This window comes from Pezoporus wallicus, unplaced genomic scaffold (assembly GCF_028554395.1).
Source record: "Pezoporus wallicus isolate ANWC-B61680 ecotype Strahan unplaced genomic scaffold, APGP_CSIRO_Pwel_v1 contig_7073, whole genome shotgun sequence".
NCBI lineage: Eukaryota > Metazoa > Chordata > Aves > Psittaciformes > Psittacidae > Pezoporus > Pezoporus wallicus.
This window is the reverse complement of record NW_026641326.1, coordinates 2,517,102-2,589,190: the sequence shown is the minus strand read 5'-3', so window position 1 is coordinate 2,589,190 and position 72,089 is coordinate 2,517,102.

Here is a 72,089-nt window from a genome sequence, read left to right as displayed (position 1 = left end):
CTGATCAACTGCAGATGAGTAAGGCTTTATGGTGATCACCACTACAGTGACGTTTTGTCACCTAGGAGAAGTGACTTATTTACAAGGCTGTTTTCCCACTTGATTTGTTCTCTGAGGCCACTGAGAAGTTCAGGGGGAAAATAAAAGAATCATAGGGGGAGGAAAATGCAGAACAAAGTCTCACACAACTGTGAATACTAAACTTAAAGAAATATTTTCAAGGCTTCTGGGACAAAGAGAAAGATCAGTAACATATTGACTCATATATTCACAGTAATGATAGGATGAACTCTGAGATCTCTTGCTACAGAAACACCATGAGACATCCTTGTATGTAACCCATACATTGCTGTAAAGCACTTGCTATGGGCAGGATGACACCAAGGCAAGAAGCATTTGACTTCTGTCAGGCTGACAGGAGGAGAGCAAGTTGACCCTGGCTTGGGAATGGGCATGGACTGGGGTATCTTCTGAGGTCATTCCAGCCTATAAGAAAAAACATACTTGCAGATGTTGATGCTGCATCTGAGTTGAAATAGAGGAGAAGTTTAGTTGATGGGTCCACTGAAGGCCCTGGGTAGTTAAAGCCTAAGCCAAATCCAACCCATTTCATCCCCACAAAAGCCAAATATGTGAGGCCTGTGTCTTCCTTCCTGTAGGTCCCGGTATGTTCAAAAGCCATATTCATTGCTGCTAGTGAGACTGAGCACACTGACAGGAAATTAAGTTTTCTTCTGTCCTTCTTAACTTGAAAGCAGAGGGCATTCCACCTTACTAGAGGTGGTATCAAAGTCTATTTGACAGATAAACTTTACCTATGACGCCTCTAATAGACCAACTTTTCAGTCAACAGAGAAATCACTATGGAAGTGATCACAAGAGCCTGAGGAAAGCTGTGTTGTACTGCTTAAACTGAAATTATGGATATCTTAAAAAAAATACAAAAATAAATCAGTAATTTGGTGCATGACACAGTCAAAATATCTTTGGACTTAGTTTCCCTGATACCAAAATAGGGTATCTAGATACTTGCAGCTGCTTCTGCGATTCACAAGATAGAGCAGGATTGTACCAGTGCATGCATTATAAAGAAAATCAGATAGAAAACACACTATGATAAATAGCGTTAGTCATACTACTTTCTTCCCCTCATTCCAATGCTGTTAAAAATCAAGCAAATATATATCATTCTCATTTCACACACACACACAAACTGACGTACGGAAGTTAATTTACTCAAGATCAAAATGTACAAGTGAAAGTCTGCTTCTCAGAACCCTCAACTCATTTGCAAGAAATATTACATCCTATGTCTAACCAAAGTATGAATTAGAGCCAGAATAATTGATTCGGTTCAGAAACAATAACGTGATTTGTACAGGCAGTTTAAGAACATGAGTGTCGTGTGTTACACCAAAAATCAACAGTTTCGTGGAGAATTCAACTTCCTTTCCACACAAAATTCCCCGCATGCCATTCTTCTTCAGGGAAATTTAGTCAGGGTTTAGTCCAACTTCATTACAGGTAATACAGTTCCCTCCTACTTAGAATCAGCCCTAACCATTTTCTCCCTTTGCCTTGATCGCTACTCATACTGAACACTACGAATAATTCAACATCTAATGGTAGAGGAAACATAGAAAGCTTAATCTATTGCACTAAAATAAAATTTCCATGCCTTGTGGTACTACTGGGTGCCTGCCTGTGGGGTTTGTTTTGTCAGTTTCAGTTTTAATTAAGAGCTAACTCTGCAACGTGTCTATTCAACCCTTTTCTTTCCCTACTGAGCTGTATCATGCCTCCTTCCTAAGTCTTCTGGAAGGGCTCTGCACACCAGGCTAGCCTAGTGATAAAGATACCAATTTTCTACCCTGACTCTTTCTCATATTTGATTACATCACCCTCTCCAAGATAAGTACAAGTGTTTGTTAACATAATGACATTACCATTCAATTTAGCAAAGCAATTAAAGATGTGTTTAATTTGAAGAATCGCAGTTTTATTGTCTGCAATTAGGTATATTAACTTCAGTGGGAGTAGTAAATACTAATAAAATGCCTTGCTAAACTGAAGTCTTTCAGAGCAACATACAGACAACAGAGCTGCATGCTTTTATTTTAGAAATTCAGCATGATTTTGATGTATCCAGTTATTAGAGTCACTTATATGCTTGTAACACAGAAAGGATCTTACATTATAGCAATAGACTGCATTTTCACTCCCCACCAACTTGGTTTCAGAAAAACACATGCTTAGTTTGCATGAAAACTTTTTTGTTTCAACAGGCAAATATTAAAGAATAAATCTACTCTGAACGAATGAGGATGCCTGCCCAATACACTGGTAAGTGGCAATATCCACATTTTCTTTCCCATGGGATAAGTCTGCTGTTTTTTCAAATGAATGCATGATGGCATTGTTAGTGCCAAATTCTTACGTGAGTTATTAGATGTTTAAACACCAATGTTTGGAAATCCCTTGTACACTTAAATTAGATGGCTGTCAGGTCTTGTAAACTCCAAAGCAAAGCTGAAACATTTATCTGATCTGAAACCCATTTATTGAAACTATATTTTGTGACTTTCAAATGGTACTGCTATTATATAAGAGGAAAGCTGGAACTAACACTACAAAATCCTAATAATCCTCCCCTACCTCACAGACATCCAGTGGACCTGATCCAGAGTTCATCAGAAGTGACAGGCGCCTGTCAATGCCAGCATCAGTGGTCGCTGGGCAGGGAGAAGGGTAAATGACAGTGATGCTGGAATTTCAAATGGATTAGTGGACCCAGGCATAGCTTGATGAGGAAAGAAAGGAGCGACAAGAGTGACAAGAAAGCTCCCCTCCCTGCTCCCTTGTGTGATGTCTCCATTACCTGTGGTTTAGGGCTGCAATATTATGATTTTGCTTGTGGTGGATTTCTGGAGGAGTAATAATAAGGCTTTTATCCTCTGTGTTGGTTGTTCAGTGGCTGTTTATGTCATTAAAGACCAGAGAACTGAGCTGTGGCATGATTTCAGAGTCCCACAGTCTCGGGTGGCCTCTTGGTCAACATCATTGCTTAATGCTGTAAGATCTGTACTTTAACATTTGGGTACTTGAAATTTCCTCAAGGCATTACAGTGCTGCATATTCCAGTATCTACTGAAGGAGTACATCAGTGTTTCTGTACAGCAGCCCAACAAGTAGAGCTATTAAAAAATAATGTTCATGCTGCTTTTATTTTGGTCTATGAATAAATATATTCTGCAACTTCTTTCCAAAACAAATGTCTTCTCTCGCAAGGCCTGCCATGTTACATTGCATCTCTGCACATTAAAAGTTAAAAAATTATTTATCCTGAATTGTTAAAATTTTCATTAATGGCAATTTATGTCACTCAAAGAAGCCTCCTTGGGAAGAACATGGCATACTTGCACAGACCTATTATGAGAGTTGTCAGAAACATTTGTCCTTATGAAATATAAATAGACAGTATGTTAGATGATTTAGTGAGGGATCTCTTATTTATTTAAAAACAAACATACTTTTTTTTTTATTTCTCCTTTCAGGAAACCAGGTCATGTAGCTCAGACAAGGAGGTTCTCAGGCTAATGATAACAGATATGTAAATACTTCTTCAAACAGCTTATCAATCTCTCCAAACACCCCGCATCTGCAGGCTGAGTAGGTCGAGCTGCCATGAGTGTGGAGCTCTGACCTGACCCGGGGCATAAGGCATTGCCTCCTCCTTTCTCCACATCCCATGAGGATATACCACTGACTTAGCAAGGGCTCACTACACCACCTCTCCCTCCTGGGAATTTCTAAAGCAACCGCTGCTATAGCACAGAAACACTTTTGGCCAGTGTACCATTTTCCCAATACTCACAGACCTTGATGCCTTGAGATATCAGGTGAATTTACCCTGCAAAAAAGGGTTGTGCTGCCTTTGAATTAGACCTGGGTGGGTAAACAAAGGTAATCTCTTTGTTCTTACTGATTACAGTTTAACAAATCTTTGTGCAGAGCTTCACAGCGATGAAAAACTTATTTTCTACTGCTGAGGTTCATAGCCAGAATCCATTTCAGGTGGACATAAAAATCCAGCCCAATATTTACTTGCCACTGGATACAAATATTACCTAGTGAAGTCTGCACTAGTGTCAGAGAGGTGGATAAATCCTTCAACTTTGTTAAATGTGGAATAAAGGAGAGAATAACTTGAATTAAATTCCTGTGCCCACTTGAAATGATGTCTGGCTGTGCCTCTGTACCTGTGCCTGATTTTTGCATGAAAATATTCTCTTTGTCCCTATCTGGTGTTCTCCTTCAAAAAGGAATTGAGTTAAAAAAGAAGGCAATAATGTAAGATTTTTAAGCAAACAGTTCAATATTTCCTTTAAATGTTCTCTGTATTCAAGAGCACTTTGATTTCTATCTTTTTTTTTTCCTCCAGGCTTTGAAACTGTACCTCTTTTAAAAAAAGACCATCCCTGATTTTAGTCTTTTTTTCCTTTATGAGCTTTGTCCCCGACTTTTAAATGTGGAGAGAGTTGAGAGGCATGTTGTGAGAGGAGAGAAAATAAAAAAAGTAGGAAAAAAAAAAACTTGCAAACTGTGTTAAATACACCTTTTGTTCATTACGTTTAATATAACATTCGCTATGAGGATTGATATTGAATTATATATTAATTTCAATGCTAAATAACTCTTCTATTTAAAAAAAAATCCCTTAGTTTTCTTATAATGTGCAGTAATTAAAAAGTGAACCAAAAGAGGCAGCAATAAATCAGGGTGCACAATGCAGTAAAAATATTATAATTAATATTTAACATACGTTTTGATTACTTTTAGAATAAGTACAAGAAATATCAATTAGAATATATATTCAAACTTTGCTGCCTTTTCTCCATTATACTCTGGAAAGTGGCTATTTTTAATTCTGGATATTGCATACAAAATAATACATAGTCTCTAATTAAATATAAGGCTGCAATTCAATTGAGAGTTTCTGCTGATGTCATAAATAATAAGAGCACAGCTCGAGGTATCAATGAATGGCAGCCAAAGCCTGAGATTGAATTACAACTTCAGCATTCAGTCTGTGGATCTGTATTGTTATTTGTAATAGATGGAAAATGATTATTATTATTTTTTAAATACAGACAAAAAGAAGGAAATTTGAATTCAAAATCTGTGACTCCGTGGTAGAAGATTAGAAGTCTTGTGATTAGAGAACGCGGCTTATTGGAAATTGAAATGTACAAATGTGCCAGGCAGCAATTCTGTAGTCGAGGCTATATTTGATCTCTTTTTGTTGGTTTTTGAAGCCTGTGGGCAATTTTTTTTTTTTTTTCCAGTGGTATAGTTCATACTTACAAAATCGACCGTGGGATTCAATTTCAAGAGTTTTGCCTCTGCCTCTCCATTCTGTGCCCAAAGCCCATTGCAGAAGATGCCTTGCTCTCTCCCTGGCATGGGGATCCCAGTAGGGAACAGAGATTCCAGAGGTAGATGGTGCTGCAAGGGTGGAAATCAGTGACACCAAGTACTGCACCCTGACCCCACTTGTCCAAGGAGCCTTCCACTCCTGCGGTCTTCTACCCCCTGTGGACTTTCTGCACAAACCCCAATTATTTATCATTTCCATTCAGAATGAATAAGGACTATACACTCATGTGGACTTTTTCCACAAATAATGACTCCTTAATAACCAGAAAAAATTTTATTTATGTAAGATATTGGATTTCAGTTATGTTATGGCAGTAGAAAGAAGGTAGTTAATCAATATGAAGGCTTGCTTTCAACAGATTGCACAGCACTCAGCATGAAAAGATCCCCTTCTGCTACACCACAGGTCACTCATTTGTATTTTAGGGCCATTTTTTCCATGCTTAGCCCATCCATATAGCCATGAAGATGTACAACTCTCCATCTGAGTGTGGCATGCAGAAAGCAAACAGTTTAAAGGCGCTAAAATGTCATGAGTCCTGAGCAAGGACTGATACACAGTTGTAATGCCATAAGTCTAAACTAATTTGTTAGTGGTTCTAAATGAGTTTGTCCAAAATCCCTTCTCACTACTCCTTACCCTGTCCTGGCTCTGTTTGTGCATATTGTTCAAGTTAATATTTCCCCCAATCTAAGAAAAAATAATAGTAGTTCTGGCATGGAGTCTTATCTCTTTGCCCTGTACTATTGCCCTCATGGAGGTGGTATAAGGTGCCCCTTCCTCCCTTGGGTAGGTCTGTTGTGAGGGTTAGATCCCAATCTTTCAAGAAGAAAAAAGTTTATGGCTATAGCTGGTAAACATGTGGCTCTCTACATCTCGCTTGCTACAGTCGTTATGCCCTCTGACACAGGCTGTCGCTGCCAAAACCCACAGGTATTTCATTAGAAGCTAAGTACACTGCTGTCTAAGAACAAGTATTTTGTCCCATTTAGGCTAACACGAGCAAAGAGCCAAGATACCCTGAACACATATAATGTAGCTTCTTGAAACAGTGATTTCTCTTCATACAGTAGTTTTTTTCAGTATTTTAAATATCCTGTTGTTCTTAAATATATCGATTTTATGGCCTTTTCCCTGAAAAGAACTGTTTCCTAAACAGTCTTAAACCATACAATAATAATTGTCATGATAACCTGTTTATGCTTTCCAGGTGATTTTTTGAAGGGCAGAACATATATATTTCTTCCAGATATTTTCAGTTAACTCCAAATAACCTGTAGAAATTTTGATGGGTCACCTTCAGAGCACCTGAATAAGCATTTGGGTTTAATAGTGCCTGCAACTGACTATGTAGACATGGTTCCAGTATTTTCCAAAGTGGTTTGCACATGGTATGGAGAAACCTTGAGAGATCTTGTGAAAGTAGACATGCAAGCAGTGAAAAAAAGGTGCAAAATACTGATTGATCCTTCCTGACATAAGATACATCTTACTGCTTTTCATCAAGACCAACACATGCAACATAATTTACTACTGAAATAAGCCTGACATAAACACAGATACTTTAATATTGCAGATAAACAAGTACTTCATTTGTAAAATATATGCTTACATTGGTATGGGGAGATGTTAGTCCCAGGGTGATATTTAGGAAACGCAAACAGCTGTCTCTGTCCCCAGATAAGCATAACACAGTAATAATAATCTTCCTCCATGATAAGCTGCTATAGGTGTCTTAGTTACCTCTCTCCTACATCTCACTTGATTCTGAATTTATCAGGATTGCTTTTTGTTTTTCATCTTTTTTGATTCTGGAGATTATTTCATTTGGGCTCAGAAGGCTAAGTTCTAGGAACTGTTGCACAATTCTTGAATTTAGGCTTTTTTAAGGTTTTTTCAACAGTGAAAGGGAACTCTTTAACAGCCACATCTCTCACTATCTCCTCTTATCCATCAGCTATTCTCTGACATATTGCAGCTCATACCAGCTGCAGCTCAAGTTTAACCCTACCTGCACTCACCTTCAACCTTCACATGCAAGGTGGTGTCTTCAGACACTGCTGCTGACTTCAGTCCAGCCAGGGCTTCATCTGCAAAACACATCAGTAAGAAAGAGGTGTTAGATGATAGATTGTGAGGCTATTTCATCTCCAGATGGAAGTAGCACTTCAAGCAAAATGCAAGCAGAAAAATCAGGCAAAATAACCCAATGGTCTGTCACCCTGCAAATAGTTGGTGCTGCTTCAGGGTGAAATGCATCTGTGCTTGGAGGAGAAAGGGCTTGGAAAAAGCAGTGCTTCTCTCTCTGCAAGATGGATACAGGATAAAGGGAGAGAAGGCAAAGGAGGAGAGCTGGTGCATCTGACTGGGTGTCAAGGAAAGTAGACTTAATCTGAGAGTGGAGAGAAATGTGCACTAATCCAGTGGTGCAAATTCACAGACGAGTTTGGCAATCTAAAGGAAAATCAGCCTGTCAGATACACAGTGAGCTCCTGGGGTTATGATGAGTTTCTCTCTTGCTATTGATTGTTGTCACCAAAATACATCTTCTGCTTTATGCAACTGAGGCTTCCTATGAAATGCATATATAGCCTCAATTATTCTTATAATTACAGGCTGAAAAGAACTTTGCATATTCATGAGTATCACACCATTTGTCACAGCTGTAGACCTCCAGTAAGCAATGCCTGTGATTAGAGTTTTGTTCTTCCCAAGTATATATTTTTCCATGAACCCTTATTGGTTCTGAAAAGTTATGATCTTAACTCTCCACTCTTGTCAAACACAATTTTCTTTCTTTTTACTGCCAGCAATATGAATGAATTCCTGCTCCTATAGCCAACAACCAGACTAGCCGGAACTGAAATTTGCATTGATGAGGCAGTATTTTATTTAACTAATGTAACAACCTACAAAAATCTATAATTGAAGTGACAACAATTTTATTATCCCAAGTAAAGAGCTACCCATTCATTTTGTCCTCTGTGATTTAAGACCACTAACCTCTAGACCATACTGCTCATAAACAAACAGGCTTTGTGGACCTTCTTAGGTTCACAAAAAAGGTCAAATGAAATAATAAAGATCTGGTATGCTACAGGATGTACTAACCATTAAGCAGCAGATTAAAGATTGAAAGTTTTTGAAAGCTAGACAGCCATGTATGAAATCTAACCCACCCCATGGACATTTCAACATAAAATGGCACTAGAAGTGAGAAAAGTAGACTTTTTTCCTTCTGAAGCTATATTTTTCTAACACAGAAGACAGAGAAGTGTAATCAGTCATGGTCAAAACCCTGCCAGTGAGTATTACTTATTTAGCCTCATATTCCAGGTGACTCACAACTTGTCTACCTGCCAACATCTGAAAATAATAAGTTATAGTAAAGTTATTAACTAGAACTATGTGAACTTTGAAGTAGCTAAACCTAAATTAAGTATAAACATACAAAACAGCCTGAGGCTAATTAATGTAATTTGGGCTCAGCCACCTCACTCTGTTCTTGTTTGTTTGCAGTTGTTTTTCTCCTTCCTCCTCATATGTGGTCTGAAGAGAAGGATGATCTAGAAGCTAATCAGAGGCAAAGATTGCATCTTTCTGTTCCTTCGATCAGAAATATGTGGTCACTTTTCCAAGAAGCCACTCTGATCAAAGAGCCAGTTTGCAACAAGCCCCACACGCTCATTGCTCCTTATCTGCTGAAAAGGAGGAGATCTGCACGGAGGCAGATGTGTACCAGCTGAGAGCACGTCTCTGGGAAGCCTCATGGCCGGGCAACATGTGTGGCTGGAAAGGGAACACTGTCCTTCTCCTGGCTGTCAGATATAAATTGCGTGCTGGCGGCTTTGATGACAACATGGTGCTCCCTCCAGGAGCTTCCTCTGAAGCTGCTCAGAAAGCTAAGCTTGAAAGCAGCACCAAGGGAATCACCTCTTGCTCATTTTTCTAAAGCACACTGTGCTCTTTTACCACCAGTGGGGCTCCCCTGCTATCTTAGGTAGGATGATAACATGCCCAGAGATTACACAACGCTTCAATGTTTAGAGAGGTTACATTGGCCAGGTCATTTTTAGTATTTTAGAGGTTTGAAACTTAAAAAGTGGAGGGGAAAAAAATGTGCTAAAAATAAGCTCTTGATTAGGTGTGGGAAAAGTGAGGATTTGAGAAAACCTCAGGGCTGCAGCCCCAGCACAAGGTAACAATAGACACAAAACACAAAAAAGCATCAGTGCAGTTAGCTTGTAAAAAGAGGAAAAGCACAATAGCACAACAGTGAGTTCACCTATTATATAATTGGAGGTTGTGTGTACATGTGCAGACAAGACGACAGAATAAAAAGCCTCCTCTAGGAAATCCAAAACTTGGCAGATTGGCCAGGTAGAGTATGAAGCGGGCAGTGTCTAACAACAAAAAGAAACAGTCTGTAACTAAGGTTTGAATCAAGCTACAGCTCTCATTGCTAAACAGCAGCCAGTTTTACTGCTGCAAAACCCATAAAAACAAAGGGAGAATAAGTCTGGCACGAGAAACAAGGCACAGGGAGAGTAAGGCAGAAAAAGAGACGCAGCATTAAATATACCAAGGCTGAGTTGTGCATCTAATTTCATACACGAATAATTTGGACAGCTCTGCAAAAAGCAAGGGGATTTCATTCACACAGAGTTTCCACATGAAGTGCCTTTCCTGGGGAGCCAAAGGAAACCCAATCTGTCTGACAGGAGGAACATGGGCAGCCCCAGTGCACTCATCCACCACCACTTCTGTTCTTTGCTTTGATAGATGGGAAGGCTTCCCAGAGTCCTCCATGCTCCTTCCCCAGGGTAGCCAATGCACTTCAGTGAGTTAGTGGGATCTGTTGTCTCCATGCATTTTGTTAGCAGTATAAAGAATCTTTTATTTGGGGTTGTTTACGGGGATTTTTCTGACCCTTAGAGCTGACTACATCCCAGACATTAGCCAGGTTATGTGAATATTTCACACAGCAATGGACAGTGATTCTGGTGCTTTTATGATAATATGATGAACTATTTCAACCAAAGGATGCCATACTTGGCATATTACTAGAGAGGTGGCTCCAGAAAGATACTATTGGCCATTTTGGTAGAAAGAGTCTCTATGAGCTCTTAACACCACCTGTCAGTCACTTCTACTCCAAAGGTGTCACCACTCTTTTCACACATCTTTGTTAACCCATATTTAAAAAAATAAAATAAATCAGAAATGCTTTCCTTAACACAAGTTGAATATATATAGTAATCCCTTCCTTGTTGTCTCTTACTCCTACTGCTACATCTTCTAAAGCTCCCCATGGTCTAACAAAGGATTTCCACAAGACCCACTTGGTTTAGCTGTTCATAAGTGCACGTAAACTTAATGGAGAGCAGCATGAGCAACTGAAGTGAAAAAACAAAAAGCATAAAAGAGCGATAGAGGAGTCCCTTGTGATGCTTTTGGACAGACAAGATGCCCATTTTGGTGTGATCTCTGAATGTGAGCAGGATTGGGAATGGGCTATTCCCTGTTTTCCAGGGTACTGCTCTCTGCAAACACTAGACCTGTTGAGGTGGCCGTCTTATCATCACTGACATGCAGCTATTTCCGTGGTAAAAACAAATCCGTTGTAACATGCAAACACGAATGTTGCACAACGGTTGAAAAAGGGAGCGACAAATATCTGTGCCACAGAAACAGCAATGGAGGCGGGGTGGTGTCTCTTCACTGTAGTACCAGGCATTTACAAGACTGAATGCATAACTCAGCCTGCAACAGTGAGGATGTCTTCCCTGAACAACCAACCGTAGTGTTCAGCGAACTAATGTAGAACAAGCTGGTTTGAGTAATGATGGCGCAGAGCTCTGCATGGGCTCATTTTCTGCTCCTGCTTTGTGCAATAGGTATAAGCACTCCCTTCCTCTGTGGAAGTGTGTTACCAAGAGTGGTCACCACTTTCTGTAGTTCAAGTCAACTGAAAGTGAAGTTCTTACATATATTCATACAACCCTGGTAGGACTTGGACATCTCCTAAAGTGCCTGTTACAGGAATTTGACAACTACAGCTGAAATGCCAGAAGATATCTAATTTATTGCTGGCCTCATGCACACCAATTTCCAACATGATATGTCATGATCCACATAACAGAACTACAGCCAAACTGATCAACTATCTTGTTTTCCTTTTCCATATTCACCAGTATCAGTTACTTCTCTCTGTCCAAATGTTTTGTATTTCTAGACTGGAAAGTTTTTAGGGGCACTTCTTAGCTGTGTATCGCTTAACATATGAAAAGAATACTAAAAATGCACTAATAGAAACAAAAATGTATCAGTTTTGATTGTTGGGTGGGTTTTTTTTTGACACATTTAATATTGTTCTCTCATCTGCAGGACTTCCTAAGTCATCTGATAGCTGTGCTACTGTGATTTTGACCCTGATCATTTAAACAAGTCAATGGGGAACTGGTCAGCCACAGTGCTCTACCCCATCACTCACTGCACACACAGGTTGTATTTTGAGATGTTACTAGATAATTGTAATGTTCTTTTTGATCAAAGAGAGTATTAACCCCCCAGATTATTAATATATAGAGACAAATGTATCTCATTGTTGATAATGTCATGAATAAAAGATACTTCAAAACTAATAACTTCTTTCTATTTTAAAACATATAATACAGTAAATACCTTACATATGATGTATGTGCTCATAATTGACTCATTAGGTATTTACCCAAACATTAGACATGGGGTAACTAAAAACAACATTTAAATAGTTAATGTTTTGTGGATTGTGGGCTGCGTTTTAGTACCTAAATGATTTCAAAACTTTCCTCCCTTCACCCTGTCTGAGACTCACACTTTTGATGCTGATTTACAAGCCAAGAGGTTGGGTTTGGGGTTTGTTGTTGCTTGTGTTTCAGCCAAACTAGCTGACACAGACACAGCTGCTCCTACCCAGGTTTCTTTTATTTTAATTTCCAAATGGCATAGGAAATTCAGTGCATTATTTTGGGTCTTTTATTTTAGCAGAAGGCTTTGTAGCTACCAGTGTTGAGACAGACCCTCAGGAGTACACAGGTGGGGCTGTAAAGGATAAGGAAAAAAAGGAAGCCCTTTTTTGAAAGACAGAGTCAAACTGACATGACAAGCAAGCTCAGACCACATCCCAGCCAGGACTTTTCTGTAAACTTTTTGTACCATCAGCTAAAATCAGCCACCTGTGAAGTTTGGCCATGTTTAAAATCATAGACCCAAAGATGGCAGTTTAGACCTCTTCTGTAATGTTTACCATTTCAGGCCAGCTCCTAAAGATATGTAAATACTTGTGTGAGCAGTCCACTGGGTACTATTTGCATGCATAAAGGTAAACACACAGCATTGTTTGCAGAATAAGAATATGATTGACAAAGTGCTTACGACCCTAAAAATGCATGAATGTACCAAAGGGCATTAACAGAGAACAGACCAGCAGCTAGGCAGCTAACTTGTTTAGCTTCTATAAATATGACTAGTCATGTGTTCCCATTTTTAATTGCCTAAATACATTTGTAAATCTATCCATTAATAACTGAAGTTTAAGCTTTGGGGGCATATTCTCAAGAACAACTTCCTTCAGATCTTTCTGCAAAGATACTACTGTTTTCAGGAGAGTTATTAAAGTCCTGGCAGGTGCAGAATACAAATCTATACCAGTGAGGGGTAGAAGCCTGTTCATTCCTATTCATGAACTGTGTATTATTTATATGGTGTTTGTGGGCTCAGCAAAGCAGAGGATATTTTTTAAATAAATGTTTATGTTCAAATAACTTTGCTAGTCTTATCTAATCTACCTTCATCATCTTGAGTGCTGTAGGTGATTTTAAAAGTTTGCAAAACATTCTCTCATCTGCTTTTACACATTGATTTGGCAAAAAAAGATATAGTGATTTGAATATTTAGGAATTCTGACACACACACAAAATACCATGATATCATCGAGTATCTGAAATCTTCTGCAGAACAGTGTTTGTAATCTCTCAGTGGAAGGATTTTCCCCTCCCTCTTGTTCCTACTCAGCCCTTGACTCATTCACCTGTACTGTCTTTAACAGACTTGTCCACTCCAGCACTTCAGAGAACAGGTAAATGTTAGGCTTTTCATTTCCCAGATGGAGAGATGGGCAGCACAGAATAAGCCCTTGTCCTTGGAAACTTTCATGCATTTTAAGGTCCCCAGAGACTGCTGAGGGGTAAGTCCTGCCAAGATCTAAGCCTGCTCAACCTCCTCATGACCACAATGAAATGGCATGGCACTTGGGTTTGCTCTCCCAGCTGCGCCCTCACCACTGGAGCATCCTTTCTCTCCTGAATCAAGTTAAGAGTCACTCTCCTAAAAAGAAAATTCATTTCTTACCCTTACTAGTTAATGTTGGCCCTGTAGCAGTGAAGGCTTCTGTCCCTTCCAGAAAACTATGTTGGAAACTTTAGTCACATAACACAGAATGTTTTCGTCCAAGTTCAATATTTTTTTTTAATCTTTTTTTTTTTTTTTTAATTAGAATCACAGAATCGTTAGGGTTGGAATGGACCTTAAGATCATACAGTTCCAACCCCCTGCCTTGGGCAGGGACACTTTACGCTAAATCATATCACCCAAGGCCTCGTCCAACCTGGTCTTGAACACTGCCAGGGATGGAGCATTCACAACCTCCCTGGGCAACCCATTCCAGTGCCTCACCACCCTAACAGGAAAGAATTTCCTTCTTATATCCAACCTAAACTTCCCCTGTTCAAGTTTTAACCCGTTACCCCTTGTCCTGTCACTACAGTTCCTAATGAAGAGTCCCTCCCCAGCATCCCTATAGGCCCCCTTCAGATACTGGAAGGCTGCTATGAGGACTCCACGCAGCCTTCTCTTCTCCAGGCTGAACAGACCCAACTTTCTCAGCCTATCTTCATACAGGAGGTGCTTCAGTTCCCTGATCATCCTCGTGGCCCTTCTCTGGACTTGTTCCAACAGTTCCATGTCCTTTTTATGTTGAGGACACCAGAACTGCACACAATGCTCCAGGTGAGGTCTCACAAGAGCAGAGTAGAGAGGCAGGATCACCTCCTTCAACCTGCTGGTCACGCTCCTTCTGATGCAGCCCAGGATACGGTTGGCTTTCTGGACTGCAAGTGCACACTGAAGCCGGCTCATGTTCATTTTCTCATCAACCAACACCCCCAAGTCCTTCTCCACAGGGCTGCTCTGAATCCCTTCTCTGCCCAACCTGTAGCTGTGCCTGGGATTGCTCCGACCCAGGTGTAGGACCTTGCACTTGTCATGGTTAAACTTCATGAGGTTGGCATCAGCCCACCTCACAAGCGTGTAAAGGTCCCTCTGGATGGCATTCCTTCCCTCCAGCATATCAACCGAACCACACAGCTTGGTGTCATCGGCAAACCTGCTAAGGGTGCACTCAATCCCACTGTCCATGTCAGCGACAAAGATGTTAAACAAGACCGGTCCCAACACCAATCCCTGGGTGAGGGACACCACTCGTTACTGGTCTCCAGACGGACATTGAGCCATTGACCACAACTCTTTGTGTGTGCCCATCCAGCCAGTTCTTCATCCACCGAGTGGTCCATCCATCAAATTGATGTCGCTCCAGTTTAGAGACAAGGATGTCGTGTGGGACAGTGTCGAACGCTTTGCACAAGTCCAGGTAGATGACATCAACTGCTCTACCCCGTCCATCAGTTCCGTAGCCCCATCATAGAAGGCCACCACATTGGTCAGGCAGGATTTCCCCTTAGTGAAGCCATGCTGGCTGTCACCAAGCACCTTGTTGATTTTCATGTGCCTTAGCATGCCATCCAGGAGAATCTGCTCCAAGATTTTGCCAGGCACAGAGGTGACACTGACTGCTCTGTAGTTCCCTGGGTCATCCATTCTCCCCTTCTTGAAAATGGGGGTTATATTTCCCGTTTTCCAGTCATCGGGAACTTCACCTGACTGCCATGATTTCTCAAATATGATGGCCAGTGGCTTCGCAACTTCATTTGCCAGCTCCTTCAGGACCCACGGATGGAGCTCATCAGGTCCCATGGACTTGTGCACGTCCAGATTTTTAAGATGGTCTTGAACCAGATCCTCTCCTACAGTGGGCACAAGGTCTTCATTCTCACAGTCCCTGCATCTGCCTTCCAAGACTAAATTCTTGGTCCTGCTCCTCCCTGCTGGTTGCAATGAGCTCTGCAGACCTGCAGGGCACTTTGGCAAAACACGCTGGCAAAGTTCTCTGCCTGTGGATGTGAAATGTGCTGCCAATGCTGAACTTTTACCACTGGAGCTTACTATAGCCCCTCCCAAGGAAAAAGGGCACCCTGGCAAAGTACAGTGTCATTGCCATACTACAGCTACACTTACACTATCATTGAGAGCCCTACAGATCACATCATACTCCCAGGTGACAAAGTGGTATGGTTTAGTGTGCAATGCTGGCAGTACCACTGCACGAAAGTGACACCAAGCACTGTAACAGAAAACCCCGCACCAATGACCAGCACTGCTTGTCTTGATTTCTTTAAACTAAATATCTATATTTTTTTTTAATTCAGAGAAAGGCCCAGGTGCAAAATCAGGTGTAGGCTGGGAAGAGCGGGAGGTGGAGGGGGAAGATCTTAATCCTTTTTTGTAGAGGAGGTCACACATATTTGGGTGTCAATTCATATGAGAAGTTTCACTTGAGATTACCTGATGTGGTCACAACACTTAAACCTACCAGCTGGGGTTTATAATAGAAATGGCCACTCAACCTTAACTCTAGCAACTTAGCTGTAGCAATACAACACATCATCACTGGACCTACTCAAGCTGCATTTTGATGATCTGGCTTACTCTTAACATGCAATCTTTAGCAACTGCCAAGCATCAGGGCTCTCCTGATCGTTAAAATGCTTTGTCTGAGCATGGCTCAGACTTGCTCCCCTCATGAATGCTGTCTTGAGGGCTACTTGGAACAAAAAAAAAAACAACAAAGCCTTTTTATTTAAAGTGATAATACACAGGAAAAAGCATATATAGCTTAAGAATAGCTACAGCGATCATAGTGTTCTTTTTCTTACTGACTGCATGCACAAAAATTGCCCTTCTTGCAGGAAGCCTTTGCTACTCCTTTCAGACCATCCAAACTCTGCACCCATGCTTCCCAGCTGCTGAGAAAAGAGTTGATGACTTGATGCTTATTATGCATTGGAAGGGGGCTGTGGATGTGGAAGGAGCGAAACAGGCCTCTATGGTCTTTGGAAGATGGCCAGGGATGAGGCCACTGGATCTATATTTAGGAGGGGTTTCACTTAATAGGGCTTGCAGCTGTGCATAGGTTGGGGTGTGAATTCGATCTTTCCCGGCATACAAAACCAAATCTTTATTAAAGAAGCAGTGATTTTGATCCCTTCTGAAGTACCCTATCATTTTCACTACACTGTTCATCTGTTATGACATTTATATGACACATATAGGAAATAAAAGCCATCAATAAATCCTGTGTTTTGAGTGCACTGATACAATGACCAATAGTGTTAATAACCTGAAACAATGTGAACAGAAACAATACTTTGTACTTTTTTCACAAATGAATGTTCAAAAGTATGAATCCTCTGACCGCTAGCGTCAGAGCTGGAAATATTATTAACTCCGTTTAATACATAGGAAAACTTGGAACACAGAAAGGCTTTGTGATTACCCAAGAGTCATACACAGCCATATCATACCCTTACGTTCAGATTACAGTGTAATGCCAGGGCAATATCTGTATTTGCGTATGGCTCGATTTAGCGGGACCCTGAGCACAATCTGATGCTCCACTAGCTGCCCAGACAGGAACTGTTAACACCTCAGTTTCTCTCACAATGGTCCAGTCAAAATTCAGTGCCAGAGTAAAAACAGGCAGTTCCCTGTTCTTAAACCAAATGATAACCTGAGAGGAGAGGACTTGCCCAAGTGCAAAGTCTTTATTTTATGGATTTTCAATTTAAAGAAGGCTTCAAAAATTTTTTTGTCTTTTCTCCATGCATTGTTTTTTACTCAATATTTGCACAAGCTTGCAGTTAAAAGTAAGATCTTGTGCTCCATCTTTAATTGAGATTTTTCTCTAAATATTTACATATGGGCCCAGTCTTGCAAAACATTTCTGCATAACAATTCTCAGACATGACCTTTTCTGCTAAGCCACAAAAACACAACCATGAATTGTGGTGCTCAGCACCCTGTCTCCCGTTTCTTCAGCATGCTTTTTCTTGGCCTGGATGAACACACTCTTACTCATTTGTGATATTGCCACAGAGATCATTGCTCTAACACAAAACTTAATCACTTCTCTCTTCTCATTGCCTCTTCTCTTCCAAACTAAAAATAAGTTGTTTGTATTCACTAAAGCCCTTTACAGCTTTAGTTTCTCTTTCCCACTGTCTCTAGCTTGCTGTTAAAATGTACTAAATACTCTTAGTTGCAGCCTCGTTTGCTCTAGTTAAATTTTCCAATATGCATATTTCTGCTTTTCCCCAGTCTATCCCCACAGGGAGAGAACCTCCTCATAAATACCTAAAGAGCAACCTCCTCCACTTAGTTATTTGTTATTCCTCTTCACCAGCTCGGCAGTGACAACAGGACCAAATGAAATCTTTTTTCTCCTCCTGTGTTTGTGGTCTAATAATGGCCGTATGTTTGACCATGACTCATTGGATACCTATGTATTCTCCCTGGCAACGAGCAAAATTGCTCCGTTTTTAAGATCAGACTAGATTGGGTTTACCAAGGACAACATAGAAACAGACCAGACTTTACCCTTCTTAAAACATTTCACTGCTCTAACTGAAAACAAGAGTTGTAAGCACTTTCAGACAAAGACCATCATTGTGTTTGGCATTTCATAATACCAAGCACAGGAGAGTTCTGGCCCTTGCCTAGGACTCCTCGCAATAGAAATAAATAAAATATAAAATAAACCAAACAAACCAATATAAAATAAAATAATAAATTAAAATATCAGCTGTTTGAGTGCCATAAATTTATGCCTTTACATGTACAACTGGAGAAATAGCAGGATACTCCAATACGTACCTATTAGACAAGCACATAGTAATGCAAAGTCATATACACACAATGATCACTATTAAAAGCTTTTCAATTTTCCACTTCCAAAGATGGTTCTATACAGAAATGAAAGCGATGCAAAAATAAAGCTAATTATTCGAAACCAACCTCTCACAATATCACCTAAGTTGTTCAAATTACCTTACTATAACTATTTTTTTTTTCAATTGGCTAAAATATCTATTGTAATATTTAGCTGTGAACAAAGTGCAGAAATGAGGGGCTTTGAATTGCTTCAAATTAATGGCTATAAAGTATGACTTAAATGCTTTTATTCAAAACTAATTATTTGAGAGCAGGTATTCTTATACTTCTTTAACAGCAGGATGCAACATTTTTAGCATTATGAAAAAGAAGCTTTTGCCGTGTAAACTCACGGGGTGAAATCTCATCCTTGATCTTCAAAGTGTGACAAAGAGCTATTGATTGGGAGCATATTGTCATTTAAATTACAATTAGGGATGGGTGAAAGGTGGTTATTCAACAATTCAAATCTTTAAAAAAAATGCTGTCAAGGGCAACTTAACCTTAACCTAAACACACACTTTTAAAAACTTCTGAGAGTTTCAAGTGTTTCAGGAAGCAACATGATGCGTTTAAAGCAACAAATCTGTATATTTCAAGAGTAATATATAGTGCATTTTATTAACGGTGTAGTTAAAAAAGCCCTTGTGGAATGCTTTCATTCCCTGCTGCCATGAAGCACACGTTTGCTCCAAAACTGAGAGAGGGAGGTGGAAGGGGAGGTCTTTGCAAATTTTAATCAAATTGTATCGCTCAGTTCATCTTGCTAGAAGAGCTAATAATGTGATTTAAAATCCAGATCCAATTTCTACTATAATCAATGCAAGTCTTGTTCTCAGAGGAATTTAGTTTTGATCTCAAGAGCCAAGTGGAGAAGAGCACTAGACTAGATCTCGAGAAAGCCAGTGCAATTCGCAATTGCTGCTGACCAACTGGCAGCATTCAACAAGCCACCACTTCTGTCTTCTACCACCTCTCCCCACCTTTCTTCACTGAGAAACCCTATATGGACCACAAGACTATCTGAAGGCACCTGTAGTTGTAGGAATTTTTAGTCACTACTGAAGCTGCCAGGGAGAGAAGCCCATGGTCTATGCTGAAATGTGCAACTCCATGAGATTTTGCCCAAAGGCCAAGAAAATCTAACAACATTCCCTACAAACAACAAGCTCTGGGATACAACCTGCCACAGAAACATTTCAGGCCCTTCTTGGGGGTCTAGGTTCATCATGACACAAATACAAGCCACAGTGACAGCACCCAGCACTGTGTCATCTGGCAGCGCTTTGGCAGGGTGAGGAAAGGGCTGTGCCAGTTTCTGATGGGCTTTTCTTCAATCTCATTAGTCAGTTTGAGTTCAAGTGGCTCTCCCCTTTCAGAGAGGATTACGCTGCCCTGCCAAGTTAGGAAGAGCATTCCTAGCTCTGCAGGACAAACAGCTTCCCAGACCTGTGTTTATTTTCTTGGATGGCATATGTAGCCCATTGTGTGATTAGGTAGCACAGCAGGGTTCAGAAAGTGGTATTTCCCAGGGTGCTCTGGGCTCTGGACGATAGCCAGCACGGGGATCAGGGAGGAATGTTTTCTTTCACTATACACTGGTGAATGTGGCAGAATTCGAAAGAGGTTTTGACTTTCCTCTTTAGCACTCAGGAGATGAAGACTCCTTTTTGCCACATGTAGAGTTGGGAACCTTTTCCTTGCCAACTTACTGCAATCTAAAACAGCAATGAAACCTGTGGATCCCGTTATCTTTAAGTAACTTTGCGTCAGATTCCCTTTGGGCTTTTCTTCCCCTGTTGTATCAGTGCTTCGGTGGAACGAGCAACCAACGTCTCCACCAGGTTGTCTCAGCTATTCATGCTCCTTGGGCAGCCCAGGATGTATGGCACATGGGCATAGGACTGTAGCTAAGGTCAAGCTTCCCGTATTTTGAACTTGCTGGCACAGACCAGCTGTAAGAGGAGGAGGACTTATTTTGAACAAAACCCCTACTGATCTGTTTTGGGAGTGGTGATAATCAGAATATCCTATTTAACTTTTGACCACAGAGCAAGGGAGAAGAGCCAGCAAGGTTTTAGGAAGGAGAGCTTTGATATGTTTCTTTCTTCTGATCTGTTTTCACACTGCTAAGTAGTAGAAAGGAAACTTTCATTAAAATACAGTAATTATAACATTTGAAGCTATTCAGTTGTCCAAAGAATGGTAGGTAGAGTCTACATTTCTGGGTTTCAAAACAGTCGTGACAAGTAGTGTCAGCAACAGAAAAAGACGTTGTATAGATCTCATTCTTAATTTTAATACTATCTCTTTCAAACCCTGCTATACTAAAATCTCTAAGTAAAATAGCCAGTTTTATTGAGAATAGTGACACATGGCTTAAACCACGAGACATGGCAACAAGATTTGTATGGCTTGAAGGGTGAACTGGGCTCAGCTGGCCTTTGTGACAGGGACAGTGTGTTCACTGCTATTGAACTTCATTTCTCCAATTGCATTTTACTATATAAGTAGATGAAATTGGGAAACTTGCTGTCCTTACTGATAGCAGCAATTCTGTGCATGCTAATCGGACTATTTGTCACCAGGAAAGTTGCTTTGCTTTTCTGCACCCACTGCTCTCCTCTCCTATGTTGATGTTTATTGACAGAGTTCAGTATGCATTTAAGCAGAGAAAAGGTAGTAAGACCTAGATCTCAGCAGGCTGAGGTCAAGTTTGCCAAGATAAGAAGTAGCTTTATCTCGTTCACCAACTATGATTGGAGAGGGGGGGAAGTGATGCACACAAACGTTACTTCCATTTGATAACCCAAAGAAATCACATAAACCCAGTTTCTGTAAATTTTAAAACACATAGCTAAGACCAGGAAAGAAAGTAGCAACTGGATATCTATAACAATATTCACAGGTCAATGAAATACTGTGACTTGAAATACTGTGAAGTACGGGAAAAGTACTAAAAGAATAGTGTTTGTCACTGCAAATAGTCAATTTACATTATCATTGCTTTAAACCTCCCAGAACGCATCGTATCTACTGTATAGGAAATTACAGAGGGCTCTTATCAAGGTTAACTCCTATTTTGTTAACCCAGCACTTCGCAGGGTAACACGAAAATTTAGAGGCAGAACAGTTTTTCGATAAAATGTGTGGAAATATAATTCCTAAATGTTTGGAGAATGAGCACCCTAGAGGCAAAGGTAACTCGGGGATGTGAGATCCGTCAGTGCCGCCTTGTGGAGGCTTCAAACTGCGACCAAAACCCTGTTTACTCAGGCTAATGGCTCATTTACAAAAAACTGCCCAATGCAGGGCTCTTTCATAACATTTGTACAAAGCAATTCTGCAGATAATAAATGAAATAAAGGCAAAGGAAAGCTGGATTTAATTCCGGATGTAATCCTTACTTAGGGCACGGTGGTACACTAATTCTCACAGCTACAAGAACCAGATTTTTTCCAGCCATGCAGTTCCAGAGGTCTTTTTTATTTTCCCAGGAAATTGTGTTTCCGGTTGCTATCAATAAAAAAAAAAAAAAATCAAACCATCAACAAGAAAAACAGTAGGGAAAATTCAGTAGCTTCATTCCCCATCAGTGAGTCCTCTGTGCTCCCCCTTTTTCCTAGGGCACTGCGCATGCTTCACCTGAGCAGGTTTTCATGTCAGCTCTCAAATCTTCTCTAGTTTGGGTTAGCTTAGCAATTGCCCCTCTCAGTATACTTTTTTTTTTTCAGACTCAGCTATAATCTGAATGAGCAGATGTATATGAACTTGCTTTTAAGAAATAACATCCATCCTAATAAAAAAAGAAAATATGTGGGGGGTTTTCAGTCTCTGACAAGATTTAGTTTCAGATAAGGTTTTTTACTAATATCCTATTTGGTCTTTGGTTTACCTGAAATCCCTTCCCTCAGCTCAACACACACAAGTTATGCTGATTAATAAAAAGAAGATATCTTGGCAAGATATTTGCTTTAGATGGGACTTGAGCCTCTCTCATCTAACTCATTTTTAAGGGGTATCTTTTGGCTAGATGAGTTGGGCTACAACTGAAAAATGAGGGTTTTATAGCCCTGAGAGCTTAGATTCCTATTCATAAATATGGCAGCAACAACATGTAACATTTTCAATCACTCATTTTCTTGGGAGCTAGGAAAGTGTTTATATATATATTATGTATATATCTATGTATACATATATATATTCTTAACCACTGCTGGTTCATTCAAGATTTTTCACAATATGTATTATTCTCATGGGATAAGTAGCTGGATAAGTGGCCACAAGGCTTCTGAATTATCACCCCCCCATGCACAATATATTTTGTTTAAGTTATAACCACATAATTTAAACTGCTAACTCAAATTATTAAATATTCCCAACCCCAAACCCAGTACATTTGCATTAAGTAGCATTAATGCAGGACTGGCTTATGCATTCCAAGCTTCTGTGGTTTCCCAATTAGTCCTCCAGTAACAGTATCATGTTATCATAATTTTAAGGTGTTATAAATATGATATCCAAATTAGAGATCAAATTCCCTATATTATAAGCTTCTTCCTTGAGGGCTTACCAACCAAACACAGACTCAGCAAAGATGGAGATGTGCAAAAATGCTTGTTCTTCATATTCAGCCCTTAGTTTCATAGTGGTAAAGAGTGACTCTAAGAAAGGCAGGTTATGAATAGCCCTTAGATGAACACTTCACAAGGTTATTTCTGGAGAGTAGGAAACCTCTAGAAGCAATCTTTAATTACCAGAAGTTCTCAAGTGGTAAATTTTCAATAATTTCGCCAACATCAGCTTATACAACTGAGATTTACTCAATTCATTACTAGCTTACATACGATACCAATTTCACTTGCAAACTAACCCCCAGTGCAAAGCCTAAGTCAATGGAAACTGTAGAGTTTCATTTACTTTTGCACTGGAAATGCAATGCTATGACACAGAGCCATGCAAATAAAGCCTTCTTCACCTCAAGATTGGAGAATATTACTGAAACTTTCATCAAACAGAATAATGATTTCCATCTGTAACCTAATTCATATGGAGCCTCTCCCAGTTCCTGGTAACTTGCTTTCAAGACACCGAATACTGTAAATGTTTGGATTTTTTGGCTGCCCAAACTTTAAAAGGAAGAGAAAAGAGCTTGAGTTAGCATGTCAGCCCAAAACAGCAGAGGCTAGAGTTTTCAAAAGATATATAACATATCACTGAAATGAAATAGAATACAGCTGTATGCTAGAAACATATACCTGCATTCATTGAGTAAAAACTCACACAACAAATCAAGCTACATGTAATCTCAGAATGCCTCTGGTCACACTCCAGCATGTATGTACTGCACAGGTGAAAAGGGAACGTGATATGATCCTTTTTCCAGAACCACCACCTATTTTTGCAGCGAGACTTCTTGTGCACAGCTACGCAGCTCAAAATTTTAGGTAGTAAGATGGTTTCACTTTATCCAAACACCAAGATGCTTCATCTAGATGCTCCTTCCTTGCAGCAAAAAATACAAAGTAACAAGTACCAGCCTCATCTGACAATATTTAATTGAACTTGGCATTGGTTTAAAGATTGATTAGGTAGGTAGAACATCAGAGAGTAAACCTCAGAGAATGAAAATGAACAATGGCATTATTTTCTTACAGTGGGTTTAAGAATAGGTTGTATTTACAGAATATTTATGACTCATATAAGTACTCATCCAAACACAAGGGTTTGTGTCCATTCAAGAAAAAAATACAGGCCAAATTTTAAGTCTAGAATATTCCATTAAGCTCATTTCCAGATGTGTGATTTCACTCCTAATTTCTTTCTCAAATACACACACAATTTACAAAAAACCCTAATGTTGCCCTATTTCAATCTTTTCAGACTAACTGAAGAAAAATATCCCTGCAAAATTAAAAATGATAATTTAAAGAAAACTAATTTTTTTTTCCCTTAACAAAAGAAGGTTCAGCCCATCAGACTCCTGTGTTCAGGATCATGCAGGCTCCTATAGCTCACTGGAGCATTAACAGCAGCAGCTTTGAACAGTCTGGCACAAATACGCAGTATTTTTAATGCGGTATGGTTTAAGGAGGGAAAACAACTTTGCAGAAGTGCTGGCATCTGAGAAAAATGCTATCGTTTTCCAGTGATATCTGAGTTTACAAGTTGTCATAATACAGTTCCTATTAGAAAATTGTCTTTCTGATGGTTTGCCTGCCAGCTTCCCACAAATTGGTTTGAACTGGTCATTTCCAGAAAGCCGCTATAGACTTTGCCCCTGCAGAGTCTCAAACACAGTTTTTTAATTCAGTAGGTATACAGAGAAAAAGGAAATATAGTGTGAAAAGCTTTTTTTTTTCTTTTAGACCTCTTGCTCTTTTTCCTTTTATTATGTATTAATATTATTATTAAATATCAATCACTCAAGTTAACCTGTACATTGAAGGAGGTTAACCTGTATTTGAAATGTCAGTCAACAAATTGCATGGCTAGCACCACAAAAATGTAACTCATTACAAAGCTCCCTCCTTTATTTGCTCTTAGGTCATGCATTTCTACAAACCCCAAACCCCATCATGGCTACCAGGTTTATATTAAGGGGATCACACCTTTCACCTTCCTGATAAAGCCAGTATTTACATGAGAAATGGAACCAGCAGCCCCAACCTCTGCCAGCAGAAGCCCAGCACAGAAATTGACCATGAACCCCATCTCTGCTACTGGTTAGGTATAATCCCTACTAAATATATTCACCCTGTTTCCTATCTGCACCAGGACTAAAGATGACTCCTGAGGGAAACTCAGCAGCTGAAGGACCAGGTGCTCACTGCTTGGATAATTGTTTTGTAGCTGTCACAACTGGCTGTTAAAACTTCTCTTGGCCTTCCAGCTCTGTGTACAGTTGACTGCACTGTTTTATTCTCTTAGATGTATTTCTTTTTTTTTTGATTTCTAGCCCACAGTTCTCCATGATGGGGAACACCGGTTCTTGGAGGGCTGTATATACAATGCTCTTTTAAGGTTCAGAAAGCCTTCCCAGATGGCTGTATCATATTTGAAGACTGTATGAAAATACGTATAAGATAAAAACCAGCATGCATCTTTATTTTTCACATTCGGTTTACCTTAAGGTCAAAGAAATTTTGCAGGAGATTCTCTTTTGGAGAATCTATTCACCAACTCACATGCTTAAACAGGGGGCTTAAAAAGTTTGGCCCCATAATTTCCATCTTTATTCTCTATGTAATCAGTAGCGCTGTTAATAACAAGCCAATCACTTGTGTATCTCATATTGTACTCAGGGTTAATTTTTTGTCAGGCAGTAAGCTAAAATGACATGGTAGTTATTAGCTGGCTCCAAAAGAAAAAAAACAAACAACCCCCCCAAATCAAACACCACCCCTACCCCCCCAAAAAAAAAAAAACCAAAACTCCCCAAAAATATAAATAGAATATTTAGAGAGCTAACGATTCTGAATAAAATTAATACCAGCCAACCCACAAAATACAGAATACTGGCTTTACTCTCTTCCCAGTGCTTTCCACACAAACTTGCATGAATAGGTCAAAAAGACAGCTGCAAACTTGAAAGCAGAAAGGAGATCGTCAACTTCTGATAGAGCCTCTTGTAATCAACAGGTTTTGGGGATTTTTTTTTTTTTAACATGAAGAAATATTGGCTCAATTTGCTTTTTAACATAACTCAAGCTTCCTTCAGTTTGGTAGCATAAAAAGGTTTAGCAAATTCAACACTCAGGCAGTGATGGTTTCTGCAATGCCCCAACATAATGTCATTAAGTGCTCAACAATGACTTTAAATAAGTAGCTTTTGGAAGTTATATGTCTTTGAAGTTTCATTAATTAGTCATATCATCGGGAATGTATGGCTAAAGTAAATTACAGTGTTTAAAATATCTACTCTTTCAATGTGAAAAATGAAAGGATCCAGCTACCTTGTCTTTATACTAATGAAGATATTATTAATTGGTTTAGCAAAAACATAGATCTAACCATAATGTGCAACAGTTATTAAAGATAATTAACTACAGATCATTGGTTTGAAACATCTAGTCCAAAATGATTTCTGAAGGGCACATTATTCTATGAGATAAAATAATTAAATTTCTAACAGCTGCATAAGACAACTGTGGCATATCTAGTGTTTTAATTTCTTTTGTTCTATCCTCATGGTACTCCTCTGGTTTAGGTTTTGAAAATGCTACGAGTGTTTCACCGTGAACAGTCTGTACAGCGTGTTAGACTGAAATATTTCATGTCTGAGAAAAAATGATGATTGAAAGAAAAGGATTAAAAATGACAGCACAGCTAATAATACACACACGCACGTGTGCACGTGCACACACACAAAGTCAGCTACTTCGAAGGAGAAAAGGAGATGATAAGAATCAAACAAAGCACAGGGTTAAATATGTTTCCATTCTAACATTAGCTGCACAAGTCCTGCTCAAACTAAAACAGCACATTTGCAAATTAAAGAGAACCTCAAAAATGAAGCAATGCCAAATACTTGTAGGTTAATTAATAATGGAATCATACACAGGCACAGAAAATTAAGCAAGTACAGTAAAAAAAAAAGGGGGGGGGGAAGCAACGGAGGAGCTGGAATAGAAATCTGTTTATTAAAACCCATATGTTCCAGTGTTCCAGGTCCTGAATTTCTGAGCTTGTGTCTGTTCCGGTACCATTCCCAAAAATGTTTGTGGTCAGTATTTATTATACATGCCAGTACTGGGTTCATCATCAATCTCTTGATCTCTCTTTTCTTGAGAGCAGTAACCTACAAATGCTTTCAATAGCCTGGATCTTCATTAATTAGAGCACTGTTTGCTTACAGCATTAGATTTCTCTCCATGTTTTGTAAGAAAATTTGTGTCCCAAAATATTCCTCATTTGCAGCAAATTTAGCTGCTTCAGCAGAGAGTGAGATTTAGACAGGAAAGGCAAGGAGGCAGGAAATAACACAGTTCAGTCAAGATCAGGTGCGTTGCTAGCTAATGTTGATTTAGCAGAAGAAAGACTGAAGAAAAAAAAAGACATTACCCAGTGCCCCAGAATTCATACAGTGCAAACAACAACAGTCTGACTTTGTATTATATTTTGTTTGATATTCCATATTTTACTTTTATTGGAAGAATTTTATTTATTGGGATCAACTCCTTCCTCTGTGGCTTGAGAGGAAGAAGCAGCTACGGGGACCTCTTAGGCTTTAAAAATATTCTTTTGAAAAGTCTCTATAACAGTGGCATCATTTACCTCAACTGTACATTAACCCTAATCTGGGATAGGAGCTGCAAAAGTAAATAGAACTGGGGGTAAAACAAGCTTAGAAGGGTTACCAGTGGTATAAAATTAAAATCAGGCCATGACATTTTAAAATAGAGATATTTGGAGGATCATTTTGGATGTTCCTTGCCATGAGGAACAATCCTATCCTGCAAGTGCTTGAGGAGATAAAAAACACACGCATTACTTTCTACAATTTTGGGGTCTTCTATGGGGCCAGTTCCCTCTGCTTTGTCAGCACTGGGTTTATGCGAATGCTGCAAAGTGCTCCCAAATAGACAGCATTTTGTGTTCATTTGTGGATGGTAAGAAAAAGCAGAGGAAAACAGGGAAGGAGGTCCCTCCCCTCATGATGGTTAGGGCAGGTAAAGTGCAACTGTGGAGCACTGAGATGCAGGTGCCCAAAACCCTTAAGTGTGGGATGTGCGCACAGGGACCTGCCTGTGCTGCCTGTTGTTGCAGATCTCCTGCTTCCAACCCAGAAATACATTTCCCCTGAATATCTTGTGTGTTGGGCTTTTTTTCCTTTTTTTTTTAATTAAAGACTCCCAGACTAACACATTTCCCAGTGATCTTAGTTAAAAAGCCTACAGAGGATTGTAGAAGAAAATGTTACTGCAAAAAGGAAGACTTTTCTTGGCAGGGTCCCCTCTCGCTCTCATAACAGCGCTGCGGTGTGAGGCATGCTTCTTCAATCTTAGCTGACCTATTTGTTGATATATTTCAGGTAGCCAGATGTCCTGGCACTTTAGGAATTCAGAAGAAAATGATATTCGACTGTTTGTCCTGGTTTCGGAGCAATCAGCCAGCTGGCTATCCACTGCTCGCTTCCAGTCCTCCCTCCCCCACCAAAAGCCTCCAGGTCAATTGCTGACCCATAGCACATCTCTCCCTACCTTCAGAGATGAACCTGGGGTCCAGCTACATCTGTGCTGAGGCCTCTCGTTGTGTGTCTGGCACACAATGAATGCGAGGCTCTCCAAATGTCAGAGCATGCCAGCTGATGCACATTGAGATTTAGAGCATCACAGATTTCATTGCACAAACAAACGCTCAAGAACTTGACAGGGGAGTTACCGTCTTTGTAAGGGAAGGAAAACTTGCCAAGGGTGATTTAGCTACAGGTTAGGAGACCATTGAGGAGAGGACTAATGAGGAAGGCTGACCAGGCACCGGGTGTAGGGGGAAACAGAAACACAAGCAAGCAGCCTGCAACCAGGTAGATCTCCTTTCTCACTCTCCAAAGGCTCCAGCTTTCTGGCATTCCTCTTCCCAGAGGAAGAAGTGCCCCAGTCCTGCTTTCAGCTGCCAAAACGTTCTACCAGTGTGAGTTCACCCAGCTAATGAGGCACTGTGCCTTGCAATCAGACAGCTCGTCTGCACCTAAGCATGATGGCAAAATCAGTCAAAAAATCTTTCTTGAAAATCATTTCCTTCATCAGGGAAAACATTTGGTTAGGTTAAATGATTCATATCCCAAAAAGAACCACCAGCCCAACACATCCCAGCAAAATTCATGCTGTTCTCTGCTCACTGCTATACCCTCCACCCTTTCCCCGTCACTGTCCTTCAGACCACCTACCCACACAATCCTCTGCCTCTTGCGCATGTTTTGGCTGTTGGTATCTGCAGTCCCACGGCAGCAGCATTGCTCCAGAGCCTTGCCCTTGCCAGGGCAGCGTCTCTCAGTGCCAGGAGTGGTGGGATGAGCAAAGTGGGGAGCACCTTCTTGGAGACTGATGGTCTCCCAGCACCCAAGTCTTGTATGCAGAACACAGGGTTTGGCTAAACTGTGTGTTTCCCTTTTTAACATAAAGCTCCATCCTGCCCCAAGCTACCTCAGGAGACCAGAGAGAAGCAGCAATGAGGATGTGAGGATGCTTGGTGAAACAGTCTGGGCTTCAAGTGGGGCTTAGCCCCTCTTGTCTCTCCACTGCTTTCCCTGCCAGAGGGTCAAATTAAAGACAATATGGTCTGGCAAGAGCAAAGCCCTGTTTTCTGCAAAGGAAAGGAACAGCTGCTGAATACCTGGAACAGCAAATGTCAACAAGGGCTCCATTAGCGTTCATTCAGCTACAGGGCTGGGTTTCCCTTCCCCTCAGTTGTATAACTCTAATTTCACTGACTACAGTGATTCCACCAGTCTAATTAGGCCCCTAGATAATAGTCAAAGTACTTATTATGTTATCTTTTCACTGATTTTATATTATACACATTTGTCTGTTAAATATAATGATTCGATTTCCCAGATTTACAAACTTCGGCTGGCAACCCGCTTAAAAATCACAAGCTACCTGCCATTGGTCTGGTATGTTCTCTATTTACTGCAAGCCCAAATGTTTGCTTTATGCTGTCAACGAAGAGAAACTGTTTAGAAAGAGAAAAAAAATAATAAAAATAATTGAACATCAGCCACTGAACCAGCGGGAACGCAAAATATTTCCATGAAAGGGAATCCAACAGGACCAGCGATCTGTAGGGTAACTATTCTCAGTGTGAGGAGGAAAAGTGAGCCAAGTGCAGAAGCCAGGCTTGTTTTCTCTCTCCCCATAGTGTGTCCTATCCCAGTACTGTCTGAAAGCAGGGTACACGAAGTTCCTAGGCATGGCCATACTATTCCACCCCCTACCGGGAAGCTATTTATTTGAACAGCAGCAGAATCTTTTCATTGTGTTCTTGGTCTAAACAGTTGGCTGTGCATGCGAGAGATGTACAGCTGCTCTTTTACTGGGAACTGTGGGAGCAAGAGAGGAGGTGTCAGGAAGGAGCAATGTGTCTCCGGTGCTCTGCCCTCCTCCCCTCGCTTCCAACAACCAAGATATAAACAAAGTTACTAAAACAAAGGAACAACATCGAGTTCCTAGGTTGAAAATAGCCCTACACTCATTCAGGAAAAATTCCCTTTCCAGTTAGCAGCCATCCTTAGGTCATTGATGGATGGCACTGCTGTTGGTGTGGGGGTTCTCCTTCCCCAAGGTGGCTGAGTATCTCCAACCTAGAACCCACAGCTTTCCCAGATTTGGTGCCTAAACCCTTTCCAAAACAGTTCCTGCTGTCGCTGTTTTCTGAAATGCTGCTGGAGGATTATCCAGGAATATACTTGTGTAATAGGGATTCTGACTTGTGGCAATTTGAGCATCAGTTACTGCTAGGAAATAAAACAACAAACCAAAAAGTAGCAGTAGTCATCTCCATGGGAGAAACAGCACCTTCTCTCTCCTTGGCCTTAGTGCTGCTTTGCCTGCCAGCAGACCTGCAGGTATTACTAAACCTTTCTGATTAAAGCAAGAATACCACTCTCCCATTGCCCAGAATTTAGATTTAGGTTGTGAATTTTATGCTGGTTAGAAAAAGACACATTGGCTCACTGATATTTCAAAGACGTTATTCTTCCCTGTGTGCTTAAAACAGGTTAGGATGATAAGACCTCATTTCCACATATCTCTCTGTCACTGGCTTAATAGTGGGTGAAATATTACAAATGTTTGTCATTTATTCAGAGAACCACAGTGGCACACCTGTTTCCAAACCTGCATGCTACCCCTCTTATTAGGTGCTGTTCCTAATGCAGGTGGGCTTAGCTCCCAGAAATAAATAGGGCTTGGAGAGCCAAGGTGCAAGTGATGGCTGCTTCCCATGGCATCCCCTGGTGTCAGCGGGCTCCCAAGCCCATCCCTGTCCCTTCTGGGCACCATCCCCACTGCTAGAAAGCAAGCTCAGTGCGAGGATTCAGCCAAGGATTTCACCCCTGGTCATAGGGGAGGAGAAAGAGATGTTTGCATATGTGCTGCACAATCTCAGGCTGCCGTAAGAGATGTTACTTAAAAGCCTGAAAGATATTATTTATTTTAAATTGAAAGCAAACAAAGCAAACATTACTTAACTGTGTCTATTTTCCTGGTATCCTGTTAGACTTGCCAAGGGACCCTGTAACTACGGCAGGCATTTTATCTTTCCCTCTTCTAAATAGCAAGTTAAAAATTAACTGCTTCGTCTTCACATTGCCCACTCCTTAAGTAGTTTAAACTTACTTTTAACTGTTACATGCCAACAAAACAGGTTGCTTAATTGATTTGACCTTTCACAGTATTTTTTAATTTTCAATCTTAGTTTCATTGTTCCATCTGGCACTTTAAAACAGCATCTGGTTAACTGTACTTAACCAGCTGATCACTGTACAGTTATTTTTAAATGTAATGTATGCTTAAACAGATGTTATTTTTATAGATGTAGATCTAAACTGCACTTGTATACGTGCTATGTCTGCATAAGCTCTTTCTGCAATTCAAATGTTGACACCAAAAATTACAAGCCAGAATGCTTATGAACTTCACTATTATGTTACTGCACTTTTTTGCAGCTTGTTAGGTAAACATCAATTCAGTTCTTTTTTCTCTGTTCATTGCACATAAATAAAACATTAGCGTTTAGTTTATAAAGTGATGAACATTTTGCTGTGTTGGATTTAGCTTTATAAATACAACTGCTGTCAGCAAGAAAAAAGGATTTATTGAATAAATAATAAGAAAGCTAGAGGAAAATGAAAGTATATATACTATGCAAAACACGGTGTCTGTCCACAGGTCACATAAGGGTCTTCCGACATATAGACATCCCATGTGAGAATATTTAATAACAGTGCATTTTTGTAAGATATGGCTAGTCTCCTGAAGCAAGAGCAGATTGGTAAAATGCAGTACAACACTGATAGCTGTAATTGTTAGCAGTAACCGGGGGGCTCCATTTTTAACACTGTATACTGGAAAGCTCAAGTTCAAAGGTCTTCTGAAGTCTTACAGAAGGGATAAAAATGGAGAGTAAGATATGACCAGTCTAATAGAACCAGCACTGGCAATCTGTTAAATAAATACATTCATATAATAATTGTTAAATTCTACAGACTATTACCTGATTTTACACTTTCAAGCAAATTCATCTTTATTCCCTATTAGTAAGACCTCATTCTTCCAAACACCCTACTGATATTAGTGTTAATTACCAAGGTTTGGGCAGAGGCTAGCTGAGAATACATGGGGTTTTTTATTCAGTTAATGTTCATAATTTTTTGGGGAGATTACATTTTTTGAATCCATATATTCATTAATAGGTCTGTGAAACACAAAACGTAGTATACGAGAACCCAATCTCGAAAACCCAGCTTGATTTTGAGAACAGCAAATAGTAAAAGTTTTCCAGTCAGGACACTGGTTTGTTTTTTCTGGGGGAATGATAAGTTCTACAAATGTAATATATTTTCTTCAAAAGAACTTAAAATGCAATCTTAAAAAGAATTTGTCCAATATGCAAGGGCGTATGCTACTTTGCACAAAGGAAGTGGTCGCGGCACTGAATATTTCACAGAGAACTTTTTTCTCAAGGTTAAAAATTGCTGTTATACATAATACCTCAGTAATTGATAGACATTTTCTCTCTCCAGAGCCCATTTTCTGTGAAAAACACCACATAACATCTGTTCATAAACAGTCCTTCTGTGAGAACACTGACACAGGTCTTGAGCTTCTACTGGCTCAATTCCCCTGCCATACACAGATGGCACGAGGTATTTATACAGCTGAATTCTTTGTAATACAAGCTCAACTATATCTTCAGGTAAGACTATGGGCAAACATGTGCTTATACTATTCCGCTGACTTACCTCAAGTCATTTAAACAGTTCCCTCTGACACAAAGACAAATTGTATCATACCATTATGCAAGTGTTTTGTCTCAAAATCACCTTCAGCAATCAGCACGAAGCTCTGCAGAGATAAGGACATTTTGGGACGCACAAAACCCGCCAAGTTTCATGTTAATGAGCTAAGAGTTATATTAAGATTCAAGACTCAGGGCTGTTCTCCTTGATTTTGATGTATGTGTTTTCCTTGTATGGAAAATATTTGTTTTGATGGTATAATATCTCGGTTTTTGCATGCAAAATGTTAAATAAAGGGACAAACCCTGGCATTCAACTTTCACATACACAGCACGGAGCTCATAGGTTAACCACAGTTTTCTATATGCTATGTTGGCTATTCCCTGTAAGCAATTCTGAGTGAATAACACTTTAGAATGCTTTCAGAATTTGCTTTCCTATTTATCTCCATGAAATTGTGGAAAGCTTCAGTTGACTTCTGAAGAAATCTAGGTACCATGACACCATCTGCCAGACGACATCCTAGTCCTACGCACACATATGCCCATGCTTTGACTGTGGTCTGTATACACTTAAAGATTAAAGCACATATGTGGAGATTTGCAAGGTGAGAGCCTTGAAAACTAGAAGCTCCAAAACCAAGGACAGCCTGTTGGTGTTTTGAAGTGTGTGGGGGGAAAAGTAAACTTTGCCCAAATTTCAAACGTACTTAAACGAATCTCTTCGATTTTTGTTACCATACCTCCACTCCTAGCAAGCTACTGAAGTCCATGTTGGTGACTTAGGAGAATATCATCTACATAAAGACATGGGGGGGGGGGATCTTGACAAGACAACCTTTTAATGAGGATACATACTGATAAAACTTTGAAAAGAAAGATATATTTTAGGGCATCCTTTCAAGCAGAAGTAGTATGTATCTGCAGGGGGCTGGCAACCAGCAGTTAAACTATACGTGGATTCTTATTTTACCTATGGAACATTAACTAAAAAGGTTTTCCTAGGGACTGCTTATCGAGCAGAATAAATCAAAACGTACATTTCCTGTTCAGGGAAAGTATGGAATGTGTTTTAAGTAAGCTATGTCTGTGTGCTTCTGGGGTGACCCCATGAAGGTGGGCTTACATCATGAGCAAGAAAGGTAAAGAAATGGTGCTAGTGAAGAACAACAAAGCTCCTGATGTGTGAAATGAGAAAGGCAAAACACAACTTTTCTATTCCCAGAGCTCCATCGGCAGTTACATCACCCTTGGTGTTGTCTTTAAATACTGAAGAGGAGGGTGTATTTGTCTGTTGGTGTCTAGATGGATAGAAAGGTTTAACAGGGAAAGAGGCCCCATTAATAGAGGACAAAAAATGGTTAAAAATTACTGGTTTAACTGCCACTCTTAAAAAAGAAATCTGGTTCTGTTTTCAGCTGCACCACAGATTCCCGGCATGTCACCAAATGGCACTGCATGTCTTTGGTTGCTGTCTGTAAATGGGAATATTACTAATGCTTCCTGATCTCAGGAAGCTGTGAAATAAGCCTGTTTGTGTTTGTGAAGTGCTTAAAGGTTATAGCCGTCAAAAAGCCGATAAATAGCCTGTACTCACTAAAAGTTTTTGTAATACCCTTTTTAAATTTGGTGGCTTCTCAGTTATACTTGCTTTTTTCAAGCTGACGAGAAAAATGCAGTTAAAGAGATAAGTTTAAAGAGCGATTATGTGGAAATGGATGTTACTTGTCTTTTTTTATACTTTGTTATATAAGAATTAACTCAGAATGCTACAAGATGCATCATTCAATTTAAATATCATGCTTGCGTATGGCCTGTAATACGATCTGATGCATTGCAAGCAGTGTCTTGACACTGTATATGTGATGAATACAACCCAGTGTATCAAGTACCAACTGTACTAAATCCACAGTAATGCTTCCTTTTTGTGAGTTCTTTATGCTCCAGTAGTTTCCATTTTTATGATAAGCATGAACCAAACCAGCTCAGAATATGTTCCACCAAGCACTTTTTCTTTTGCAAGAATCAGTCACCTAATATTTGTCAATTAAGACTTGTAAAATAAATAACACAGAATATTTTTATGATGTTGATATTAAGAAAACAATTCTCCAAATATAATTGGACCTGTTTCTCTTAGCACTGAATAGTTTTGATTTCTCTTTCCCTCTAAGTTCTCCTCCCTGCTACCAAACATGATTCTACTCAAATGGTGTTTCAGCTCCACTTAATGCACATTATAATGATCATGTCTTTAGCATTTTTCTTTTGAAGTTCTTTTTAATTACAAAATAATATCCTGTTTGAAGAACACAGCTTTGATATCTCCCTTTGCATTTAGTAATTATAAACTTGTTTTCATTATCCATATATTTTGCATGTTGTTAGTTTGTTGTGTTTTCCTATTTTTTTTTGTTTGTTTGTTTTTGTTTTAAATACAGGAAACATAACTTGGGTTTTGATTGTGCATATGGGAAGTCCATTTCAAATCCCTGATGTCCACAGCCAGGATTCAGTAGTCCATGAGTCATCAGGATAAAAAGCCTGGGTCAAACATGTGAGAAACATACCAGTAGCTGGATGACAAAACTGTGGGAGAACTAGCAAGAAAACTAGGTAGAAAACTAGCAAGAGACTTATCCAAAGCTAAACCAAAAACTAACAAGAAAGACTTGATTTACATCTCTCTCTCAACAGCATCTGAAAATGGATTGGCAATCTCTAAGCTTCATATGTCCAAAACTGAGAGATTTAAGTTATTCACATTTGCTAGCATCTTTGGGACTTCTGAAAAAAGATGTTTCACAAATGAAAGCTTTTATGACATCCAACAACATGCAACAAAACCATACGTTTTTAGGCAATGCAAATTAACAGAACTGCCACACTTGTATTGAAATCTGCTGAATAATTTTACTGAGAAGTTATCTGCTGATATCTTCTGATAAATTTACTGCAGATAACAAGACACCAGCTCCTGCTCTGCTAGACCTCAGCATTACAGCCAGTAATGCTGGTGGTGCTCTGCAAGTTCTCCTTGATATACATTAGTACAAAACCAGAAGGGTTAAAAGAGTGAGGTCTTAGGGAGGTCTGGGCAAAACTTATTTGAGTTTGGATTTAGACCAGAATTTGACATTTGAATAACCCTAACATATACATGACAGAGTATAATGTATGTCCTTATTCTGAGCTGGTTTACATAACTGCCTCTGTAGACTATGGTCCAATGGCAGTGCCTTTCGGGAATTTCACTGTGGTCAGTAAGATCTTTGTTTTAGTAAAACTGCATAACAAAATACAGTTTTTACTGGCTGTAAAATATTAAGTGGAAAATACAGTGTAGGGAAATAAGACACACATATTGAAAAGGGGTGGCATTTTCTTAAATGAAACTTCCATATATCATAAGGCACTGGACGAGTTCGATCATTTCCCCTTTATGTATGCACACTCTCTGATGCAGAGGAGAAATGTTGAGTTTAATTAGTGCTGCAGACCCTTCAGGAATGTCTTGTACATAAGAAAAAGAATCTCTTATATATGTGAGCTAGAAAGATTTCATGCGTATATAGCTAGTCATATAGTTAAGTGTTTGCAAGATCACCCCAGAGATTGAAGCCACTCCGGGACAAGGACCTCATCTTCATACTGACGTCTAATGCACCCAGCACACTGTTAGTGCTATAATAAATAATAATAATATGCTAGCATTAAGTGAGCATCTCTCGCATGATCAATTTCCTGCTGTTGCAGGAGGGTGAATGTTGGTGGACTTTGATCCTTCTGAGATTTTATGTTTCTATCATAAGAGAATCATAGCACATAAGCACATTTTTTACTAATGCAGTAAGTAAGGTGGCAATATATATTGCACTGACATTAAATGAATATTAAAAGGGATTGGAACCATTTCCACATCATGAGGGGAAAAAACCTCAAAAGAATTAGTTATACAGTAGCTATTCAACAAAGATATCACTTTGAACCTTCTTCATAGATAAAAAAGTCAAATCCATTAGAAAGAAAATCTAGTATTAAAAGTATACACTAAAGCATCTTGAAATACAATTGTTGTTGCTGTTTCTAAGTCTGTTTTGCCTCCTGCCAAATCTCCCTCTTTGCCTCTTATACATAAACAACCCTGCTACCCCCCCATTGCTTCTCTGTTCTCCACTCTCATCTCATTGTAATATCTCAATAGTGTATTACAATACAAATCCTAAATGCTCAAGGACTTAGTCTGAAGAAAAAAGTGAAATACAGCACTTCTGTGTATAAATAATAAAGGCAGATAGCAAAACATCTTATTTGTTGCAGAGCATCAGTTTTGTGTACACTGCATACTTGTAAGTTAAGTTAGTTTCTTATTTTTGTAATATCTCCACACAGCTGAGTATTAAATTAGAGATTTCAAACTCGACTGAACAGTCCTCTTTTTACCCCTATTTTGTTGTATCTTGCCAATTCAATGTTTTATTATGTTTTCTGTCATAATATTGCTCTTGTCCTCAGAAAACATGTATTTATTCCCACTTGGAATATAGTGTAACTACTGTAAAGCACTGCTCAAAAGATGACTGCAAATTCTGTCTGAGAATAGAAAACTTGAACTCTTCTATTATCCAAATATTTTTCAAAGATTCCGCTTTTGTATGCATGTCTATTGCTGACACACATAATGAGATCATGGGAAAAGCCACACAGCTGACCTGAACTTTTGGGTATAGAAGTATAAAACTGTGAGATCTAATAAACCCAGTGCATGACCCCGTGCAGTTTTTGGACTTAAAGAACTAAATGCTATTGTGAGAGGAATGCAAGCCTACATATTTTTTCCTGTAGCTTGGCAGAGTTCAGATGTATTATATTTACAGTTGTCAATAAATGTAATGATATAGCATGAAGCATATAGACAACCCTGGTCTCCAGCCTCACCAGGAGAATATCCTGACACCTTCTTGTCACACGCAAGCAAGGCAGATATTATTTTTATGCACCAAACAGTAGGCAGGATGCAGCAACAGACTGACTCTGTGCTACCACAGTGTGTCTGAGAGGCTGTCAGCACATACTTTGCCTACTTGATGTAGCTCTTTCAAATAATTTAGAAACACTTTGGGCTTCGATTTTCCACCTAGCTCTTGATGTGCTTGGCTAGTAAACAGGGAGCCAAAATTTGGTGCAGCATTTGAAAAATAGCTCATATGCAGAAATGCTCCTCCAGAAGACAGAGTTACATATCTCAGCTGTTGAGCTCTGCATACAGGACTGGTTATTATATTTTAGGGAAAAATTAAGATCTCCTAAAGATTATGGAACTTACCTTAATTAACCCCCATGGATCCCATCAACACTGGAATGAGCATGCCTAAATGAAAGACATCTCTGTATATAAGCCGGAAGCTATGGAAATCAGAACTTAAGCATATAAGTATATAGGACTAACTCTGTCCTCTGAGACTCAGGGATTATTTTGGTATTTAGGATTTAAGTGAGCACTTCAGAAGAGAACTAAATTCTGAGGGAAATGCAGAAGCCTATTACTGTTTGAAAACTAGATTCTTTCAAGCATACGTAGACAGAAAAATCCTTTCTCCCCAGTAGTACAAGAGATGTTAACTTAGAAAGGATGCATTCTCATTAAAAGGATAGAATCAAGTATCAAAACTTATAAACGGCAACAATCTAAGGCATGACTATTCCAGTAAGACTAAAAGGGAATTTTTAATTATTTTAATATTTAAATATTTTTCTTTGCGTTTGTTAATCTCTTAAAAAAAACCCAAATATTCCATTAGTTTTCTATTTAACTATAAAAAAGGAGGAGTTAATGGTTGGTAATGCAAACGCGTTACAGTTTAATCTAAGTGTTTATTTCTTTTAAAGTCTTCCCCCTGTATACCTGGCTTCAATTAAATAAATGTTGGAGTGTGAAATCACAAAATATAAATACCTGCCTAAATTATAAGCTACATATTCATTTTAAATCATGGAAAATTCTTCTCAGCCCTGCATTAGCTAGTAGCTATACTCAACATTCTAACATTGTTTATTCTTTACTAACTAATCATCCTTCATGGTCTTTCAAAAGTTCCTGGCATTTCACTAGTTTACACATTGATTGAATACTGTTCCCAGAACTGCTTGTGGCACTGTGCCAAATGCTGTGATAATCAGCTGGAAGATTTATTCCAGTTGAGGAGTGTTATAAACATAAGGATTCATAAGGCTCAGCATTGAAAATGAATACTGATGCTTTCTTTGAGATGGCTGAAAACTTTCTGTGAACCTCAAATAAGACGCAATGATAGTCTTTACAATCTCCTTTTATATACAGGCTTTGATTTGAAAAATATATTTGTTTAACTTGATTTTATTAATAACTATCAGAGGTTTCAACAACTTAAAATATAATTTTACAGTGGCATCTGTAGATCAAATTGTACATGAAAAAAACCTTAAAGAAATTCATGGATTAACTACTGCACATAGGATCAGATGCATCTGTTGCAACAGGATATATTATTATGCTGGTAGATGGGTGGAGAAGGAATACAAAGGAAGCTCAAAAAAACTCAAAGGGAAGCAGCTGGCAGGTAGATGCACTGAGCCAGAAAGAAATAATAAGGAGAAAGGCAGTGTGTGGAAAACGGAAAGGGTAGTAATTTCTTAAATAAAGAAACAAGAAGCAGAGAGAAATGTGAGCTAGAGATAGGAGCACTGAAAAAAACACAGAACAGCAAATATTCCCTCTTAGAAAGGGGGAAATGCAGTTTGCTTACTGGACTAACTGTAACAGTAAACTAATATTAAAGAGACTGAAAAGACTACTGGAAGTCTATCAGCTTAATTAAGAACCAGTTAAACTATGCAGCCTGGCTGAATGGCATGTCCAGCGTTTAAAAGGCTGAAAAGAGCTTACATAGAAATTAAAAGTAGCAGTAAAATGAATGAAGCAACTTCATTGCTTTGTATGGCTCCTGGAGTTAGTGAAATGATACTGGCATCAGCTTAGGTCACTGCAAATATCAAAGCCAAGATGTTCAAAACTTGTCATTAAGGGTGTCCAATATGATGCATCGGAAGGCACATTATGGTCTTGCAAATTTCTTCCCCAAATAAAAAAAGATGTCACTTAGTGCATGCAGCTGTGATAAACAACCCATTGATCAATTCCTCAACAACATCTTCCAAACTCTTGCTAGATGCACAGTCTTTTGAGCAATAAGGTATCCCCCTGTACCCTATAAAAACATCGCCTCTTGCACACATGTTCACAGTCAGCCTTATATAACATTCAAGTAACAGTGCACTGGATTAAACTAAAACCAAACCAAACAAGTACTGAAGATGAATGACTGAAAACCAGTGTCCCTCCAAAAGAGGTACCACACGTAGGCTAAAAAAAAAAAAAAAAAAAAAGAGAAATCAGACATTTTTATGTGTGAAGGAGAATTAAGATTGTGTATCTGCTTTCTGATGCATTGATGAGGACTATTTCTAGTGTGAAAGCCCTGTAGACATACATATGTGTCCAAAAACACAGGCTAAAAAAAGTTGCATCAACTCTCATGTCTCTGCTTGGAATATTATGAGTATTCCCCATCCTCTTTGAAGCATGGATCCCGGAACAGGATGCGTTACACTGTTAAGTGTTCTTGATGCTGAAATGGGGCAAGACAAGTTCTTTTCTACTAGTCTACTATTTTATATTCCTCTTTTTCTAATTTGCATTGGTGCTTTTTTCTCTACATCATCTTTCACATAGTTTAGGGAAAATACTACTGAAGACTTGATCCTGGGTTGTGAGTGTAATATATACATTAAAGAGGGGGGAATATGATTCCTATTCTTACATAAGACTAATGAGATCAGGGGCTAGTTAGGGAAGAAGAGGAGAAGAGGGGAGAAATCTCTTGCATGGTGACCTCCTCTACATGAAGGAAAAATTGCAAGGCATAAGACTGAAAATCACTCAAGAAATGTATAGAGACATTATGCTACAAATTAAAAATCCCCTCATGCTTTAGGCAGCACTGTGGTGGTCCATTTGAATGGCAAGAGTTTCAAGAGCAAATGTGAACACTTCAAATCATGTTAATGGGTAGCCACTCGGTAAACGAAAGCTTGTGATCCCCAGAGCCTGCTACCTATCTTTTGCAGTCAGGGACCATACAGACATGAGACAGATGCAATACAGGACTTTTAAACCTTAAAGTAAACATCTCTACCTTTACCATACTTGACACCTATACTGATATTGAGATTTAGGCTACCTAACTTTATACTTTTACCAGTTAAAGCACCTTAAACTGAAATGACTAACACCCAATCATTACCAAAAAAATTGATGATAAAAGTTATAATGTCTAAAACCCCCAGTTTGTATTTGTTTCATATTTGAAATATTGATTACACTAAAGAGAGAGGAACTGTCAATGTCAACAAGAAGATTGTTCAGCAAATGAGATCTCCAGAATGGAACAACACAAATAGATTTGTTTTCTGATGCCAGAAAAGGGGTATCAGATTCTATTTGCATTGCTTATGTAATTTATTAATCTAATTCTCTTGGAGCATATCACGGTGCCTGTATTGATATTGTTCAGTGCTTTGCTAGGAAACAGATCAGAAACTGTTTGAAGATCCTTAGTAAACATTCACAGGTCATTATGCTTGAAGATGTTAGATATTACTAAAATACTCCTTGTCTGAAGTACCATAAACTAGGAGTGCCAAGTTAATCAATACGTTCTTAGTTTAAAAAGTAAGATAGGACAAAGCTTTCTGTGAACAATGTACCATAGATATAATAAAACCAATGCTGTCTAGTTCTTCCCTGCAGTTGTACTTTAAGGTAGCTGAAAGGATCAGCTTCATTAAAATAGATATCCCCCCCCCCCATCAAACGGTTTAATGCACAGTATAAAAGCCCTGCCTTGTTATCATTTACAAATTCATGAAATACGCCATTCTAAATTAAAGACGAAGACTTGTCTGTTTCTAAGTGAGAGACTGCAAATATCCATCATGATGGCTCTGAGCCCATAGGTAATGCTGTCTGGGGTAGGTGGCTTCTTGACCCTTATTCCATCACACAGCACATTGTGGCCTGAGACCATTTTGCCTCTTCTGCAGCTGAAAAGGTCAACATTTTTACTTCTCAAGCCTCTTCTCCTTTCTTCTCCACGTTTCTGCAGAGATTGCCACAGAAAGGGGAATAGTCCAATTTCTGTGCTTTGTTCAGTCTTTTCCCCAGTTTATCTTTTGGGCAAAATAGCATATATATTAAAAGTGAGCTAGATCAGATTAGGCAAGTTTATATTTTGATAAAAGTGCAGAGGCTTTGTTTTGCTATAAACAAACCAAGGCTATCTGGTAGGTATTCTTGTTGTCTGAATAGCAATGGTTCCTGCTCCAAAAGTATCCTTGACAGGATGAAATAGCCTATTATTTAGTTACCTATAGTCAAAAGTACAGATTAGTAAGATTTTTTGGCTTTGCAGCATTTTGAAAGAGAGAAACTGGGACCTCCATCAGAACCAAAATCACAAATATGCAGAGGCCAACGCTGGTCATATCTGAAAGGTGTTGTCCTTCCCCTTTACTAATACTCCTGTATTTTCCAAACTGACATTTAGCTAAATAATCCCTTGCATGCACTGAGAGCCGCAGTTTCCACAGGAGGTGAAGGACGTATATTGCTGAGAGCAATTGTGAGCTGCTAGCCTACAAGGACTTCGCATCTGACAATCAATCCATAAACATTGGAGAGAGAGCTCAAAATTGGACCCTTTAAGTTATTTCCCTACATTTCAAATCTATTTGACAACAAATCTGAAAGTCAACTGTAATTTTAATCATCCAGTAGTGTTTTATGTTAGCCAATTACAGGGCTCCAAGAGATTAGCTGAATGTTTCATGTCTGATAAATATGTGACTGGGACTGATTCACTGGACCCCTCTCTAACCTGAGTTAGGTATAAATGAGTAGAGCTTCACTAAAATCAATCGAGCTGTATCCACTTATACTGTCACAGAAATTGGTGCTATAGACTTAGGATAATTTTCCTAATAAAAATAAATTTTAACCAGTAGATTTTTGATTCATACTTGTAATCTAATATTTCAGGCAATATACAGACCTACTAAATCATCCACTTTCCTTGCATGCATTCCAGATGCGCTTTGCTTTTTACATCTCTACCTACTAGCAAGAATGCTCATGAAACAACCCATAATTCAATTATAAGTACCTCTAGGAACCTTCTAATTATATGTTAGGCAGGTCAGAAATGAAATAGCCATGCTACCCTTTAGTCTTGGATAACAGACTTGAAACGGTGAAAAGAAAAGTTCATCTGTTCATTAAGAGGCCAATTGTAACACAGTTAATGGCTTCAGCAAGCTGTTTTGTTGAGATCTGAATATCCGTGAAACAAGCCCCTCCAAAGCTGGAAGTTTCGTGAGTCTTGCCTTTCAGCCACTGCATCAGCAAAGAATGGGGAGCTAGTCTGAAGAGTAGGTACTGTTCATTAGCCATTTGTTTTCTCTTACACTGAATTCGGTTGTAGGAGTTCACAGGATCTGAATAAAAAACTACAGGTACTTAAAGGTGCTATTCTTTTCTTAGAGATTTCTGCACTGGTCTTCATTAAATCTCCCATAGGATTGCAGGGCTTTAAAAAAAATTAGTACAAAACAAGAACGTGTCCATCAGGCAGGTTTTTTTAAGCTTTGACAGCTCTAAATGTAGGCAGCTGCAATACAAGCTTGTCCTCAAATCCTTGACAATGACCTTAACCTCAGGGTGAAAGATAATGTAGTTGCTATGCTCATTCTGTGTGGAGTGTCTACTGATCAAAGGCTTGTGGCAAAATATGTATATCTTTTTCTTATGATATAGAGTATTGTTCACTGGCAACTCCAGTGATACTGCAACATTATCTCTATGACAGTTTATTATTTTTTATTTATTTTTAAATATGAAGGAATGGCACCAATTCAGAGAGACTTCCACTTCAGCAGCTAGACAAATGACTTTGTAATGCCTTCCAAATTAACCCTTCCACAGACACACTGCTGAAGGTGAAAGAAAAATTAAGCAAACAAGCAATCCAATCCCAGGTACTTTTACAAGGACTTGACACAGACACCTAGACTAACAACAGGGAGATTTCCCATATAGAGTGGTTCCTGTTACACTTAGCACAGTGTTATTTAAGAGCAGTATTCTCCAGTGGTGAAAATTATCACTTAACTGACTTCCTTGGAATAATGGCAATTTACATCCTAAGGATCTGCTTCAAACTGAGAATCTGCAATTCACTATTTCAAGGCAGATAAATTTTGAGCTAAGAAGAGAGATAGCCATGCAGGAACACTGTAAACCAAGGTGCCTACCTTAAATGACAAAGGGAAATTCCTCCAGTAAATCTTTACTATTAATATTGTTATTATTAACATCACATACTCATTATTTAATTATTACTGTGATTTCAATAATAAATAAGTTTAGGAACAGCTATGGGAATGTATTCTGATTTACTCTGGGTTGCCATTGCCCCAATGCTGTTGGTGGGGGGGAACTGCTAAGGGGAAGGGTGCATTCAGGGGCTCGGCTGCAGCTCCTGCTCTGCCGAGAGGCTTGACTTCACTCCTCAATGACAGAACATATGGAAATTGGAGCTGCTAAATATCAAAGTCTTTGTCGTTTAAGTGCAAACCACAGTTTCTGTCAGTGTATAACCTGGCGAGATTTTGAAGGTTTTCACAATAAAAGGCACTTTATGACATAAAGGCTGTACCCTCAACCAACCTTCAAGTCCCTGCTCTGAAGCCTGGGCATAGCAGACCTGTTCAAAAAGAGCAGCACGATTGAGCTACTTGCAAATATTTCTCATAGGAGCATATAAAAATAGTAATTTCAAGTGACACTTGTTAAGCACGGTGATTCTCACAAAGAGGAAAACCTTTTTCCAAAGGCATTCTGAACGAAAATAGGAAGAGACGTGGATAGCACAGAATGCGCTTACACTATGCATACCTTTTGGTGGGTGTGCACGCTGTGAACATGTCTCTTCTTATTCAAAGAGCTGGGTTTTTTTTACATTACATTAGTCAGCTAAGAAATTAAGGGGGGAAAAACAAAGGCAATTTCATGTGGGGGTCAAAAGTAAATAATTTAATGCTTAAATGAAAACATGAGAAGAAAATTCCTTTGGATTTAATGAAGTATTTTACCATAGGAAGGTTTGATTTTAACACAAGATTCTTAAAAAAATATTAATGTAAACTAAATTCAGCCTTGGAAAAACTACATATGATTAAAAAAAAAATTTTGTATATCAAATCAGACATGATATTAAAATGGTCGAAAATAGCTTATCAATTTTGACCCAGATGCATATAGAGATCTAATTGCTTTGTTGCAGCTGAATATTTTGGCCCAAATCAGTCCAACCTGACTTTATCACCAGTGGGATTTTGACAGTCAACCAGATGTTACCATAATCTTTGAACTGATTTCACAAATGATTATCAGCCTACAAAACGTTTGACCGAGCCCAATAACTTGAGCTTGATTTTACATGTAACAAGCACCCAAAGATCTGATTGTTTCTTTTCTTATGAGAAGACAAGAGGCAGAGACACAGCTGATGTGCGCACAGGGAAATTTTGTGCACAAACCATCAAAGTTCCTTGGAAAATTGATCCAGTAATGAAATTGTTGCCGATAATCACAAGCACTGGTGTGCAATATTAATTATTGTTATCAATTCCTTTCTCTTGGTTGTCAGTACCTACTGGAAAAAGGTTGGCCTTCCCAACATGAAGGGAAATAAATGGGAGATACAGTCCTAGTGTTCACTCATTTTCTGTCCACGCCTATTTCAGATGAATAACGTCACACAGATCAGTAATCCCTGCCTGTGGAATCTGCTTGTTACATTAAAATAATCCTGCAGAAATCTATAGCTCACCATTTCTCAGATAGCTCATGTTTTTTCATGTCATCTTTCTACTTTGAGAATGTGTTTCTGCTTTTTTCCAAGATGCTATTTACTGTTGGTTACCATTCTGTTTATTTTTAATGATTTCTTGAAAACATGGCTCACTAGATCCTACCAAGATATTTCTTGCCCTGAGTTCCATTAAATTCACTGCCAAACAATTAAAGATTTTAGTTTTCAGTTTTATCTTTTTTTCCTATGAAATGTAAATCTCTCATTAAAATAGGAGGAAAAATAAAATAGAGGCTATTAGCAATTTATAAGTAGAAAGGTATATTGAGAATGTGTTAGCATGATATTGTCAGACATTCATAAACTTCTTCCAATGAACTTTGAATTACCCTGGTCCTTTCATATTTTCAGTTAACATACATACAGCTGCTCTGCCATGTAATCAACTGATTGTTACACAAGCATTTGCTAAAGCTATGACAAACTCAGATTTATGAGGTCAGAAAGTTCAAACTTAATCCATTCAATAGCTGCAATTTATCGTCTGATGATAATTGTATACACAAACATTGTAATGATTTAGATGACACAGTGTAAAGATGAAATCCGTTTATTTTAAAAGGGTTTCTAACCCCTAAAATATGTTGCCATGAACACCTTTCTAGGTCTGCTTTTAACAACATAGTTATTATTGTTTTATTGATCAGGATTTTATTACTGATTTGACACTTATATTTCACACTAATCGAAAAAGGTGTAATTTTTCTACAAGAATAAGACTGTAATTAATTATATCATTATTGTGTTTTCAATTCCTTCCATTTAAAGGGGCCTAGAAAAGAGTGCTTAATTTATCATACATGTATTATAAAGAATATGTAAACCTCTTTAAACAGACAGAGAGCATGATCCTTTTGGAGATGATGGGATATGACATAGGCACTATATTAATAGGTTCTTACCTCTGTAGTGACCTGATTTTATAGTGGCAGCTATTGTGGAATGGGATAGTAAATTAGCAACTTAGAAAGCTCAAGCATCTAAGACTACTACTATTCATTACTTTTATAACACTTATTAGTGGCCATTCTCTAACACCTTGAACAGATAAGCACACAACATACAGAAAGCAGAGAACTGTATGGCAGAACAACAGTGTTGGGTATACTATATCATAGGTGCAATTTTATATCTCATACTCTCAGCTCACAAATTTAGGAAACAATTGCTACAAATGGACAGCATCTGTATTCATCTGTTTCTTCTAAACATAAAACATGTTAGTGATTGTAAATTTCAGAGAGACTCTAAAACAAGTAGCTAAATGTGAAATTTAAATTGATCTTTGGTTTATTACCATTGATTTTGTCAATTTTCTAAATGTAACAGTGTTCACCACTGGGAACAGAAACCTGTATATATATCAGCAAAATTTATGCTTTCAACCAACATAAACTTCACAGGAGGAATTACTGTCCTTGCTGTATGAAATAAAATACATGTGAAGTGAAGGATATTCTTCTCTAATTAGATACTGTATTTATTTTTAACATCATGTGAGTAAATTTACCACATAAATTTAAATGCTGTTAGCAATATTGGTTGACCATATTCAGTTCAGTATCTTTACTATAGATTTTCACAAGTACTTTGTGATAATGGTGTTAACCCATATGCCTAATTCACACACACAAAACCCGTTATCAGTACTCACAGAAATAAGCTTCTAAAGTGTTTTATAAAAATGTTAGTACAAGCATTACCTAACCTGGCAGATACTTGCATAACTCTAATGCTAATTATTGTTTTCACAATTAAATGCAACAAGTTTACATTTTCATACTGTAGTACCCACTCAGACCATGAGTCCCCAAACACTGTGCCTGTCTGCAACTTCCACTTGCGAGTGGGGGTTGCTAAAACTGATGTAAGAGAAAATATCCTGCATTTTCCAGGCTGCTTGTCTGAGTGACAAGTGTGGGATGTTGCTCACTGATGTAGCAGAAGTGCTGTTTCAGTCAACATTAGGAACCCGCCCTCATCAAACCCAGCTTGATCAGTTGGGGAAAATAACACAACTGTCGCAGAATGGCATCCTGAGTGTATTTTTATTAGGATTCAAACCAAACCACTTGAAAACTTGTTTCATGATCAAATATAGGGTGGGTGGAAGAAAACATGCGACTATTTTAAAGTACTAAATGAAACAAAATCAATGGCTGAGCTCATTTTGTATTAATAGTCTTCAAATGCCTCCATTGTTTCACTATTCTTAAGCAACACTCAAGACAGAGACATGTACAAAGCTTGATGTTACCAGCCTCAAAAAAGGAAAATTTCTTTTTTTGGTATAACGTCTCATAAAGTATTAGTACACACAAAAAATTGTGTTAAAAGATAATTATCTTGGTATTGTAATTCAGTAACAGATATTAACATATCTGCTACATACGCACATTGAGTCATCCATGGGACAGCATGTTTGTTTCCTCAAAAAGTGATTTTTAAAGAGCATTCTGAGCCTTACTGTGTTTTAAGAGCATCGTGAGCCAGCCTGCAACATGAGCACAAAAGGAAGCAAAGAACCAGTAACACTTTTTGTTGCTCATATGCACATAACAACAGAATGAGCCTCCAATAAGGGGACCGCAGCAGGAGCCACTACTCATCACTGCCACCTCCCAGAACTGCTCCAGGGACACAGACCAAGCACCTCACTTGGGGACCCGGCAGCACTCACCCCCCAGACCTTCACTCAGGGGTACACCAGTTCCCCCTGAAAAACTGTGTTTGTTCCCTAAAAATGTGAGACAAGGCGAAGAGAAGTTAGTGCTGCCCCACAGCATTTCTCTGCTCCCTCCTGCATGGGAGATGAGGAGGGGATGTTACATCCCAACACTGCCCAGGGGTAACCTGTCCCTGTCCCACCTCCCTCACCATTTGCCAGCCACCATACCAAGGATCTGAGGAGCTTGAGGCGGGGGGGGGATGACTGGAGTGCAGTTCCTCCAGGCAAAGGAGACATTTCCTGGGCGTAACTCATTAGCAAAGAGGGGTTTTGCCAGTGCCAGCTTGTGGCATGACTCACTGCTCTGCTCTCCTGACTCGAGAAAATCATTTGCAAACAAATGCTTACAGCTATGATAATAAATCAAATGCAATTCCAAACTACCTAGCAAGGAGAGGCTTTTCTAGCTGTGCCATTGACAGTGCCTGCCTCACCATCCTGGCATTCATCCTGGGAGCACACATGGAAATGATTAGCACCATCAAGGCTGGGTCAGCTCTTGGCAGCTGCAGAAGCAAAACTTGCTCTTCACAGCCACTAGCTTTCTCTGCCTCTTGCATTAGGCAGAAGGTGAGTAGGATTTTCAGAGTTATAATGCTTTAAACTCCCACTTCCATTGCATGTAAGTACTCGAGCCCATTACTGGATGCAACTCACGGATTACCTCAAATGTAGTAGTTTTTCCACCTTTGGCCACACATCAAAGGCAAGCAGCACAGCTCACTCCAACCCAGCCTTTGGATGAGGGCTGCTTGGATGAGGGATTTAAAAAAACCCAACCCAGCCTTTGGATGAGGGATTTAAAAAAACCCAACCAACCCTGGTTTCAAAATTCTCAAAGTAGAAACTGCTTTGTGATGCAACCAGGTACAAACCATTCATTTGGCCTCACCAAGGAGCAGAGAACAGCCCCCCAGATAAATGCACTTGTGTTTGGGAAGACCAACAGACAATACCATTATCTCTAATTCTCCCTGGGTGGGCCACAGCACCTTGCCTGCACTTCTTGATGCACATATTTCCCTTAAACACAAACCCACCCCATGTTTTACACGGTGGCTGCTAGCAGAGCCTGTCTTACTCAAGCCCTTCGATCTTTGTGTTTCAGAAGGGATGGTTACAATGCAACGAGGAGATAAACAAACTATAATATCTTGGCTTTGCTACTGAACTCATGTTATCAGCAGTGACTTTGACATTTGGTAAGAGCTCTCGTTTTCATGCACTCCAGTTCTATTGTGCTTTTTCTGATAAGAAACCTCAGTAACAGAAGTGTACATTTGAGAATGACAAGAAAAAACTACTTCTGCAGCAGTCTGGCTGTTTCCCACTTCCACCAGCGCTACAACAGCTTAGGTGCTGCTTCCAATTTGCATTGGAAACTGGGAGGATCAGGGTCAGTCTCCCAGTATCTAAATAAAGTCAGTTTGAAGAATTTAGCAGAAACATCAGTGATGGAGTTTTCTTTTTACTAGAGCAAAATGAACCTACTTATTTTCTACTTCCTAAAGAAAATATGGAGTTTATCTGATTGGGTAAAATCTCTTCGCACCTGCTCTGCAGCGCATGTGGTCACCTTTGGCTTCAAAAGGACACACTCATCCTAACAGCAAAATGCTGCTCTGTCAATTTTAAGTACATACAACAAATCCCTCCACTTTGAGTAAGGGTGAGGTAGTGGGACCATGATCCAGACTTCTGCAGCAGTGGGACTGAAAGGAAAATCTACAGCAGGAAGAGCTTGCATTGCTTTTGTTTTCTACTCTCCCACTCTCCAGCTTTTGAAAGAACTTGTTTTCTAAAGATTTGCTAACAAACTCCTGTCTCACTTCCTAGATCCCACATCTCCAGGGGTATTATTCACCTTTCCCACTGTGGTCAGTGTTTCTGGGGACTCAGGTAGAGCACCAAGTGTCTGCCACCAAAGCATGCAGGCATCCTGGAGTTTGGCAGCCTGCAGAACAGCAGTAAAGGGGTTTTCCTTCTCCCAGCTTGCTTTATGGAGGCAATAGCAGTTGCAAGGATTTCTCAGAAACTGAATGCAGTAGAAAGAGCCCAGCGAGGTACCTGGGGGAGAATGCAGTGTTATCTTAGAGTAAAAAGCTACTGAGGGGTGTTTTGCCTGGTGGCACACAGCCAGGAGATGTACCTAGTCTCTTCGCTGCAGCGTGGCCCAGCCACTCTCACCAGGCCAGCCAGAACAGAGGAAGGGTTTGAGATGGCAACAGGGCTGAGGCATTCCCAATGCATGCCAGGGCAGGCAGGGTGCTGAGCTCTGCTTTCTCCTGGTTCACAGGTACAAATCACAGCTCCTTGGCTCTTTTTTTTTCATCCTCTCCTCCCTGGAGGCTTGTCTGATGAGGTCAATTTTGAGCTGTGCTTACCTGGAACTTATGCTAGCAGAAGGGAAAATGCCAATTACTTGTATTTAAAAATAGACTGAGCAAACGTGCTTTTCTCTTTTCTTTTTTCCCCTTGATGATTGCCTGGTGGTACTTATGGCTAAGAGAAAAATCAAAACTCCATCACTGATTAGGCATTCAAGACTTGTTTTCATTTGGGTAGTAATCTAGAGGCAGACTGAGATGCTATCTGGTGTCAAAGGGAAAGTACATACTACCTCACCTCAGACAGAAGGCATGCTGCTCCCTTCCAAGAGCAAGACTTGATAAAGCACCAGGTTTTATCATATTACTGGGAAGTTTCCATATGCTGAAATCCACAGATTTCCCCTGTGCCAGTGAAGACTGGGTGACCTTACTGCAAGAAACAAGAACGAAATAGAGCCCACAGTATCACAGTGAGCTGTTCCACAGCTCTTCATGGTGAAGTAACCTTCAGTTGTCTGGAGGGAGACTAAAATGCCTTAAAGCTACTATACAAAACATAGAAGTGACTGTGTCATTGGCTACCAGTAAGCAAACAAGAAGAATTTAGAAACATCCAACAATTCATTTCAAAGTTTCACTTTGATGAGAGAAACATCCTTTTCCATATGAAGGATGTTGCATCTGCCTCAGAGGCAACTGCTTGGAGAATGTGGCTGAGCTCCTTGGCTCATATTCACTGGAAACCCTTTGGACTTTAAACACTTCATCAATTAGAATTAGGTGCCTCTGAGAAAAGTCTAGCTTCCTTTTAATTTTGTTTCAGCTTTTGAAGCACATTAGAGCAGTTAGAGAAGAGTGCTAGGACAGAGCCATGCTTGCTAAATTATCTCCATGTCTTCAGTTATATTTTAAGGTAACAGGAATTTTAGGAAGGAATTCATAATTATACAAAAGAAAGACTTATGGGTTTTGCAGCCAGTGTGTTAGGGTTATTAAAATATGCTTTGTTATCTTCACACATGGTAGAAGCTTTATGAATTATTCTCATGGAGATGATTCCTTGTTTTAGTGTCTGAAAAGCCTTAAAGTTAGATGACACTTTGATTGCTGCTTTCACTGGGTAAGTACTAACAATATCTCTGCCTCTCAGGAAAATGAATATTACCATATTTTCCCCTAACCAATCATGGAGCAACCCTGGACTTGCTGCGCATACACCAAACAAGAAAAGAACTGCTGTCCAAATAGAATGAACAAAACTGTAACCAGAAAATAAATCCTTCAGCATGTTAATATACCTTCTGGAGATGTTTGTGCTTTGCTTCCCAGTCTGTTCAGGGTACAGAAGAACAGAAAGAGCAAACGGATACATCCTTGCCCTTCTGAATCAGGAGACGTTTAAAAGCTCTATTATTGAGGACTCAACTGGCATCTTGCAACACTTCTTGAGATTTAAGGGGTATCTGCAGTGCTCTTGAGTGGCAATGGAAGATTGCTGAGCTCAAGTGTATGCCTTGAGCCTCTACAGAGATAATTGGGAAAACTGTTAGTGGTGTTAGCTCAGCTCTACAGAGGGAAAGAAGAGATGGAAATAAGGGACCTCCCTCCTCAGGGGCCACCAATATGTCTTGTCTGATCTTAAGGGATTTCAAAATAAAGGAAGATAGTTTGGGGTTTGCTTTTTCTCTTCTAATCTATTCTTCCTGAAAAGCCAGTAAGAGCATCAGCATGCACATCTGGGGCACACAGACTACAGGGAATTTTTCCAAGTTCTTTTTAAATGTTTGTGTGTCACAGTGGGTACTTGATGCTCATATGGACCCTTTCAGAAACTGTAGTCATTCAGAAAAAAAAAAAAAAAAAAGAAAAGAGGTTTTTGGGAGACAAAACCACATTTATGTTAATATCTATAACAGATCCTGAAGAATTTAGTATGTGAAAAATCAGGTATAAGACTTTGAATATATGTGTTTGATGCTCGATTTTTAATGTATAGAAAACTTTTTTTTTCTTAGATTAATAGGAACAAATGACTTTGTAGCACATAGAGGTATTAGTTACAAAGTGTTTGTAAAGTGGCTGATACGGACGTTGTGTCACCAGTGCTCATACACGGCATTAGTAAAGTCAAACTTTATTTTTCCAGACACTTTCAGAGCAAGTGCAAATTTAAACAATAAGTAAGCTGTTCTCAATACATTATGCAGTGCCTAACCACCGGACAGAGCTGACAGATGCATGCGTACACTGGATGATTTCAAGAGATAAAAGGGCATGTTTGGGGGTTTGGTTTGAAACATACTTTCCACAGGATGAGATCTCTGATACTCATTGTTTGTTTTGCTCTTGCCAAGATAGAGAGGTTTCAAGCATGATAACAATATTTAGAGTTTACTCTGTTAAAACATTTACTTAAATTAGCAATACAGAATGCTACTTGCAGACTGTTCCTAACACAAAAGCCTATATTTCCTGTAAGAATTATGTAAGTTTCATTTGTCATTTTAGACAAATATAATTAAGAAAGTTATTTAGCTAGTCATCTACTCATCCGCCCATGTAACTAATGCAAAACACAGTATTTAGGTCCAACCTACACCAGTACCAGCCAGGTCCTGACATGTGAAGCCCCCTTCAATACTTCATGAGCTTCGTTCTTGATTGCACCACACAGCTTTACACTGCAAAAGTGGTTGCTGAGACCATACACAGTGAAGTATTCAGTGGCATTGACCTACTGGTTTCTTCGTTACTGTCTTTCCAGTCCTGACACGTATGAATCCAGGGAGCAGCCTCAGAACACAGGGTGGTGGGATTGTGGGGATTTTTACTGTTTTGTGGTTTTGTTTTGTGGCTGGTATTTTGTTTTTTTTTTTTCCAAATTCTTATTAACTGCCTTTTAAAAACCCCTAAATCTATGGATTTTATGAGGATATATTTATCCAAGGTGTTATGGCAATGGTACGTTAGAAATCAAATGAAATATTTGTTGGCGTGACAAAATTAATTGTTGCCTAGGGTTTGGAGCAAACACAACAGGAGAGATAACATGCCACTAATATGGCTTGTTTGAAGTAACAATACTGTATCAATTAAATTGGTTCTAAGCTACGCAGCCTCCCTAAGCTACTTAGCTGGTGCTTTGGGATGTGAAAACTTACAGTCTATGTCAGGGGAAAATGGCTGGGCTTACTGTGCTAATGAGTAGCTGGAATTTATCATCTTCTGTAATACACATTCACTTTCTTATCCAGTGTTTTGTACTGTTGCATCCTTCTTGAACTGGGAACATATAGTATTTCTGTGCCTCCCATAGCAGCAGTATTATGGGAGTTGATTTATTTATATTTGTTTCAGGTAGATTGTGGAGTAAATAAAGTTTTGAAGGAACTTAAGACAAGCTTAAAATAGTGTTCCAACATTCAGGCATCACCTTGCAGGAATGTCTGGAGCTACTGAGTTGCAGGACATTGCCTAAAGCCCTTGTTTTAGGTTTCCTGTCTCCAATTTGGTGCTTCTAATACTCAATAATTTGTTGCAGGGTGATCTCCTGAGGGAGACAGAAAGACTGAAATTCAACTCTGTAAAGAGAAAACAAAGGCCAGGACAGCCCTCTTTTGGAGGGACTTGGTGTATTAGTTTTGGCACAGATCCTTGGAGAGGAATTAGTTTCATCCCCAGTACATCACATAAATCTCTCTGTAAGGATCATCACAAACACAACACATAGATGCTATGGAAGCTTTTAACCCTTTGCACTCAACATAATCTACGGACAAACTCGAGTCTCAAATCTTGTGAGGCAAATTGTGCTTCTCAGGTGAAGCTCATGACTTGGGGGAAGTCAGATCTGTCTGATAGAGTTTCCAGGCCAGGTTTGTGAATATGGGATCTGGAAAATAACAGCTAACAGACCAGTACACTACCAGTCCTATGTCTATCCAGGATCCTACCCTAAAGCATACATCTTAGGGAGCAAACAAATGCAAACTATGATGCTCTGTGAAGCAGCACATCCTCCTCATACCTGTGTGCTACAGAACTGAGACTTCAGGTAAAGCCACCAAGTTCTGGGAGGCTTCACAGGCCTTCCAAGTTCATCACAGAAACTCCACAATCACTTCAGGAAAAGGAATGCAGTGCCCAGAAATCCCTCTTATCTACAGCCCCTGCTCTCCAACCATATTGGAAAGACTTTATCTGTACTTCTCTGTGTGACAGGAGGGTCTGGCAGCATAAGCCACATCTACAGGAGAGCACATTTCAGTGAAAGTCCCACTTTCCCTGCGTTTTAACCCTTGGTCCTGTAAAGGCATATACGTGACCCTTGCATGCGTTATAGTGCGCTATCTTAGATGACTGGCAGATGTTGACATGAGATGCATTTTGATACGAAACCACCAAGGCTCTTATCTGTTGCCCAGGGAAAACACCTTTTACTTGCAAAATTCTTCTTTTTGTTGGAGGTACATCTGAGCCTCCTGAAAGAAGGGATTTTTTAAAACATAGGAATTCAAAAATCAGAAAATAGCCATTTGCAAAAGGACTAGAATATATGGTACAAATGACTCTGTCCCACAAGTATGCTAAAAAAAGAATAATCAGAATTGCTGTACACAATTGTGTTTCATCCAGTCCTAGCAAAATACATGTTTCATCTAGATTATGTTGTATGCAGCCAATTTTCCATACAGTTGTATTTACAGCATAATGCAGCCACTGAATGCAACTATGATACCATATAGAAACCTTTAATAAGACACCATAACTTTTGTGTTCATCCACCAGGAATGTGCTGCCAGGAGATATCATATTTACTATATAAAAGGGGACATATTTTAGATTTGTCCCAATTAACCTTGTAACGAGATGTATTGGAGTGCTTATTAATGACAGTAATGAGATGCAGACAAGACAATGTATAAAACATCATCGGCATATAAATTAAATTCATATACACAGATACCTTTATGCACTGGACATGAAGAGAAATTATTAAGAGGCAATTTTGCAGGGAAAAAAAAGGCTAATTAGAAAAAAATTCAATACTTTTCCTAGCTTGTATCCATCAATGTTAGAAAACCTGTTTGCTCACTGATTGAGGAGTTGTTCCCACTGCTTTTACTACTCAAGTTACAGAACTAATTTCTGTAGTTCTGGGAGACTACAGACTTCAAGAACTTGAAGTATTGCTACAGACAGCTACTTATCTGTTATCCTTTGACTGTGTATTGCTTTGTTCAACTTGCTTTGATATGGACACACAGTTAGAACCACAGAATGGTTTGGGTTGGAAAGAACCTTCAGATCATCCAGTTCCAACCCTCCTGCCAGGGGCAGGGACACCTCACACAAGACCATGTTGCCCAAGGCTGAAAGAAAAGTTTCTTCATCTTTTGAAGGTTCTCTAGATGTAAATTTGTTTCTCATTGATGTAAGTTACAATCACCTTATTTACAAAGATCCCACAAGTCTTAGATTTTATAAGACAGCATAAAGGCCCCAATTCCCAGTGTAAAAACATACATGCTTTAAAGACTAAGTGGGAATTCTCAATGTAAAACTTGAGCATCTACTCTCACATGAGTGAAGTTATGCACACACTCAAGTGCTTTGTTGAACTATGGCCTAGTTTACCTCTTCTACCATCACAGATCTTCATTAAAATTACGGCTAAATCCCATCCAACTTGGAAAAATTTAAGGTGTGCCATTAGAGAGATTTTAAAATGGTTGTCATGACCAGCAATAACAACAAACTGATTACCATGCTGAGATTTATAATAGCATTTCACTTTCTTTTCATTATTAGAATTATAATAAACAGATAAATTACATCCACACATACACAAACAGCTATGTAAGCATGGCTGAAAGAGTCAGAAAATCACTTTATCAGAGGAGTGATTGGATCTCAAAGGATACTAGAAATTACGTACTGTAAAAGTAATAGCTCATGCATGACTTATAGCGATCAGGAGAGGCAGGAGGCGAAGGAATAAAGCTTCAGATACCTCAGAGTTGTTCATATTATTACAATTGTATCCTGCCGTGTTACTTATTACTTCTTTTAAAATACTAAATGAAGGGAATGTACTTTTTTTCAGTGTTGTTTAACTCTGAAAACCACCACACCTCCCAAATAACTTTAATGTCCTATATTTTTTAAAGTTAATTGGGAAAGGAGGAGGAATGAATCCAAAGCAAGCAAAGAATGAACGGGAAGAGAAGGGGAAGGCAGGAAAAGCCTCGCTTTGAGTATGACAGGTTGCAGAGAGGGTGAAAGACTGTCTTTGATAACATCAGAACCTGTCCTTAGCCTCAGCTCTCTGTGACCATGCAGAGGTAAGGGGCAGATCTGGATATCAGTGCTGTGATGGGAGATGAGTCCATTCCCAAAAACCTCTTACCTCAGACTGATGCCTCTTCTAAACTGCTATGGAGTTTTTAAAGCCTACAAAACTTAGCACATGATCACAAAAGGTTCAGTGTGACACCCTGCACTGCTTGTTTCAAGTTCACATTTTGAGTCACCGCAGACAGGTTTAGTGAAAAAGCTGGCTGGGTTTTACACTCCTAGAAGGTTTTACTGTGCATTCACTTAGGGCTTTAAACATGGGCTGATATCTGCTGTGCACAGTGTCTTAGCTACTCCATTTTATTATACAATATTGCACTGGTGGAACGATAAATACAAAGCAAGGAATGGCTGAATGGCCTAAGCGGTCAGTTGGAACTACCTAGGGCTGCCAGGAGCCACAGCATTGTATCTCAGCAGAGTCAAGACAGCTCTTCTCCCTCAACTTAAACATATTAAATCCCACGTAAAGTACTCTGTGGGGTCTTTCACGCAAGTCCTTAGAAAGAACTTGTGCAAATATTTATTTTAGTGTTCTTGCTTCACGTGTCACAGCCATATGTCATTCTGCAGAAAGTTGTGGGGTTCCCGTTATCTGGACTGCTACACACCTGCACTCGGCACCTTGACATACAGCAGCCAAGAGCCTGGCCCTGTGCTGAAAATCAAGTGGGAACTAACATCTACTGATATTTCCCTAGCTGTATACTTTGGATTTGTAGAAGTTTCACTCAGTTTCAACTCATCTAGTAAAACAGAAAGCTCTGACTACCATCACCACCTCCCCTTAATATGTAGTTATGACAGAAAACAGGAGATCCAGTAAAGCAATTAGCAAGCAGTCTAGTTGCAACTGACATATTAAATGCCAGGAGATGGGTGGCATCAGGACTCAAAATATGTTTCATAAGTGCTATTTTATAATTTAGGGATTCGTTTTTTCATTACTTAGCTTTTGAAAATCACAGCTACCAGGTGAACTAAGCACAATTTTGCTACTGAACAACAAAAAAGCTAAATTAGTTATTCAGTACCCATTGCCAAGGGCAACACATTCAACAGAGGATATGATTATGACAGACAAATCCTCACTAAATTCTCTCTCTACAAAATAAGTGCACGATGTCTTAGATATTTTCACTGTTGCTCGAGTCACCTTCCTTCCACAGCAGCTGCTTGCAGCTCTGTCAGGGAAAGCAAATAGAGGTATGGTTTCCTGTCATTAATATGACAGAATCGCACCAATTTTCAGCTGACAGCACTGGATTTTTATGGCTGCTCATGCTTTTTTCTTTCCTGCTCCTCCTTTATATTTATTTTTTTCCCTGGGAATTTTGTTCTCTTCCTTTCTCTGTTTCCCCTATTACTGTCCCTTGAGCCAACACAGATTCCTACACCTTCTACATTCCCTTTTCACCTTTCATAGAGGTTGTTTTTTTGTTCCAGACAACAATAGAAATGAAGCAATGACAGCACAAGGTGACTTCATTTAGTCCAGTCTTTCAAACAGATCCAGAACAATCTGGTGAGAAGCTACACAGTCTCAGCTCTAAGTAAAAAGAAAAGATTGCTCCGGTAGGGGTAGGACTCATTTCTGAGTGTTTAAAAGCCTAGCAGGAGGGTAAATTTGTGGCCCATATGGTGGTGGATCCTCCAGGAAGAGCTGATCTTCCATGACCGGAGAAGATCAGGTAACTCATAACAGCACTAACTGACCCTCAAACAGAATTTCTGCTGTCAACACTTGTTGACAGGGATCCAGCATGGTGCCTCTATCAGCTAAAATTGGTGTCTGCTATGTACACTAAGGGAACATAAACTGAACTCATCTCCATGCTTTTCTCAGGACTTACAAGTCCTGGAGCTGCTCATTAACCTGGCACAAGGACTAGCTAGAACTACACAAATTTGAATTCCTACTCATGCAGCCACAAATCTTGGTGATTTTCTTTCAACTACAGCTATGCCAGCATGTAACAATTACCCACTGAACCCCAAGATGCAAATTAAACCTTCCCTTTACGTTAAGCAGGCATGTTCTTAACATAGGCATCAACCTCATCAAAACACTTAATTATTAGGAAATAAAACCATGGTCCATGCTCCCAGGTTTCTGAAATTACTGGAGGCCAATAAGCAATGTCTAGCAGGAAGCACATGAAAATACCTTTGTTAACATCCTTTTTATTCATTCACCAAATTCATTTTGTTTAGAAAGAATTTTTCTCCTTATTTTCTTTTTGCCAGATAAGCCCAGAACTGGGGAGCTTTTGTAACAAGGGATAGGAAACAATGTGGAGCATTGGAAAGAAACCATGTTTAGACAGGCAAACCATGGATAACAGTGATATTGTGTGTCAGGCAAGAGAATGGAGAGACTGCAAACTAATAATGACAGGGCTATTTATTACTGAATAACCAGCCTCTAATTTTAGAAACATAAGATCTCCTATTTTCTATTGTTCATTTTAATTAGTATTTTCCCTAAATAGTCTCACTCTTCCTATATGCTATTTATACAATCACAAAGAAGATATAAAGTACATGCAATGTTAGCAGAATGCCAACAAAACATTCTGTAAGTGGTATGTTAGCTATGCATTGTCTGGACAACCTAGGGAACAATTTTTGTCTTTTGCAACAGGATATTCCTTTTAGATGAAATATTCTGTCTTTAGTATTCCACCCTATCAGTGCATCCCATAGAGAGTTTCAAGCTGTACACTGAACCCTGTAAATAAGACAAAACAGACAAATAATTCTATGAAGAGCAGCCTTTAACAGCTGGAAGAATCCAGCCCTGAATTAGGTTCTCTCTCTTAAAAAAGCTTTACTTGTATTCCCCCCCCCCCCCCCATGAAGCTGACAAAACGCTTGGCAATGGCTCAGAAGCTGGTGCACTGCAAAATACCCTGTCTTGCTGTTTCCTTGCACTTCCCTCATCTGCTGTAACCACTTGCTTCTTGACATAAGTAGGCGAGAAACCTGTGATTTAGTATGCAGGGCCCCTCAGCTACACCCTTGCACTCAACACAACAAAGGCATTTGGGAAAGGGATATTTTCATCATGGGCATACAGGGCTCACTTACCCTCTGAGTGCCTAAACATGCTATACGGAATGGGGTCGTACCTCTCCTTCCTTTTCCTGTTAGATGGCACAAAACTTTTGTGTCTTGTGGCAAGGAAGTCAAACAATCATAAAAACAGCTGCATTGGGCAAAAGTCCTTCTCACCCTGGGCCTTGCCTCCAGCACCAGACGCAAGCAGATGCCTGGGCAGGACTGTAATGACAGGTCAAGCATATATAAAACATCCCCTCTTAAATACTTCTTAGCTCTGTTTTTTTTTTTCTTAGTCATGTGTTATTTCTTTCTGTTAAATAGCACCCTGTGGATTCCTCTTCTAAGATCTTGTCCAGTCTCCACCTGGACTCATGGCATTTAGCATTTGGCATTGAACTCATGGAGTTTAGCATTAATGGTGTTCTTCTGCAAGGAGCTTCTCATACATAAAAATTCTACAATATTTTGTGTGCTTGAACTCAGCTCCTACTAAATTAATTTGCTATTCACCTCTCATGCACTTACATTCAGGCTTCTGAGAGCAGATTTTCTTCTGACTACAGCAACATATTTTCCATTCACTCTCCAAAAATACCAATGCCCTCATTCTTATTACTGCTAACTTCAAGCCAAAATAAAGGAAAATAGAGGAAACAGAGCTGGCAAATCTGAAGGTGAACATAAATAAGTCCAGTCTGGCCTCCTGTCCTTTCCTTTTGAGATTATCCTATACTAATGAGTTTTTAAAGAAATAGCTAAATGATGCTGCAGGACTTAGGTGCTTCAGGTCATTTGTGCCAGCACAGCACCCCCCACAACATTTCCATAAGGACTGTATGCGTAACAGTTTTGATGTTATCAACTCTTACAAATAGGTATAGGAAAGGTGAATTTGGTTCCCAACACGGGAGCTCTGAAAAGAGGGACCACCTAAAACCACATTATACAGATCAATGTAAAATGCTGTTTGTTTCTGAAAAGAATCTAAACTCAGGTATTTAAATGCAGTTCATTTAGTCTTATAAAGGTACACCCCAGGAAGGGAAAATAACTAAATAACACATGGAAGAAAAGCATGGATTTCGGCATAAAGCAGTCCCTGGGCTGCTCAGACCCCCTGTCTGCCTGCACTCCTCAGGGTTTGCAGGAGAGCAATTCCCCATTGCCAGGACCAACTACAGTTGGCTGCTTGTCCTGAAGTGGCAAGAAAGCAGAGAAAGGCAGTAGTACATCATGGGATGTTTACCCCTTGGGCAGGGCTGAAACTTGTGTAAGGACTCAAGCGCCTTCCTTCATTGACAGACTCGCTTCAGCAGTCGCCAGAACTGCGCTGCTTCTCTGTGAGAGCTGGCAAAACCCAGCTGAATATTCAGTTTCTGTTGTGTTGAGCCATGATCCTCTACGAACTGTTGGTGCCAAGTTTTAAGCAGCTCCATGTGCAGCGTTTTGTAAATCACTTCCAGATATGCAAATAGCATCATTAAAACATTTGCATATACTCGTAAGTTTCTACTTCAGGTCCATATGCCCAGGCTGTAGAACAGGGCAGAAAATAACGCCTCAGCACAGCATGAGGCAGGTACATGTGCGGAGGGTAGGGAGCAATGGGAGCGGGGAGGTGCAGAGCACCTCTGGCTGCCTGGTGACAGATGCTGCAGGAGCCACTGGGGGCTAAAACCTATTTTGCAAGGGAGCAAAATGCAGAACATAGCCTCTCTATGCAAGGAGCAACTGGCATGAGTGAACAGTATGTAACATCTCCAGAGATGGGGCAACCTGTCCACAGATATGCACAAAAGTGTAGCTTTTTACCCACTCATCCCACTGACGTTACTACTCTGCAAGACTTTGTAACATGAAGGCTTCCTTAGCTACATAAAATACACCACAGAAACTTGAGAAATGTATTTGGAGTAAGATGCACACCACTCATGCAATCTGAAGAGTCATTGCAGGGCTAGAAGCCATAAGGACCTCTGAAGAAAGGAAAAAACTGTGGCAGCTTAGTTTTAAGAAGACAAGTTGGACAGAGCATAGGAGGGCAGCCTTCAAACACATGAAAAAGCTGCTGCAAAGAAGCAGGAAGGAATCTATTTTCCGTGCCCATGGCAGATAGGAGAAGCAGTAATGGGATTAAATTGCAGTAAGAAAGATTAAGGTTAAACATTAGGGAAAATTACTGAACAATGAAGCTAGTGAAGCACTAGAAAAGATTGCTTGAGGAGGCTGGAGAGCCTCTGTCATTGCAGGTCTTAAAGAATAGATTAGACAAGTGTCCATCAGATATGACAGATACAGGTGGTCTCGCCTTAAGGTGGAGAGACGAGGAAGATGGCTCCTTGGGACCAACAGCTGCAGCCCAGGGAATTATGCAACATAATATGACTCATATCTATACAGGCTCACAAACTGCAAAGATATTTTAAATAAAATTCTGAAACTACTAAAAAAGGTAGTCAAAACTGTAGCTCTCTTGGAAGGAAAAAAATACATCACATACACTTTTACTTGTAATGTTTCACAGCCCTGATTTTCATTTTCACTGGTTTAGGCTATTGGATCATCAGTTGTGCTCTGATGAAATCATTGGGATTTCTCAAAGCTATAAGGAGTCAATTTGAAAGATTCCACTTTCATTATTATTTTTCCTAAAAGGCAAAGCATCAGGAATGACCAAATATAATGGGGAGAATTTGTTTTTTTATTTCATGTTTCCCTCAATCATTCACTGAAGTATTAAAACAGAAAACCAAGCCAAAACTGTCAAATTATTTGTTGAAAAACTCTCAGGCAATCTCTACAGTGAAATGTATAAATTAATACTGTAGGCCCTTCAACACATGAAGTCCATAATTACATTGATTAATTGATCATAATGCCTTATTCCTAAACTTCCTATAACATGTATATTTGATACAATAAAATGGCCAAAGCCATTATCGAGAAAAGGCAAAACAAACTGCACTGCACATGTCAATATAAAAAAATAAGTTAAATACTTTTTTCAGCTTTTTATTCTCTCAGGATCCAGAGCTGTTACAGAACTGAGTATTACTAGCCATATTTTTGAAGGATAAACCAAGCCTGTGCAGCTCACCCCGTCCCACACAAGGAATCTGAGTCTGGAGAAGAAGCTGTCAGAGATTTGGATGTGTTTAATTCAATGAGAATTTTCCACCCATTCCCATGAAGCCAAGTTTTCTGCCCAGATCTGCTGTTGCTCCAACAAGTGAGGCATGCTGTCATGTGGCTTCCCTTAGTCAGACATACAGACCTAACACAGATGAGTCTATTTATGGATGATTAGAGATAAGTCTACAGAACAGAGTCCTAGCGAAAAGTACATGAGAGATTTGCCAGTGCAATCATGGGTAGAACGTAACCTGGAGGGGGGAACCTGCACAGCAAAATTAAGCACTTCACAGGGCAGCATTTGAGATAACAGTGTAAAATAGTTTTAGACCAATGATCAAAGGAACTTAAGCAGGCTAGTGGAGCTAATTAGTGGCTTGGACATTCATGTGGAAAAGACTGTCAGGTTTACTGCAGTGCTTATTAAACAAGAGCAGTGACTAATGTGGCTTTTGCAGACCACCTCTCCTGCCTCTGCAGAAAGAACTAGTTCTTTTACACAAAACCACATGCTTTTATTGTCCTGTTATGGCACCTGAACAAATAAGGTAAAACAGACCCAAACTTAACACCACTGACTTTATAAACATCTTTAAGCCTCGTCCACAAAGCACCCACAAAAGGAGCACTCCTGCCTGGCACTGACTCATCCATATCAACCCACTGAAGAAAATACACCTTTCTACTAGCTTGCACTAAAGAATATCTGCTTCAGCAACTCACCTCGGAAACAAACCACTGCCCTCAGAATAATAAACCCACAACTGTCAAGATGAAGACACCAACCCACTAGCTCCTGGCAGTATCTCTGCCCAGAAGGCACACTCTGTAAGACAGGCACATTTCTTAGGAGTCCTGGACAGCAGGAAGGTGCATAGGTGACAAGCCTAAAAAGATAAAGCTGAATTCTGGAAGAAGGGATTTCAGAGAGGTGGACATTCCCCTCCTCCATCCCTGCAAGAATGAAAATCTGCAGAGCCCAGCGGCTGACCTGGCATACTTTCCTTTTTAATCAGAGTAAAATATTTAAATAAGAGCATCATAAAAGCAGCAAGGCACACTAGTTCTTGAGCAAAAATATGTACTTCATAATGAATGTTACTGATTTGTCAATGACTTCAAATTCCTAATACCCCAAATTCTCTGTGAGCCATGTCCTATATGACAGGCTCAATATGACACATCCCTGCAGGTCAACACAATCTTCTGCCTGCGCTAACAGGTCTAGTGGATAAGCAAAAGGGATTTAGGATTGGCCTTTTGAAAGAAAACACGATTCAGATTACTCATCTAAGAGCACTAGTTATGCAAGTTTCTGTGTCAAAAGAGTTTCTGGAGAAAGAGTGATCTGTGAAAACAACATTGGAATTTGTTCTCCAATTAAAGTAACTGTAGGAGTAAGCATGTTCTCTAAAAGTTGGGGTTTGGTAGGAAACATGGTCAGCTGGTTGTGGTGGTCTCACCAAGCCATTGCAGAGCTGGTACGTGTGTGCAAATGCTCCAAGTGAAACTTATAAACACACAGATTCAGTGACTGATTCCTTTACCAAGAAGTCAACACTCAGAGCCTGAAGCATTTGCTAGCATCTGGCAAGGAAAAGTATAAGAGTTACTCTGGTTTTAAAAGGAGAAGCAGATTTTTGTTGTGTGCAGAGCAGGTCCACCGCTGCCTGCAAGAGGAGCTGGGCTGGCTGGATCTCTGTGGTGGGACTGGTCACAGTATGGGCTAGCTTTGGTGCTGTTTGCCTTTGCTTGAAAAGTTTTGGAGGAAGAAAAGTTGGTCTTTGAAAGCAATAAAGTGATAAAAATGAAAGGGAATGAATCACCAAAGACGGTGCAGAAAAAGATACCAGAACAAGAGGCCGTCCAAAGCTATGGGAAGATGAATTTCCAGTGTGGTAAAAAGTGCTAAAGGAAGCTTAACTACACCAGGAAAAGCATCTTATTACTAACAGAATTTTTAAAAACAACTCTAATTTTAAAAAGCAGTTTTCAGCAGTGCTGCAAACTTCTCAAAAGTTTGAAAGATGCCTTCTAATTCTCCAAATCCATATATTACCATATCATTTAGCACAGGATAAAGACCCATCAGCTTAATTATACAGCTAAAGACAGGTGGTTGTTGTTGTTTTCTTTGATGATGATGCACTGCAACAATAAACAGGCCTGTTATTTTTAAATTAGCATATGAGTTCTTTCTTTGATGATACAACACCTGTGGTTGGAGTGTATGTTGAACCAGAGAAAATACCTCCTGGAAACATCTCCACAGACTTAAGATTTCGAATTTAGAACAACAAAAGCTCACCTGAATCCCCTGTTGTTGGAAGGAACAGCAATTAATTATTAAAAAGGAACCAAAACATTACCATCAATCCTGCTGACAAGAGGTGCTGGTGGTTACAGTGGACAGGGACAATTATGCACATATCACAGGGCTACAGACAACTTCTGAATTACAATTACACCAAGAAACTCACTACAAATACCACAGATGAATACCACAGAACAACATTATCAGGACTGCCTTGAAACATATGCTGCATTAGTGCTGGGGGAAAATAAAGCATGCACCAACTTCAGAAGAGATGTGTTTCCAGGCAAACATTTGTAACTTAAAAAATTCTGCAATTCTGGAGTCTGCGCAAAAAAATTACCAAAAATAAAATAAAATAAAATAATAAAAAAAAATCTTGTACTGCATTAGCTATTTTTACAAATGTAAGAAAGTGCCCAGTGAGGAATTTTTCAAGTGCAAGTAGAAGAAATGTGCAATTGCAGGTTCTTTTTCTCTGATGATGAGAGTCGTGACCATTCTGATGAATGCGTGCAAGAGGATGACTGAAGATGATGACCAAGGGTTATGCTGCAACTTACACAAGCATTGCTACTGGAGATAAGATATCTTGGCCTTCCCATTATCTGTATTATTCTCAGGCTACCATCTCACTGGCAATGCCATTTGCAGAGCACTGTCCTTATTCAAGTCCAGTGCAAAATGGGGCTATAGAAAAACAAGATAAAAAAAAAAGAAATCTAAGTATAGAAATTATAAACCAAGTGGGGAAAAAAATCCAGACATCCTTTGAAAGAGATTCTGGAATGAGACACTGCTTGATATTTTAATATCAATTCTTAAATATTTATCAAACTGGATAAAGGCCTTAGGTATCTGCTATAATGGGTTAAACTGTGTTTAGTAAGAGGTAGAGGATGTAGTAAGCTCAAATTGAACACACCTGTAATACCAACTGAAATGACCTAGCCCTTCTTTGTGTTAGCAAAACCTTGGGTGAACAGAAAAATGACTAAACCACCATCTGTACATAAAAAATGGGGAAAAAATAGAAATAAAATTGGAAGGCGATAATTAAGGAGATGTGAAGAAATCCTATAAATATAGATTCAAAGATGGAAAATTCAGCAAACAAACTTCAATAGATGGCATTTTTTATTCTCAGTCCAGGTTTCCTTCCATCAGTGGATCTCAAAGCAGTTTACAAATATTAGCTGATGAAATTTGTTCTTCTGCCAAGTTCCCATTGACAAAAATCACATCTGTTAATGCAACCAAGTACTGGAATAGAGTTTAGTAATGAAGATTTGAAAAGCTTTGGGGTGTTCAGTTTCAAAATATTGTCTCTAAAGCTCCCTAAAGTAGCCGACCTGGGAAAGGAAGCTTTGCAGGCTGCTCTTAAAAAGTACACATTCCCATCTGCAGGGAGTTTGTATCAATCCTCTGGTGTCCCAGTAAAATATCAAAGTGCTGATCATTAAGAATAACTCACATACAATATCATAAGCCTAGTGATCCTCCAATTCAGTTGTTACCAATTAGATGTGATATAGCTCAGCTTGCAATTACAGAATGCTTCAGGTTAGGTGGTCAGATCCTCTTACGCTGTAAATTGGTATCCTCATACTGATATTACTTTACAGTGCTATTACTTTATTCCAGTTGAATAGCAGGACAAGTGTCACTTATGAATGTCTCCAACTACAGAATTTTTGTCTCCTAGCACACACAGTTTAAAACTCACTCTTTCACCAAACTATTTGAGATAGCCAGTGTTAAGACAAAATAAAAAAGAAAAGATGCAATATAGCCTGAAGTGGCATAACAGTATTCTGTGATTGTGCTATCTTGACATCATTTACCACTTTTACTACAACCTCTTTTTTGCCATGTTCCCATTCTTCCAGAAAATAAAATCTATAATATGTAATAATTTAGAATTAATATCTTGATTCCCTAGATCCTTTAATGAATTCAGATGCACCTAGGGAATCTAACCAAAGACATCTGTTCATGAATAGTGAGAATTATTACCAAGTCCTGGTGGAGACAGCAAGATGCCATCTCTTCCCAAAGTACCTCCCAGCTGAGAAATCAACTGTCTCCTGGCTGAATTTTCTTGTGTCAAGGTTTTACGGTGTTATGTCTCTTGGGTTTACTTACTAACAAGAGCTCCCTCCCAAACTTTTACAGCCCCCAGAAAGGAGGAAGATGAGCCTAGCATTGTTTGGTGTCCAACTACACATGCATACTACCTTTATCATATAAAATAATGACGGTGTCAATTAATACTAATTATGACTCCAAAGTTTCACAAATCCCTTTTTAATCATCTTTGGGTTTAACTGATTTACCCTAACCCCCTCTGACTGCCAAAAAATTAACATTTCATTAGACAAATCATAACCTACTCCCTATTCTCCAAAATCCAACCCATCTGGAAATATTCTACCTCATCAAATGTCAGACTTGTACACTATAATGGAAAACTATTTTTATTATAAAACCACACATACACACACATAGGGAGTGTGATATATCTATACTTAGAGATGCAGATCTAGAAATATCACCATACCCACCCTCCCACCCACCACTCACTATACTCCAGAAGATGTCCAGTGTCTTCACCAGTTACAGCTTTACTTCTTCCTCGTTCTTTGCAAATCTTCTCTCTCCCTTCCAAACATCCATCACAGATTAATTTACCTCTACTGTCAGAAATGTAAACCATCAGCAGCTTGTTACATTGAAGAGGTTAAATGAAACTTTTGACATGACTTGTGTTTAAAATCCATCTTTAGCTGATGGCATGTCATCAGCTAGAAAATGTGTAATCAGGAGAGCAGACCTGAAAGTCTGAAAAGTCAGAGAATGCAAAGTTCTGCTGAAGATTTTTCTTTCTTCCTGCCCTCCCCCCCCCCCCCCTTTTTTTTTCTTTTTTAATTTAACAAGTTCTAAAATATATTTTCTATTTTTGGCTTCAAGTGTGGCTATGGTCTGAACAGTGACTGTGTAAAAGTGGCACCTTCCTACTCAAAAGATCTGCTTCCTGGATGCATTCTGAGAAAAAAAAAAGACAAACAAAAACCAAGCTGCTTCAAAAAAACTATGGACCTGATCTCCAGCTGGTTAACCAAGGTACAGGAATTCCACATCAGTTCAACATCTGTCCTGTGGTTTTCCTGTTTTGCAATTTGTTAGGTGCATGTAAATACTACCCAAGCAGATGTGGATGTAGTAACCCTTCTCTAAACTGTCATTTTGTCTTCTGTTGTTTGCTTGGGTTTTTTGGTTGGTTGGTTTTGTTTTTTCTTTTTACAAGTTCCCATTGTGCAGCTCTCAACAGCACATGGTAGCGCATGGCAGGATGGGACAATTACAACACAGGCCTACGTCTTGTTCACACACATTCAGCACTACATGCCAATGTAAGGAGTATCTCTTGTTGCCTTCCAGCACCCAGAGCACTTGGACTCCTGCAGCTAAAGGGATTTTTACCTAAATTCTGCTTGATCTCATTACCTGAACACGAACCTTGGCTGTGCCTTTATGTCCCAAATGCCTCTCTCAGATCAGTCTTACTGACAAAAGATCAAAGTACAAATTATAGTCAACCTCTCTTTACCTTCAGAATGCAGTCCAAACAGTAAAACACGACCACCTAACTCCCTCTGCCCTTCTGCAGGAGCTTTTTCCAACACCCTTCTGCCTTCCTCACACTGACAATGTCGTATATGAAGAAAGATGATTTATCCAGGGCACCGCAGGTCCACAGGGACAAATACATCTGTTTTACCCTCAATGTGCAAAGCCACTTATTTTAGCTCAGCCCACAGTGGTTCGTATTAAGATACTGAGGACATTCTTTCAGCCTCCAGAGCCGGCAGCACAATAAGCATATGGGCTCACGCTTACAAAACACATCTCCACATCTGCCCGCTCCAGGAGCTATCCCCACAAGCTTCCTACTGAACCAGCAAGATACAGCAACCGCAGAACCCCAAAAGACCTGTTCCCATCGATTCCCAAACTTCATCCGCTATTTAACTCTCTCACCACTTCCTCCCTGACCCTGCTGATGAGTAGCCAGATCACCTCTAATTCATCCCTTTACCTATGAAGCGCAGATTAAGGATGTTCAACTTTTATTTGATATTATACATGTTCTGGTACATTTGGTGTTTTTCATGCTTTTCAAGTCACTTTTACGCATAATACTTTCATTCCCTACTAAATTATCCCAATGCATTTCATTAAAATATCTCATCATCAGACATATTATTCTCCACTTTCTACATTTTTTTTTACTTCGTGAGGATTGATTAAATCAGCATGATGGTAGCTGAGCAGTGTTTAGGACTCAGTGTGACCACATCTGATTTGTTCATAAAGGATTTTCCTTTCTCTGGATGCCAGAGGGGTGCAACTTGATGTTCACTTATGAGTGCCTTTTCTATTTAGAAAATCAGCTACTGAAATTGTTCCAGATTAGTTTGTTTAATCAAAAGCACCAGATAAAATTAACACAATATCAACAGAAAGAGAACTTTAAACTCTGCAGCTGTGCCAGAATTAGGTGCTCCAAGGTAATTCTTACAGTCTCATTGCAACTTGCAGCAAACTTACAATAATAATACCTTAATAATAATAATACCTTAAGTTTATACAGCAGTTGTTCTCCAGAACTATCTGAAGGCACTTTAGTGACTATATATAGTCATTATTTCACCTACCACCAAACTGTGGCTACCTTAGGGATGGAACAAAACAGCTTTCAGCTCTCTGCATCTTTTAAAATGTGATTAGAAAGGAAAAAGAAATTCTCCACAGTTTCAGGTGAGCAGCTAAATACACAGAGGGCTGATCTCCAGGAGAACATTGACAGGACAGCACGCCCTAGTCCTGGTCAGAGTTTCCATGCTTACCTAGGTGTCCCAGGTGCCTGGGATTACTGTATTTTCTGTGTACATAAATACCAGTTGTCTCTCTTAGTGGAGATGTCTCAACCTGCAGCAAACCTATGAAGTGAGGATAGAGCCCACAAACCCCTTGGAGTGAATATCTTTTCCATTTTGTCAGTCCAAAAAGCCATGGTTTCCGGATATTTGCAATTCCAAGATTTCTGCGTGTTCTGTTATTTTCATGATAATTTGCACCAGAATTTGAGCTTTTCACCATGTGCTTGTCACTAACTGCCTCGCTGATAAAAGTGGGAAGATTTCATCTTGTTCCTAAGTCCCCGCTTGCAAAAATACCTCTTTTTCTGCATGCAAACAGCAGAATTTGTTGAGTGAGAAGCCTTATTTCTACATGTGCTCTCTCTCTCCCGCCCGCCACAGTCCCTACATGGCTACTCAGTTTCTTGGCTACAGCAGCCACCAGCAAGTTAACAACATGTCCCCCTACATGCTTGGCGAGGATCCACAACGTATCTGCTGGCCCATTCTCCTGCTTGAGAAATGCTAAATAGCATTGCTGGCATTTACATGTCTCTCATCACTGCAATGCCATCGGCCCAAACACTCCTCCTTTCTTCCCCATCAGTTACCGAAGCGGCAGTAGCACCCGAGGATCATCATGCCCCCAGTTCATGTGGCAATTCAAGCCTCAGGCT